The sequence below is a fragment of the Phyllobates terribilis genome, unplaced genomic scaffold (genome assembly GCF_046119375.1).
Source record: "Phyllobates terribilis strain yellow unplaced genomic scaffold, ASM4611937v1 Scaffold_3003__1_contigs__length_95005, whole genome shotgun sequence".
Lineage (NCBI taxonomy): Eukaryota > Metazoa > Chordata > Amphibia > Anura > Dendrobatidae > Phyllobates > Phyllobates terribilis.
The window spans coordinates 318-72,406 of record NW_027365757.1 but is presented as its reverse complement, the minus strand read 5'-3'; the positions used below and the strand labels follow the sequence as shown (position 1 = coordinate 72,406).

Sequence of the window (72,089 nt, the reverse complement as noted above, 5' to 3'; positions counted from 1 at the left end):
ACCCCATAGCAAATATCTCGAGCGTGTATTACACGAGATATAAAGATGGAAATAATTAACCACATATCATATACACCATACATGGAAATAGTCCGTGGCATATAGGAAATCAAATATCACGGGCGTGTATTACACGAGAGATAAAGCTGGACTTGTATAAAACCAATCTAATACCTCATTATGTAGGAAATCAAATACACCATAAGGGTAAATTTCATTTGCGCGCTTCTTTTTTACATTATCCCACTTCCCTTTTCATCTCTCGCTTCTCTTTTACACTTCGGTGCGCTGGAATCTTCATCCCCTTCTTTCAACGACGAAAGGCCTTGACTTTGGCGGTGCTCGTGTCGTTTCCATCGTTCATTCCCTGTGCGATTAGGTCTCGACGAAAGGCCACGACTTTGGCGCTGGAACGTTCATTCCCTACTAGTGTCGTTTCCATTATTTTTTGTCTCCATCGGTTAGTCTCCATCGGTTTAATTTTATGTGTCCATCGGTTTAATCTACTCCAATCAATCCATACGATTCGGAAACGCGACCCGATTGGTGACGACTATTACTCATCGGGCTCGTCAGAGGCGCTTCCTGCAGTGGCTCGTGTCTGGTTATTCCTCGGCGACGTTGTTGTTTTTGTATCCTAATCCGCTGGCTTCAAATCTGGTGCAGCTGCAAAACACTCAGCGTGGCTTGTATTGTTTGGTGGCCTGTCTTTAATCAGGTAACTCTCAGTCCCTCACTCTCGGCGGAGTCAAACATTCAGTTTTTTGGTTCACTGGATTTGGTCTATAGTTAGGTGTTTTACTGAATTGTTGATAAGTCCTGAGGGTGATGTGGTGTTAGTTGATTAAGATCTAGTGTTTAATTTGAGGCGAGTTTGCAAGTAGAACCACTTGATGTTTTTTGATGAATATTAGTTATCTTGTGTTTCCCTTTCATTGCTCCTAATTCCTCTTTAAATTTATTCTTCTACTTCTTATCTTCTAACAGATGCCGAAAACATATAAATTATTATTGTACTAATTTGTGTTTTATGTTCTATGCCACTGTTTCAGACTTGATGTGTGATGCAACATCTCAGTTCCTAAATTGAACAGTTGTGGTTCAATAATGTCAACAACTAGCTGATCAAATAATGAGCTCCTCCGTATGATTTTCATGATTTGAGTGCAGCATGTACTCTAAAATTTTCAACTGACTGCTAGTAATTAGGCTGCATCTTGCTTGGATTGTGAACTGACGCTCTGGCTGGATCATATTTCCTATACATTGATTTTCCTATGGCTATTTTCAGGCTAATATCACCTCAAAATGAATCCATAACTAGAATTTTTATTCTTCAATATACAAATTAGTTCATCAATAACAAAGAGTTATGTTGTCTATTTAGTTTCTTTTTGTTTACTAAGCATTTTAATTTTGTTGCCCAGGTTCTATCCGTGTTGTGGATTCTAAATATATCAGTAATCTTTGGTTTGTATAGGGCTAAGCGAAGGATTTGATCTTGTTGTTGCTATATTGTATGTCTAAATAGTATGAATTCATGCCAATTTGCATGCACATTTTGGCAAGATTTTCATGTGCATCACGTATTTGCTCGTAAAATAATTCTCATCCGAGCCGCGTTTTTGCACATACAAATAAAACACTAGCTAGTTGTGAGTTTCTTTCTTTCTTTTATCTTGTTCTTGGGTTAACTCTTATCTTGAATTGAATGATTAGGGTTTGATTGCATTTGTTTTAATTTAGCCAATTAGGATTTACGTGAATTGAATTCCTTTCCTTGTATAGATTGTACCGAGAGTTATGTCTACTCCTTTAAAGCAAGCATGCTAGGTTGGTATTGTTTATGGTAATTTAGTGTGTAGATAATTTTATATAAGGATAGCCACTTATGCCCATATCCTACTACTTCTTGCTTATTTCTTCCTATGATTTGAATCATTAGCATTCATTACCGTTAATAACGAGAAAAGAACTATTATGCTCGATTTGAGGTTTTATTTACCTCTGAATAGGAGTAGAAAAACATTGCAAATTTAAGGTGATTGAGTTTCTATGATCAACTTGTCAACTATGAATGGATAGTATCTAGCTAAGTGTTTTTTTCCATCAATAAAATCTTGTCGCTATGTGTTATGCATTGATAAGTTATATAAGAAATAGTAATAATAAAACCCTTCAGTTTGGTTCATTACGTTAATTTAGAATTTGATCATAAGATTTGTGCCTACTTTTGGATTTGACTCGTGCTTCAATTAAACTACTCTTTAAGAGGTTGTTGTGGATAATTGGTTAGTAGAGTTTATAGAACTCTGTATTTTAAATAGATGTGTTTGTTTGCCTATGAAACGATAGGGAAATCAAGCATTATCGATCACAGTAGGAGACTTTGTCTTGAGGCGAGTTTTGGGAAGCACGAGAGATCCTACTGATGGGGAGTGGTACCCATATGGGAAGGGCCATACAGAGTCAAAGATGAAGCATGGAACGAGTCCTAAAGGTTCGAGGAGATGTCCGAGAAGAAGGTGTCACGGACATGGAATGCAATCAACCTCAAGAGATTTTATGCCTGAATAGCCTACTTACATAGTTTATTGTTTTGTTTTCTTTAGACAACTTAGTTTCCATCTGTAGACACAAGGTAGTCCTGTTCGTCGCTACGTGGTACTTCCCGTGAGTTTTTCTTGTAGTGAGGTTTTAATGAGCCCCGTGACATTTCATTTTTGTTATTGATTATTTGAAAGTATTATTTTATCACATAGTCCAGGGTGCAGCATCTCCTAAACCAAGTCTAACCTTCAGAGCCACATCTAGACTTTGGGGCCATCTCTAGCCTTTGGGCCAAATCAAGCCCTTGGATCAAACAAAGTCAAATGAGAATTTCATGAACCAGGATAGCTTTGCAAAACATAGTCTAAGCATTCAAATCGGTTGGCTACCTATATACGAAATGGTTAACATGATCAAGTCATCAACGTGACCTCAAAACCGGGGGTATCGTAATAAAATGTGATAATACAAGGACGAGTTCACTGATTCAAATATTTGTTTCAGTTCCTCTCGCTTTTATAAAGAAACTAAAATCAATGAGCAATTGGGAAACAAAGGACTATTTTTAATTAATGAAGCTTGGACCTCAAGATAAGATTTTTAGAATTTTTTATTTATTATTTTAAATATAGAAAATTAAGGAGGATGGGTATTTTTCTTTACAAAATAGGGTTTAGGGGAGAGGAAGTTCACGTACAAGAAAAGAAGCAGAAAAATAGAGCAAAGAGAATCAATGCTTGGAGAATGAGATATAGCGGCGGTTGGGTTCATCAAACTAGGCTGCCGAGTTCATTGTCTCAGGTGGCCGAGTTCACCGTTTCAGGAAGACAGGTTCATCAATTCGCATAGTTAGGCTCATTCAATCGATTAACCAGTAATTTAGGTTAACTAGATTAGGCATGTTAGTTGCTCGATAATCATTGTTCTTCGATTGTATGTAATTTAGGTTAACTAAAAAGACAGGGTACTTACACGCAATATAATAATTAGCAGCATAACAAATCTATGTAGAAGCTAAGCCTATAAACTCTTTGTCCATCTTCCCTTCTTTCTCCCACCACCAGCAAATAGTTTCTTTCCAATGGCAACCGGTGAATTTGATCGTTGGAAAAAGTTGATGGATTTCGATGATGAATCTGGAGTGATGGGTCCAGTGGATGTGCTAGGCAACGTTTAGTACAGCATAGCAAGTGATCGTTAGCATCAATTACGAGTGATTTGGCATAGTTATGGCGCATATTACCGTGATCCGGACCGAGTGAAAGCAAATGCATTAAACACGAGGATTACGGAAATCCGAGGAAAAGATTACCAATGGTACTTAGCCGGAGCCGCTTCCACAGGGACGCAGCCGCGTAGGACAGCAGGAGCATAGGCGCGAACGCGACTTGGCACGTGCGACCGCGCCACTGGACGCAGGGAAAAGTCAAGATCTCGGCCAAGCACGACCGTGCCGACACACGCGCGACTGCGCCCGTGTCGGGCCGAGAAACCTCCGAAACCCTAATCCACTTGGAGCTTCATGTGCGCTTTGGACTACTTTTCAGATGGTGTTTGGGATGACTATTTTAATATTAGGTTTTCTCATTAGGTTAATAAATAGATGAGAGTTTTGCCTTTAGCTAGAGCATCTAATCTTTTATTCATTTCACATTTGTGTAGTTTATTCACAATCAGCCAGGAGTAGTCTCCTATACATTGTTCGATTTGTGGAAGCCAATAGGTTGATTAAATGTAACACTTCTACCCTTTTGTTCTAGTAATATGCCCTAGATTGCTTTATCATCTTGCGTATATTTACTATTGAATTGAATTATCCATCTAGATTGATCACCTAGGTTGTTTAAGTCAATTTCATATAGCTTGGCCTAACTTGTCCGAGTTGGAGAGCCTTATCAATTAGTAGTAATTCAATTACATGGACTAGTTGGACTTGTAGCTGTGTGAAGGATAATGATGTGTTAGTAGCCAAGTGGCGCTGCACATTCCTATTTATTCTTTATCTTAATTTTTCCAAGAAATTGACATTTGATAGTTTCAAGGTTACATTTAGGGGTAAGGGCGATTAGGGATAGTTGAACTAATCAGGTACAAAGGAATAAGGATTAGGGTTCCTAGAGGATCTATAGGAATTAGGAAAGAACCCGAATCGAAGAAGTCTAGGATCATTTAATCAATTTTTTAGGTGGATACCAATTGTGCAATGTGTTTTTCCCCTTTTAATCAACAAATCAATCATTTGTTAGTTAGTCTCATCATTTACCCCTTTCGTTACGTTTTTAGAGTTACTTGAACTTAATACCATAAGAATCAATCTAATTTTATTCCATGTGGGATTCGGCCCCTACTTATCGCTTTACTTAGGTATAGTAGTTCGAAGGGAAATTTACTTTGATAGAGGAAGAACGACCATTTAGGTTGGCGTCAAATTAGGCGCCGTTGTCGGGGAATCTGATTTCTTTTCTTACAGTATTAGTTTAGTTGACTCCGGTGGTGACAAGTGTATGGTCAGCAACCGTTCTACTAACCATTCACTTGTTGAGCCCATTCCAGAGATTGAGAGGAGTGTGAGGAGGACTAGAAGAGAGAAGACATCGGAGATGATGAATGATCAGAATAACCAACATACCCCTGAGTATGTGCAGGCAAATCAGCTATTGATGAATCACTTCCTAGAGGCCTATACTCAGCAAAACCACAATGACGAAAATAGGATGCTGCAGAAGCGCACCACTCCCAATCTGACGCAGCAGCCTCAAGAGGTGTTCCTACCACCACTTACTCAAGTAGTCACCTTCGAACTCAAGTCTGGGGTAATTAACTTGCTTCTGACATTCTACGATCTACTTGGAGAGGACCCCGTCATGCACTTTAACCAGTTTCACGACATATGCATGACCATGAAGCTGTCAATGTGTCAAAAGAACAAATAAATATGAGGGCGTTCAGTTTCATGTTGAAGGACACCGCTAGAGCTTGGTACTATCACCTCCCAACAGGAACTATAGATAGCTGGGGGAATCTACATCCGGAGTTCTTGAACCGATACTTCCCGGTGATGAAGGCAAATTCACTAAAGAGGGAGATAGCGCAAGTGGAGCAAGGATATGACGAGTCAACTTATGACTACCTATAGAGGTTTAAGGGGCTATGTGCTAGCTTCCCTTTTCATGGCTGCGTACAGTGGAAATGTCGTGCCACCTAGGGTGCAGTCGCTCCAACACCTCTGCGGTCCAGCACGGTCGCGTCCTTGTGTGCATGGCTCCGGTTTCGTCCCCTTGGCTTGATTTCTCTTCATATGTCTTTAAATAAAGAGTTTTAATACCATTGAAATCAAACAAAATTTCACAACTCAACTCAACTCATATCTCATGCACATTTTATTGCTTCTATTCATCCTATTCGCACATTTTTCACTTTATTAACACTTATTGGGTAATCGGCATGTCCGTCTTACGGTCCGGACCAAATCATGAGACTCTTTGCTTATTTAGCCATGGATAATCGAGCCCGGAGTGATCTTTTACACCACGGAGATCGTGTTCTTTTCCGGCTTATTTCACTAGGAGTTCACTACCATTTTATTTCCTTTTCTTTTATTTTGTAATGCAAAAGGCCAGAAGCAAATCATTATGATATAATGATAAACTAGAGAAGAGATGGTGTACATGCAATCTTAATATCGGTCTTGATGTGTCATAATCATAATCCACATGCTCATGTCAAAGTCCTCTACATGATCAAACATATCCTCATCATATATACTTGAAATATGAACATCTAAAACATAGTAAAACGATTCAAAATTCATGCATCATTAAACAAGTTCACAAATCTAATAAATAGTGGGAATATGAATACCGACTCTAAAAATAAAAAATAACTCAAATATTTCAAAAACTATTAGGATAGGTGAAGTAAATCCCCTCCCCCACACTTAAACTACAGAATGTCCTCATTATGAAATAAGGAACAAAGGTAAAATAAACGGAAGTATGAAAATTACCTCTTTGACGGGTTGCCTCCTGGACAGAACCATTGGCTAAAATCGTACGCTCGACTTCTTGCACTCATGTCAACCTGCACTGACCCTCCTAAGGTCCAACTCATCCTTCCTAATTCAATATTGCTTGATTCCTTTCTTTTTTTTGTGAGCCCAATGTCATACCATTTATTCGTCTCTATGTGATGTCCTGGAGGTAACGTAGAAGTCACTCTTGGTACCTGCACTATAGGGGAAGAGAAGTAGGGCCATCGGCATCGGGGGCCATCGGCCAAAGCCATCTTACTCCTGTCTATATCCCCATGCGGGATCAACTACCTTAATAGAAAATACACTAGCTAACTCATCACCAAACTCCTCATCAGTATCATAAATATCAAAACTTACCACATCACCATCAAACTCCAATGACAAGGTCACATTCCCTAGGTCTACCTTGGAACCCATTATCCTCATAAATGGACTTCCTAAAAGTGTAGATACATCCTCCTTATCACTCTCCATATTAAGTATATAAAAGTCTGTGGGAAAGACCAACCTATCAACCTTAACCAGCACAATACCTGGGTATGCTCTCGATTAGCTTCAGCAGCGGAATGTTCATTGCGCATTTACTAAAGGTTTCAAACAACTCCTTTTCATCCGTCGGCCTTTTGGTGTCTCTTAACGCCTATGAAAATGGGGTCGGGGGTTTCTCTGAGTTGAGTGAGGGGAAGTTAGGACGTATGTAATTGCTCTACCGGAGCATAAAGTCACCTCTCGGATCATCAAGCTCCTCTTCTTCCAATATCAGAACAACATCATCAGAATCTAGTACGGGAGGGGTCTCGTGTTCAGCATTGGGGAAGGCGCAATCGCGCACTAGGGGGAAGCGGTCGCACCATACTAAAACTCAGGTGCGGGGTCGTGCAGGATGGGGCGCGGTCGTGCCAATTCTTCGGAAACAGTCTATGTAAACGCACAAGCGTGCACGTATTGGGCACAATCGTGCTCCTCCTTGGACCTGCTTGCACGGTCGCGCGCTAAGGGGTTGGTCGCGCTTCTCTGCAGGCTCGGTGGCGTGGGTCTGTGGCTCTTGGTGCAGGCACGCCACTGAAGAACTTCCCCCATGTACTTCTTCTTGGCATGGTTTCTCCTCCGAGTTTTTCCCACTCCTTAGTAGCATTGCGCTTTTGGTTCACTGGATTTTGGATCGGGTTCACCACAATCTGTGTTGGTAGTGAATTTGTCTGATTTTGAACCAATGTTGACACCATGTATGCTACTTTCCCCATTTGAACCTCCAAATTCTTGAGTCTTGCATTAGTATTCTGGGCATTGGACGGGAGAGTGGTGAGATTCTTGATCATCTCCTTGATCTTGTCTATAGTAGAGGCTCCAAGGTTTTGCTGTGGGTCGCAGGGCCTCTACCTTTGTTGCTCTGTCTGCTCTCTCTATCTCGGCTAGTAGTTCTACTACTGTTGATTATCCCACGACCGAGGAAGTCCATATCCTCCAATTGCATTCACCTCTGCAACTGTGTCGTCCCATAGCTTGGATTGGTCTGAATGATGGGCTGAACTAGCACATATACCACAAACTCACGCGTGTTGTTGCCCGCTCTTTGGTAGTAGGATCGCGAGCATTTTCTTTAGCTCATTTATCTTGCCACTTAAACCTGATCCTTCTATACTTTAACTCGAAGCGTTCATCGTCCTCTTTGTGTAAGTCCTTCCGAAGCTCGACGTACTCTCAACCATACTCTTCAACTTCTCTATAGCCTCTTCTGGGTTCATGTTGAGAGTGCTCCCTTCGCAAGAAGTGTCTATAATCCCCCTCTCACTAGTCAACAACCCCTAGGTGCTCATAGCCATGAAAGAGGCAGCTAGCACATAGCCCTTTAAACCTCTCTAGGTAGTCATACAGGGACTCCTCATCTCGCTGCTCCGTTTGCACTATCTCCCTCTTTATGGAATTCACCTTCTTCACTAGGAAGTATCGGTTCAAGAATTCCCAATGTAGATTCTCCTATCTATCTATAGATCCTGTTGGAAAGGTGATAATACAAAGCTCTAGCGGCGTACTTCAGCGTGAAACCGAACGCCTTCATCTTAATATGTTCTTCCCACACATTGACCGGTTTCATGGTCATGCATATGTCGTGAAACTTGTTCAAGTGCATGATGGGGTATTCTCCAGGCAAACCATGGAATGTCGTAAGAAAGTTCATCATCCCGGACATCAGTTTGAAGGAGACTACGTGAGCAAGTGGTGGTAGGACCACCACTTGGGGCTGCTGCGTCAGATTGGCAGTAGTGCGCTCACGCAATGTCCTATTTCCGGCATTATTGTTCTGTTGAGCATAGGCCTATAAGAATTGGTTGATCAATAGTTGGTTTGCCTGCAGCTGCTCAGGAGTTTGTCGGTTATCCTGGTTATCCTGATCGTTCATCTCTGTTGTCCTTTCTATTCTATTCATTCTAACGGTCCTCTCAATCTCTGGGATGAGCATAACAAGTGAATGATTAGTAGCACGGGTGATGAACATACACTAGTCAGCAACGTAGTCAATTGAATTAATACCGAAAGAAAGAAATCTGATTCCCCAGAAACGATGCCAAATTTGATAGGGCATCGTTTGGCCCTGCCAAAGTAATTATCCCAGCTAACTACTCTGCCTAAGTAAAGCGGCAAGCAGGGGTCGATCGCACAGGGAATCAAAGAGATTCATTTTTATGGTATTGAATTCAATTAACTCAAGAAGTAACCCAAAAGGGGTGAAATGATTAAACTAGCTAACAAATGATTAGTTTATGAAAAATATGGGAAAACACTTTGCATACAAGTGGTATCCACCTAACAAGTTGATTAAATGACATTGACTTTTTCTATTCGGGTTCTATCCTAATGCTTATATCCTCTATTTTCCTTAATCTGTGTTCCTATGTAGGTTGTTAGTCAAACTAGTTCTAACATCTCTTACCTAAATACAACCCTGAAAACTATCAAATGTTAATCCCTGGGCAACAATGAGTTCAAGAATAAATAGGAATATGCATGGCTACTTGGCTGCTAACACATCATTGTCCTCCATACAAAAACAAGTTCAACTAGCCCAAGTAAGTGATTTGCTACTTTATGGTAAGACTCTCCAACTTTGACAAGCCAAACCTAGCTATATGAAATTGACTTAATTTACCTAGTTGATCAGGCCAGACAGGTAAATTAATCAAATCATCAATATACGCAAGAGAAATAAAGAAAACTAGGATATATTATTATAACCCATAGTTAGGAGTCTTACATTTAATTAGCTTGTTGGCTTCCACCAATCGAACAAAGTAAAGAATACTATTCATGAATCATTGCAAAATAACTACGTAAAATGAAAATGAGAATGTGAATGATCATTAGGGTGGAGGCAATCTCTCCCTATTTATTAACCCTAACAAGAAAAGTCTAAACTAAACTAATCAGCCCAAAACTCCAACAGTAAATAGCCCAAAGCCCAAAGTGAAGTCCAGGTGAATATTGAAATTCGGAGCTACAGGGCCCAACACGGGCGTGGTCGTGGGTGTGTCGGCGCGGTCCTTCCTTGGCTGATTTTCATCTTTGGTCTGTGTACAGTGGTATGGTCGCGTCACCTAGGGCGCTATCGCGCCAACACCTCTGCGGTCCAGCGTGGTAGCGTCCTTTTATTCGCGGCTCTGGTTCCGCCCCTTGGCTTTATTTCATATTGAATGTCCCCAATCTTCATGTTTAACGCCTTTACTTTGCTCAGTTCGGATCATGGTAATACGCGACATAATCATTGCAAATCACTAGTAAATGATGCAAACGACCACTTGCTACGTTGTACGAAACGTCGCCTATGATAAGCTGAAATGCATGTTGATCTAGTAGCAACAAGGTTCGTAGATGGGATGGGTGAACGAATAGAGGAGAAAAAGATAAGAGCTCACAAGGAGAAGGTAATGGGAAAACATAGCTCTACAGTGCTTATGAATATGCCCGAGAAGTGAGGGGACTAGGGGATGTTCACAATCCTAGTCAACATTGGGAGAGAGAGGATTGATCAAGCCTTGCTCGATTTGGGCGCATGTATTAATGTATTGCCTTCTTACCCTTTATTATTCCTTAACCTTTGATCCACTAACTATACTTGAGTTGTCATTCAGTTGGCGTACAAATCCAATATCCTTCCGCTACGGAAGCTGGAAAACGTATTAGTACGTGTGACTGAGTTCATTTTCCTCTTATTCTTTTACGTAATCCAAATGGATTATGAGGACAAAGAAGTCCCCGTTATTTAGGTAAACCATTTATGAGAACCGCAAGTGCGATCATTAATGTGTGAGCTGGCAAAACCACAGTGGATTTTGGTGTTAAGGTCGCTAATTTCTTAAGTGACGGGACTATCACCAACAAGCCATTGGTTCATCCCCTATATGGGATTAACACGGTTGTGACAAGTTTGGGTCATAATGCAGGTAGTAGTAGAACCAAGCTGATGCTCAGTACTAAAGATGATTTTGGGAAATGGCTACCAGACTGATCTTGCAAGGACGACATAGTCCCCGTAATATTAATTTAGTTGTGCAGGATGAGCTTCAGAGAAAAGAGCAGCCCGGGTAATGCAAGTGTAGGGGAATGCGCATAGAGTTCGGTAAAAAGGCTAAAAATCCTAAGATCAAATACAAGGGCGTACTCACAGATTCTTTGATTTCAACTACTTCCGATTTTAACCAGAGAATGTTCCGAACAATTCGGACAACACTTAAGTGAGTGGAGTCGAGCCACAACTCTAAATAAGGCGTTTATCGGGAGACATCACGAGCGTGGTAGTTTTCTTCTATTAGTTTAGTTAGCTTAGCATTAATTCTTAAAATAGATTGAGCAAGTTCCGAGTCAAAATTTTCCACACATTTTTTTTTACCTACATTGAGAAATCAATTTATTTTATTTTAAACCATTATTTTTAAAACTAAGCATAAGTGAGATTTTGTGAGGAAGAAATTATGATTGTGAAAAAGACAGAGCAAACAAAAAAATAGAGCGCAAAAGAAAAGAGGAAAAAAATCAAATACTCAAAAAATAGAGGGATGGAGTAAAAACAGAGAGAAGAGTCTATGAGTGTTAAAAAGAAAGTTGATTGAGGGAGCATTTTTAGTAAACTGTTAATGAGATCGAATCGGAAAATACGAGAAAGGTGTGAAAAGAAAGAGTTGAACGAGAGTGGGAGCGTTTTTTACAGGAATCTGAATTTCAAAGCTATTTACACAAAATTTCGGATTTTACCCTCATCCTCATTCTTCTTCTTCTTCCTCCATAATTATCCTTAAACCCACAAAACCTACAAAAATTATCTCCTTCCCTTCCATTTTGCACCACATTCACTCTCACACCAAACCCATACAAGGCATAAAACACAATACTCGGATACTGTTCACCCACCACCTCCAAAAATCAAAGAAAAAAGTTTCCAAGTTTTACGTGACAGAGATTTTGGCGCCAATCCCTACTACTGGTGCCCGCTGTTCTACCCTTTTGCGGATCTTTTCTAGCCATTCTAACCTAAATTTGTGTGAGCCGCCACCACCATTGGGTTTGCGCTTCCAAAATCTAGAGTTTGCATTAATGCATCTTTTAGTTTGAATCATAGGCGTTCGTCATGCGTAACTGATGAGGACAAGTCTAGTAGACTCTGTTTGAGATGCTAGTTAATTTTATATAAGAATTGGAACAATTTACATATAAGTTTAATTCTGGAATTTCTATGATCAATTATTATTGAATAACAAACGCATCTTTACTAAGATTTTTGTCCCATAAATTTGTAATTTGTTTACCGCTTTCTTAGAATTAGGAAGAATGAAACCAGTTTTTATATATTGATCTGCTTAGTACGATCTGACTACAAGTTGATAGCCTCTTGTGGATTCGACCCTTACTTGCTCTATATTCTGATTTATTAGGATTTAGAGGGTAGTTAGGAAAATTAATCGGCGTGATTACCTGTCTCACAGACTTTGCATTAACAAGGTGTTTATTCACTAATCTAGATAGGAACGGAAAACATTTCTATTCGATGAAAATGTCTCAGGGAATAGAGCAATCCTTTCCAAGGAACTATGCAGCGGAATGATAAGAATAGTAAAGATGAACACAAGACGTAGAGTGGAAACCTCAACACAAACTTGTATTGAGTAAAACCACTACCTTCTAGTTCTTCACTAGAAGGATTTTGAAAAGTACATTTACTAAATTCTTGTTCGGTATAAAAGAAGCTCAGATTACAACTTGAATCACTCCTCTTACCAGTAGCCAATCTCAATCTCTTAGAGTATATTTTTTCTTCTCTCTAAGATTGTAAATCTCTCAATTAACATACAGTTAATCTCTAAGTGTTTTCACCTTAAGTACGTACAACGCTACTTTACTCTAAATGTTGAAAATACCACTTTACCTAATTAATAAGATATCTTAAAATATTACATTAATTAAACAGATTAAGCGAACATTCACATTCATTGAATTTGGACGGCGGACTTTGTAGGTTTTATAAATCAAGATAATGATGATCGAGTATATCTTAATGAAAGAGTAGCTTGATCTACTCGCTTAAGTTTTTTAAATGTGTGAAATTTAGAAACACGGTTAAGCTAGTCTAATTTTCAAGTTAAACACAACAAGCTGGTAAGCTAGTTTATTAGAGTTGTGGAAGGGGAAATTCTACAATAATTGAACTTTGAAATGTTAGTAAATAAGTTCGGCTCAATGCAAGGATTTTTCCCAAGGCGAGAACCCTAAGCTTCTACTAAGTTCAGTATAAAACTCACCACTAATTATTATATTAATAAAGAGTAATTACACAACAAGTAACACTCTCTCTCAATACGATCTGGCATTCAAACACAATACAATCAATTCATCAACTCTCAAGGTGATATAGGACACTCTCTTACATCATAGCAGATTAAGTACAGAATAGCTTTCCTCCAACTATCAACTCTGTCTAATTCTCTCTTGCTATCTCCTCTCAGCAAGTGAAGTTCCTAAGCACTCAACTCTCTTAGATTTCTCTCTAAAGCTTTCTAGCTTTCTTAGCTCTTCATCTCATAAACGCACGTGCCTAACATCACCTATTTCACAAATATATAATATTCCTAACTTATCCTCCAAGTTTAGCGAAACTATATCCTATGGCAATGAAGAAGTACACCTTAGCGATCCGTGTGATCAATCACCTCTGGAAAGCATCAATGTCCTCATGTATTTTTTGCTTCTTCTCTTGAGTAACGATTTTTTCCATGTTGTCAATCCTCTACACACCCTTAGCACGTCCTTGATTTCTCCAGCTTGGCAATCCCCGTTCATCACTGTCCATAAGTAGAAGTCCTAACAAACTCCAGTTGTTTCCACTTCCCCTAGCCTTAGCTTCTCGGCCTTCCCTTCACTTGACTCAAATCCTCCATGTGCTGGTGTAGGATTCTTGTGTAGACTCTCACTTTCCCACTTGATTGCTTGTATATTCTTTTTGAGTTTCAAGTGAGATACACTAGCTTTACATCGACTCTCTTTGCTTAAAGCTAGTACTTCCTCCTTTTAAACTCTTATATTCACTTCTTTATTCTTCACTTCATCTGCCTTGGTGAGATTCGCTTTCCCCGCTAAGCACTAAGCTAGTCTCCTAATGGACTAAGCTAGTCCGCTTGTGTTAAAACTACTCTCCTAACTCCTCGATCTATTCCTGGAAAGGTTATCACACACAATGGACATCAAATACTTATGTTTATCATCATAAAAAAACGGAGTGACTTAGATGGCTAGTTACACACTCTAACTCAAACCAACTATTTCACCCTTTTTTATGATGACAAATACATAAACAATAAAGATCAATATTTTTCAATGCGTAATCAGTTATGCTATAGATATACAATGAAGCTTAATCAAGTACTTTCAGATATAACATATGAGCTCAGTATCTTCTTAAAAACACTTAGCAAGAGTGCATTTGTTCCCCCTTAGACCAAGTTGGTCGAATATCTTCCCCCTTAGTTGAATAAGATATGAATTTGTTTACTTCCCCCTTTTTACATCATCGAAAAATGCAAGTGTAACTCATGCAAAGGGAACTAAAGTGGAAAGTGCAGGCAAACTAAACTCAGTAATCAAGCATATTAAGTCAATACGCACAAAAAGTTAAGGTGTAATCAAGCATAAAGCGCAAGGTTACAGAAACCATAAAGCATACTTTAAAAGAATTCTAATATCCTTACACCTTTGTAGCTAGGAAAACCTAGAGAGTACGAGTTTAACTTTCGAGAAAGCAACAATAACACAAAAGACACACAAAAAAACAAGCTTAACACCCTAGTCATCACGCTTTCGGGAGAGAGAAACCAATTTCTGCATAATTCTGGCCATTTCAACTTGTCACTACGTCATAACTTGTAGTTGTGTGATAATCTCAGTAAATCGCTTTTCAAGGGTTGGACACTGGAGCTTAATGGCATGAATAATAGACGCATGAGACTCACTGGTAGCGAGTGTAGTCATATCTCTAGATTGGGTTCTGTAGGAGCTAGAAGCAGTTAAAGATAATCTCACTGGAGGGCGTTTGAAGACGAGTTCGGTGACCTTATCTATAGTAAGCACATCGTCGAAGCTGGTCTCTTTGATAGGATTGTAGAGACCTTCTAACTTCAACATGCGAGCTATAATGTGAGGGACTGGGAGAGGGATACCATGATGAGCTCGGCTTACCACCATGTGAGAGAACATTATATGTTCCGTTTGGATGAGCTCTGCGCTTAAACACTTAACCATTATACAACAATCAGAGATAATGACATGGTCGAGATTGAAATTCTTGCGGGTAATATTCTTGACGATAAAATGGTGGAGGAGTTGCTTAGATGCTGAAAGGTGATCAGTCTTCAACACATGTGGGACATTTCCACCAAAAACCGCCTCTTTGATTGCTCTGGAATCCGTAGGCTAATTCTTGCAGTCGAGTCAACCAAACACAACCAAGGAGGCATCTAGACCAGGATCTTGACCAATCACTTTAGCCAAGTCTTTAACTTTTAGGCTTTTTTGAGCATCATTCATCTAGTAAAAGTGATCGAGGAAGGTTCACTAGAAGAAAGAGTTGCTAGAGAAGCAAGAACAAAATTGACGAACAACATCGAGATCAGCTTTACTTACTTCGTTTTCGAGCTTATCCCAATTTTGTAGCTTGAATAAGTAGGTGAAGTGATCTGATCATGAAGTGCCTTCAATCCCTTGAAGCATCCCTAGCGAGACAATCAGTGGAGCTAGTATACCTCGCTTCTCTATGCTAGTAGGAAGCTGTGGAAACTATGGAAGCTTATACTTGACTATATTTTCTTCTTTCTTATGCTTCTTTGTATGGGTTGTTTCTCTTTCTTAGCAAAGACTTTCGGACTCGCCACTTTCTTCATCCTCTGCTATCAGATCTTCCTCCTCAATTTCTATCATCTTGCATTTACCTACAGCCTTTGATGCACTCTTTGTACCCTTAATGAGCTTGTGCTGGGCCGTAAAAATTCCTCATCCTCTTCATATTTAAATGAAGAAGCTAATGTATGGGGGTCAGAAGGAGAGGTAAGCAAGAGTTGTTCACCTTTCTCTATCTTTGTTGTCGTCGTAAATACCTATAAATCAACATTTTCCAGATCTATGAGCACGTTGTCGACTAAGGCAGTGACCGAATCAATAACTGGTACAAGTTCTTTACTTGACTGAGCGCCTATACCTTCAGCGATGTAAGTAACACCTAGCTTTGGATTAGCTAGAGTGTCGGGAGTCTATGAAGACGTTGATCCCGAAAATGGAGCTTTTTGCGTAGCTGGTGGGAGGAGTTGTAGAAGTTTGAGCATCCAAATCCATTCTTTCAAGGCTTCACTGTGCTATATGTTCAAGATTCATAGTTCTAGAAGCATAGAGATCTTCAAGAAGCTCTTCTTTAGTGAGCTTAGAATGTGGGGTTGATCGGCCATTTGGAACGTGGTGCTTTGTGTTTTACGCAATTTGGTAGTTGGTGCTTTCTGAGGAGGTGATAAGTCAGAGGCGAGTAGAAGCAAGTTGGATCGAGTGGGAATATAGTATTTCAAAGAGGGAGATAATGATAGAACACGGTAAAGGTCAATAGTGAGTGCATACCCGTGTATTTATAGTGTAGCTCTATCTTCCTATGTAAGATTCACCACTCAACCAACGGCTTAAAACTCGCAATGACTAGCTCTGCAAGGGATCAATCTCTGCAACGACTATAATTCAATGGCTAGATTCTGTGAAATGATACAACGGCTACATGAAATTACCTTTTCTGAGAAGAAATTTTTTGAATGACGTGTGGCACTACACATAAACACGATGTAACGACTAGGAGAGATGGGATAGCAAGCTAGTGTGATGCACTGTGAAGTCTAGGTGTGGCTTTTCTGAATCTATTTATGCTACATCACTGAGCCACGTAGCTTTTCTGAATTCATTTATACTGGATTATTGAGCTACTTGTTTAGACTTCATCTTTCTGAGCTGCAAAGATAACCTTCCTCGTTAAGGAAACTTCGTAGTTAAGCAAACCCCGAAAGCAACACAGATTGCCTTTTCAACTACTCCCACACTAGCGCTTGATCATGCAAGAAGTGTAAAGCTTGTGATATTTGCACCAACTGTAACCATTTAAGCATGTAGAAGAATACCAGGAAATGTACATTTCACATGTAGGGACATATCACACTCACACTCAGCATATATGTATATGGTATGTGCATAAGAGGGTAACTGGCTTTTACACAAAAATGAATACATCCTATTATGGAATTTATCAAGGGAATAAGGAAGCGTTACATTAATGTTAGGAAAGTGACACCGTAGGATCATTTCTATAGGCTTATAATATGGCAAGAAGATGATCACCCTTCTCTATTTCTGGGTCTAGAAGAGCATGCAATTGGCTAAGACTATACTCAATAGCATTGATGCAATATACGACCTTAGCTAGAATGGCTCTTGAAATAGATAATGCCTGAATAGCAAGCAAGCAAGAAGAACAATCAAACTACAATTACCAATGTAGAATTAAACAGGTAATTCATAGTAAAAGTATGGGAGACACTTTCAGCGCATATATTGCTTTGGCTAATAAGACAAGAGAGAAAATCCAGCAAAAGCCAAAGGCATAGAAACATATCCATGCAAAGCGCCTTAGAAAATATATGTTGTTGTCGTTTTTTCTGTTATAGAAGTATAATATATAGTTCAGCGAGTTGAATAATGATTCGCTTGAAGTCTCCAAAGACTCGCTTGAACAAATACGAGTCTTTCTTGAAATAATATATGTCGGTTAACCACATATGACACTCTATTTTAATAAAGTGATACTTTACCACATAAATGTACACCTATAAGATGAGAATAAAATAGATGTGTATTATTCATTAAAGCATGCTAGATTTCTTCGTTTTTCAGCCATGAAGTAGATATAAGCTCCTTCTTATTGCTTGAAATGAGAGTAACTTTAGGATATGACTTTGTAGCTTCTACTCTGCATTTCAATCCTGCAAAATAAAATCATGTTTTTGGTTTCCAACAAAGAATTGGCTTTGAAGGAACATTAGCACTTGCGATTCCAAAACTGGAAGGTAGAACTTTCATCTTCACAGCTCTAGGAACTCGCTCATAATAGATGTCATCATAAAGATCTAACACTTGGTGAGGTTTACCTTTCGAAGGCACTCCTCACTATGCTTTAACTTGTTCGTTCTTGGCTTTTGAGGGCCTAATATGCACAAGTTGGGTTTTAGATGACCCGCTCTGGTCGAACGTGTCTTTCTCAAGACTCTCTTGATTGAGATTGCCCTTAGATTTAGCCATAACAGACTTACAGGTCTTGGAACCGCTCAGATCAAGCTTGTCTTTAGAACGACTCGCTTGATCGATTTCACCCTCAGATTTAGTCATTTCAGACATATAGGGTGTTGAAGAAAGTTCAAGTTTAAGAAAACTTACCTAAATGTCAGATTCAGGTTCAGGATCTTCAGTTACAAATAAGCACTGCTCTGGTACTTCTCCAACATCTAGCTCATCATCCGAATCACCCCATAAGGTAACAAAGGCCTTCATCGGTGGTGTTTCTGAACCGCTTGGTTCCTCCTTAGTGTCCACCTTAGCACTTGTGAAGTACATGGCCATATGTCCTTCATCTTGGCAATTAAAGCATGTGACATCCTTGAGGTCGTGTGGCTTGTCATCTCTTCGTTGAAATCCATCTTGCTTCATAAAGAATGTTTTGACAAGCTTAGTCATCATTGCCACTTCTCGGTCTTCTTCATGGTCATCTTCATCATTGTATTCCATCTTTTCAAGCACTTGGGTGAGATTGAGAGCCATTCTATTGGATTCCTTTATGGTAGCGACTCTTTTTTATCTTCACTTTCCTCTATTCTATGTTTTCTAGCAAATACAAATACAAGCAGTTCTTTTGTCTCTTTTTTTAGTAGCATAATTCTTGTAGTTGTATCAAATTTTGCATTAACACCATGGATAAAAGATAAAGAGAGTTCCCAGGGTTGTACCTTCAGTCATGCGGAGGACATCTTTTCACATAGAACCTGGAACCTTGAATGATAGTCCGATACAGATTTTCTTTGAGCCGTTCTAAACAAATGGAAGTCTCTTTGGAGCTCAAATCGATGATTATTCCTTTCAAGATAGAGGAATCAATATGAGTTGCTTCACCTTTGCATTCTTCTCCGGCGTAGAATATTTTGTTGGTCCCCAAAAGTCAAGATCTCATGGATGCCACTCAGCCGATTCTCCTCCAAGAACTCCTCTGTTTGTGTAATCTCCTTGATTACTAGGTATTGACTCATATTCTAGAGCACATCCACCCCATTCTTTACTTTTTCCTTGGAGGGCTTGGTCGTTGTACCTCTCGTCACCCGGCGAGATGGCCTCTAAACCTTTACCCTTTTCATCATTGACTTCTATTCACCGTCGGAGTCAATAGAGATGGTCTGCGGTTCAGAAGACAACCTAGTTTTGTTGTTGGCATGTGCGAAGGCGACCTTCTTCTTCCTTTTTTGTCTGCTATAAGAGGCAGTGAGTCTTGTCTTGGCGCCGTGTTTGACGCATCGCCGGCGAGACCCAAGGAAGGATTTCTAGTCCCTCACCGTCCATGTTCACTAGAGAATTCATCATTACAGTCTTGAGATCCCCCTTCTAGTTTTGTGGGTTAGGTTTCTCAGCGGCGGAAGATGTGTTTAGGTCAAGGTATGTGATTAGGTTTTTGGAATGTTTGAGAGAGGAGAATAGAGGACTATTTCTATTTTAGGGTCGGAAGTTCAAGTTTCAGGGGCGAGGGGTCCATGCACGGATAAAGGAGGGTTTTCTATTATGTTGTTGTTGGTGGTGGTGGTGTGTTTGGGGATGACGAGGGTGGAGGTGTCCAAACAAGGAGCCTCTGGGTTGAAGCGCAAGGTGTGAGGGTTCTTAGAGTTGTCGAACTTGATAGGGGATGATAATGACCACATTGATGAGAGCTTAAGTTTTGTGAGAGAAAGCAAAAAGATTGGGAAAGCAAGAGAATAAGTGAAAACGGTTATCTTTTAATTTCTCAAGCCTCTCCAAATATAGTGCAAGGGGTATATCGAGGAGGATCTAAACCGATCTCCAAAAATCTTAAGAACTTCCAAAAACTTAAAAGATATTCCAAAATTACTATCTTCATGCATCCATTAGTAGGTGCCTCAATGCAAGCAAATCTAGTAATTAAGGCAATCCAATTTCTCAAGTCTACTTTCCCCATTTCGTTTTCTTAAGAAAATTATTACCTGTAACTTTGCAGATCTTACCACGCATATTGACACACCTCCCACTCCTTACAAATTCAAAACTTTAACTATTACGCTTCCTGCACCAAAAACTGACAATGAAGATGTGTAATGTATTGGGTATGGGTACAAGGGGTGGTTTCACAAAAAAGACCATTACACAAAATCATATAATATTTTTCATGAATGTGTTTTATCATTATAACAGAAAAATTTCAGTTAATATACAAAAACAAGCTCATGGGACTATTTTGTTATAAGAGACTTGAGAAAGATTCGATTTCCCTCCATCATTTATTCTTGTAATATGGGATAAAAATCGCCAGGAGGAATCGTTTGGGCCAAAAGAGAGACCTTTGCATTTTTCAAGCAAATCATTCAGTGAAATATCAAGCATGACCATGGATTAATGAAGGGAAGTTTAAGCAGGGAAGGCACAAGTTCATACATAGAAAAATAAGGATTGCACAGCTCTTTAAGATCAAACCTATAACAAGTTAATTTGCTCATTTTAACTATTCATCACAGGCATGTGTAGGGAGAGAACGATTAGTTAAGAGAAAACATATCAAGCTCCATGTGTAATTTTTATAATGCTTCTCTATTCAATGTGTTGGTGAAGATGTCTTCAATTCGACCTATGTGTGATAGAATATAATTTTGACCATCCTTTTTTCCACATAGTAACGAAAAAGTGATGTATAATCTCTATTTGCTTAGTTCTTGTGTGATACACATGATTCTAAGAGATATTTACAGCACTAGTGTAATCTCATATTATAGGAAGTGACTAAGTACATTACCAAAGTCACTTAGATGTTGTTTAAGCCTAAAGAGTTGTGAGAAACAAGCGACAACGGAGACTTACTCATCCTCAATTGTTGAGGGAGCTACATAAGTTTGATTCATTGACACCAGGAAACCATACATGGCCCAAGGAATTGATTCGTTCCTGAGGTAGACTTCCTATCCACCTTGTTCCTTGCAAAGTTTGCGTCTGTGTAGTCTATAAGCTTAAAATCTCCACCCCTTGGATAACAGAGGCACAAATCATATTTCCCTCTCAGTTATTGAAGGATTCTTTTCACCGCATTAATGTGTGACTCTATTGGATTGACTTGAAACCTGACACATAAGAAAATACTATACATAACATCTAGCCTATTTGCCATCATATATATTAAAGAACCATTCCCTTGTATAGTGTTTGGTCAAAATCCTTCTCGTGATCCTCCATCCCTAGAGATTCATTTATAGAAATGATGTAGAGAAAGGTTTGGCATTTGATAGCGCTTGTTTTCCTTGTCATTTATAGGCAAACATACACGGGTATGAAAAATAGAGTTCTATAAACTCTTAAACCCAATCAACTAATCTAGCCCAAGAGTAGTCTAGTTGAAGTTCACGGGGTGTATGTACTTGATAATTACGGAAAATGCCAATCTGTTGGTAACCAATCACACAAATGGAGGTTTTAGAATAGAACACATGAATCAAGAAGGGAAAAAAGGAAGAAGGGAAGAACAAAGTAATGCAAGTCTCAATAAACTACACACTTAACCAGATCAATTCATTTCTATCAGAAAACCTGATCTAAGAAATTCATCCGATACCAAGTTATTGTAGTTGAGTTTCTACTCATGTGCAAAGGTAACTAGCACCTCAAACAAAGCATACTAATCAAGTCCTAATTAGTTAACTATGATAAGCACCAATGATTGAAACTAAATGAGACATTGATAAGAATAGTACCAGGATATGGGCATGAGCAACTAGCCTAAATATCAATTCTCTACATATAAATCCGAGCAAAAACAGATACTAGAATAACATGTTTACATGAAAAGAATACAAAACATCAAACATGAACAATCTATCCTAGCAATATGATAAATCAATTCAATCCTTGATGATCACCCTAGAATTCAACCAATAAATCAATGAACATTCTAGCAATAGAGAATGAATAACATCAATATTGCAATAAGTAAGGGACATAGAATATCACAACATAGTCAAACTAGAAACTCAATAATCTTGCTCAGTGATGAACGCTTAGCCCATAGTCATCATGCTAAGCAATGGGGATATATAGAATTAGAACTACTGAAAATCCCAGTGTAGAGAATGCAATGTCCTTTCTCTACTTAAATAATAAAAAAAATCTTTCTAATGATAATAATACATCAAACAAATAAATCTTAACTACATTAACTATAAAATCTAGAAGATTTCAATATAACAACTAACTAATGAAATTTTTGTAGAGAATCTCGGCCAACCTTGCAAGGGACGTAACAGATCTAGACCAAAAAAAAAAAGAATTGGTGGGTGCTTCTGGATACACATAGAAATATCACGGACAGCCACCGCTGGGCGCCAGAAAGCTAGAGGCGGGCACTGCCGATACAACTTCACCATATGCGACGTTGTAGTAAAAAACAATAACTTTAGACCCCGAACTCTTATTACTCTCATATTTTTAGGAAAGAAACTAGACTTCATGATATAACTATTCAACTTAGAATCACTTCATTTGAGAATTGGATATGAGAGAATGGACCATTTGAACTCAAACAGTTTGTCACAACCCGCATCCTTGACTCGGTCTTCTAACATCTTCACCTTTGGCTTCGGTGTTGATATTCTTCTTAGATCTTATAAGTATTCAAAGCTATCGATCTTTCTAAATTACTCTAAAATACTTGATCTTGCACATATCATGTAGAATAGTCAATGTATCCAAATGTCCACTAATATAACTCATATAGTACCAAAATAACATCTAACCCTTGTGTAATAGACGTGTCGTAGACGTTCCTATCAAACTCCCCCATATTTGAATTCTACTTGTCTCGAGTAGAATTGGGCTACCACTTCATAGGAAGTGAAAATCTTGAATAACTCAAAGTGCAAACTCATAAACAAGAATAGAAATACAATATGTTCAACTCGAGCTAAACTCCAAAATATCTTATCATCAAATATCATAAAATTCAATAATAATCAACCATGAATTCCTAGGAAAAAATCTACATAGATCAACCACAACAATATGCATCAAACACCATGTAAAAACAAATCTAACCAAGATGATTGGAGGCCTCTTGTACACCATACGGAGTAGGAATTAACATCAACCATGGGCGTAATAGGCCACATTCAGAGCATAAATGCCGTAGTACGGACTTCGGAGAGCAAAGAGTACAAGCGAGAGGATTACGACCATAAGGGAGAAGATGTGGGAGCTAAAGGAGCAAAAACACAAGTGAAGAAACCCCGGGCGCGCTCGCGCCCAGCTCACGCAACGAGATGGGCCAAGCTCAAAGAGACGCGATCGCGCCAGACAACGCGCGATCGTGCCCATGCTCCTGAAGGTGACACGATCACGCCTAAATAGGACGCGATCGCGCCCCTGCCTCCGAGGGGCCGCGAGAAAACCCTATTCCGGTTGTTTAAATGGGTTTTTAACCTAGGGATTAATTGTAATTTGGGTATGGCCTTTTCTAAATAGGGAGAGCTTTGCCTCTCCCTACAAATTTTTACACTTTCACTTCAATTTCATTAAGGTTTTAGCAAATGAGGCATGAGTAATCTCCATTGATAGGGTGTGGTTGGTTCGCGCCTCTGGGCTAATTCAATGTGAGGTTTGTTATCTTTGGTTCATCGTATTAATTATGTCTCTATTTCTGTAGTCTCTTACGCGTATTGATAATTGAATTGAATGAACTTCTTAGATTGATCACCTAGGTTGTTAGTTTGATTCGATATTGCTAGGGCTTGGTTCATCCGAATTGGAGAACCCTGCCTCCTTAGTAGTACGAATCTTTACTTGTACTAGTTGGAATTGTAGGATATGGATATTATTAAGGTGTTGACGCCAAGGCAAGTGCACCTTCCTATATATCTATGATCTTAATGTTGTCTAGGATCTAGGCTTGATAGTTTCAAGTCTAGATTGGTAGATAAGGCGATGTTAGGGCTACTTGACCCATCATCGACATTAGTACATGGTTTAGGGCAATTAGAAGACATAAAAGAGTTAGAATAGAGAATAGAACCTGAATGGAAGAACCTAGGATCATTTAATTAGACTAGAAGTTGCAACCAACCATACGATGTTTTTTCCCAATTAATACAACAACAAATCAAATTCCCAAATCCCCCAAACAATCACCTTTCATCGAGTTAGTCATTTTAATACTTGACAAACTGAATAACTTTGGTTCTTCATGGATTCGACCCCGACTTACCACTCTATTACTATAGAGGAGTATAAGGGAACAAATTTGACCAGGATCACCCGACGACAATCGGTCTTGTCAATTGGCGTCGTTGCCAGGGAACCAATTTTCGTTTCTACGATATTGGTCTGATTAACTGCGGGTCTGACTAGTGCACGGTCAGCACTCGCGCTACTAATCCTTTCATCTCCGAGCTTAATCCAGAGATGGACCGTATCGTTAGACAAAGATTAGGAGAGAGAGCTGTTGAAAGGATGCAGCAAGGAGACCTTCCGGTCATCAATGAGGTATCGATACAAATACCGAACAACCTGGCGGCCAATCAAGAATTCATGACTCAATTCGTTGAATCTTATGCGTAAATGAACAATGTCGCTGGAAACAGGACGCTGTGAGAACGCACGACCCTAAACTTGACGCATCAACCTCAAGCGGTGATCCTACCAACACTCGCGCCAGGGGTGACCTTCGAACTCAAGTCCAGAGTGATCAACTTAATCCTCACCTTCCATGGGATGCCTGGAGAGGACTCTATTATGCATCTCAACCAGTTCCACGATATTTGTATGACGGTGAAGCTAGGTAATGTGTCGGAGAAGCAAATCAAAATGAGGGCGTTCGGTTTCACCTTGAAGGATATGACGAGATCATGGTACTACCACCTCCCTATTGGGAGTATTGATAGTTTGGAGAAGCTGCACCGCGAGTTCCTCAACCGGAACTTTCCGGTGAAAAAGACAAACACACTGAAAAGGGAGATCGCGCAAGTGGAAAAAAAAGAAGGAGAGTAGCTATACGACTACTTGGAGAGGTTCAAAGGGTTGTGCGCTAGTTTCCCTTTCCATGGCTATGACCAGGAGGACCTGGTATTGTTTATCACTCAAGGGCTTCTACCTACGAAGAAGAGAATTGTAGATGCAACATGTGGAGGAAGTGTTTTGAATATGACCACGGAGGATGTGATGTGCAAGTTGCAAGATATGGTGGAAAGAACAAGGAGCTTTGGAAGGACCTACACCGCAAGGGCCGTCAATGCCATGAACTCGAGCATAGAAGATACAATCTTGGCTATGGAGATAGCCGAAATCAAGAAGATGCTAGCAAAGATGGTACCTACAGTAGTGCAGCGCCCCACACGAGTCTGCGATATTTGTGCAAGCACTGGTCATCACTCGGAGGCATGTCCCGAGCTTAGAGAGGATACGGTTGCGGAATCGAATGCGATGTGAGGTTATGGACCTCCTCGTCCATGGGAGAATCAGTGGAACTTTCAACCGCAGTACCAGCAGGAGCAGCAGAGGTGGAGACCTCGTGAACAGTAGAAACAAAATCAAGGAGCTCCAACGATGGAGATAATTAAGGATTTGGCAAGAACATTCGCCACACTCGCTTCAACTGTCCAGAACAGCGACTCAAGGCTGAAGAATCTAGAGGTTCAGATGGGGAAAATAACGTAAACCGTTTTGACGCTAGCACAAAACAACTCCAACTCGTTACCGGCTCAAACGGTAGTGAACCCAACCCAGAAAGTGGCAAGCACGAGTCAATAATGTTAGCGCAATGGCGCTGAGAAGTGGTAAGAACACCGAGAAGAAGTCAACACAAGAAGAGAAGGAAGTACAAGACTCGGCAGAGGCATGCCCGTGCAATAGCATGCTCGATTACGGGCCTCTTACAGAAGCCTTGAAACACGCGGTCGCATCCCTCACTCTAGAGGAGAGCGAGACCGCACCATCTTAGCGCGCAATCGCGCGCTGATGGAACAAATTTCCGAAAGTCAGATACGATCATGCCACACCGAGCGCAATCGAGCTATAGCTACAGGGACGGAGGCGCGATCGCGCCTGTCCGGACACGATCGCGCCCTGCGGTCTGTCGAAGATAAAGAAGCTGAGAAGGAGAAATAGGAGAAAGGAAGTCCGACGGAGGAAGAAGAACTATATGATCCGAGAGGCGATTTCAAGCTCCGCCAAAACAACTACATTCGTCCTAACTTCGCTACACTCAGTTCCGAGAAGCCACCAGCCCCATTCCCGGAAGCACTAAAGGATACTCTGAAACCGGTAGAAGAAAAAGAATAGTTCGAAATCTTTGATAAATATGTCGTGAATATTCCCCTCCTCAAGCTAGTGCAAAGCATTCCGCGATATGCAAAGTTTCTCAAAGAGCTTTGCACGATAAAAATAAGACAGAGGAAGAAAGAAAACCGCAAAGTAGCGGCAGGAGAAAGAGTGTCCGCTATCTACCAACAGTGCATGCCTCGCAACTTCAATGATCCAGGTATGGTCAATGTTCCTTACCAAATTGGCAACACTAATTTTGATCGTGCTATGCTAGATCTAGGGGGCGCTATAAATGTCTTCCCATACTCTATATGCCAGCAATTAGGACTCGGGCCTCTAAATGAAACTAATATTTTAGTCCAACTTGATGATGGGTCGACTGTGCGCCCTGGGGAGTTGTAGAAAATGTGATGATGAAAGTAGATAAACATTTCTTCCCTACAGATTTTTATTTGCTGGACATGGAAAATGATAGAGATGGTGTACCTATACTGTTAGGAAGGCTATTTATGAGAACTGTAGGCACCAAGGTAGACCTAGGGAGAGGAACTTTATCGCTAGAGTTTGATGGGGATGTAGTAAGCTTTGATATAGGTAGTGATGATGAGTCTAGAGATGAGGCTGTGAGTGTTTTCGTAATTAAGTTAGTGGATCCTGAAAGGGATGAGGATAGGCTAGAGATAGAATTGGCTGAATGGCCCCCGATGCTAATGTTAGAAGGAGCAATCCCTCTTTTTCTTCCACCAATATTTCAGGTACCCAAGTTAAAATTTGAGTTACCACCGGGACATTATGTGGTGAAGAAGAAGGGATACGACAAGCATAGTGATGAGATGAAAGGAATAAAGAAATACTGGATAAGGAAAGATGAGCTGGCCAAGAGATTGGTCGAAGCAGGATGAGAGAGAGGTACATCGAGCCAACGACGTTAAACAAAGGAGCTGACCGAGAGGCAACCCGGCGAAGAGGTATTCTTTTCTTTTTCCCACTTACATTATATGTGTCCTTGTTTCACAATGAGGACATTGTGTAGTTTAAGTGTGGGGGAGGGTATTAGCCTCGCATATCCTTGCATTTCAGATTTTGGCAGTTTTCTTCTTTGTTATTGCATTTTAAAATTTTAGATTCGGTATCCTTAGTTTTTCCCCTCTGTTTGTGACGTTGTGAAGCTTTTACAAAGATGCAACATCCTTAAATTTTCTTAATATACCTTATACATTGATATCTCAAGTGTACATGGTGAAGATACAATTGATTAAGTATTGGACTTAGGCTTGAGCATGTGGATTGTGATTAGGACACACTAGAACCTTATTAAAGATTGCATAATCACCACCTTTTCTTTTGTGTCACTTTATGTCATAATAAATTGTTCCCGTCCTTTTGCATGAAAAAGAAAACAAAAAGTATAAAGATAGAAAAGCTACTAGCAAAAGAAAATCGAAAGAGCATGCGTTGCCTGAGGTTGAAATACCACCGATGGATCGATCCTCCACGATCTATTGAACAAAGAGCCTACCTAAAAAAAGTAATAAATTGGTCTAGCCCATAAAATGGACGGATCCTACACCCAAAATGTAAAGTTGTAGAAGAAAAAATGTACTAGGATAAGAGCAAGGAAAAATCCATTTGATGTTACTTGAGCGAAGCATGATTGATGGTTGTTTTCAAACAATTTTGGAAACTTGTGCAGAATTATTTTAAGTAAGAAGCATGTTGGGACAAGCCGTTGTCATTTGTTTAATCTTTCGTTATTCACATTCATGTGTTACTTGAATGGATATCTTTTCGGTATAGTTTGGGAATTTAGGTGATTGCATCTACGTAGGGGTTAACAATGTTCAAATATTCAGGGATACTAGGTACCATTGATAGAGTCTATCTAAGAATAAATGCATTACTTTGAAATTGTGTTTGGAGTCTGAATCTACGCCCGTTGTTGTTTGATGTTAGGTACCAAAAGCAGAAGTTGATCGATGACCACTCGGATCGTATCACCGCACTTGATATGCCCGCCAAGAGTCATCTATAGTTTGCTCAAGGACGAGAAAAAGTTCAAGTGTGGCGGTATGATTGACGGCCTCACGTACACCATAAGGAGTGGGAATTAACATCAACCATGGGCGTAATAGGCCACATTCGGAGCATAAATGCCGTAGTTTGGACTTCGGAGAGAAAAGAGTACAATCGGGAGGATTACGAGCATAAGGGAGAAGACACGAGAGCTAAAGGAGTAAAACACAAGTCAAGAAGCCCTGGACGCGTTCGCGCCCAACTCACGCAACGAGATGGGGAAAGCTTATAGCGACGCGATCGTGTCAGACAATGCGCGGTCGCGCCTATGCTCCTGAAGGCGACACGATCACGCCTAAATAGGACGCGATCGTGCCCCTGCCATCGAGGCGCCGCGAGAAAACCCTATTCCGGGTGTCTAAATGGGTTTTAACCTAGGGATTCGGGCTAGGGCTTTTCTAAACACATTTTAGGTTATCATTTAGAGTTACCCACTGCTTTCATTATAAATAGGGAGAGCTTTGCCTCTCCCTACAAAGTTTTACACTTTCACTTCAATGTCATTAGGGTTTTAGCAAGTGAGGCAGGAGTAATCTCCTTTGGCTTTGTGTGGTTGGTTCGCGCCTCTTGGCTAATTCAATGTGAGGTTTGTTATCTTTGGTTCTTCGTATTAATTATGTCTCTATTGCTTTAATCTCTTTTGCGTATTGATAATTGAATTGAATGAACTTCTTAGATTGATCACCTGGGTTGTTAGTTTGATTTGATATTGCTAGGGCTTGGTTCATCCCAAGTTGGAGAACCCCTGCCTGCTTATAGTAGTACGAATCTCTACTTGTACTAGTTAGACTCGTAGGGGAGATTATTGAGGTGTTGGCCAAAGGCAATGCACCTTCCTATATATCAATTATCTTAATGCTTTCTAGAATCTAGGCTTGATAGTTTCAAGTCTAGATTGGTAGATAAGACGATGTTAGGGCTAGTTGACCTATCAGCGACATTAGTACATGGTTTAGGTCAATTATAGGACATAAAAGATTTGGAATAGAGAATAGAACCTGAATAGAAGAACCTAGGATCATTGAATTAGACTAGAAGTTGCAACCAACCATACAAAGTATTTTCCCAATTAATACAACAACAAATCAGTTTCCCAAATCCCCCAAACAATCTCCTTTCATCTACTTAGTTATTTTAATACTTGACGAAGTGAATACCTTTGGTTCCTCGTGGATTTGAACCCGACTAACCACTCTACTACCTTAGAGGAGTATAAGGGATTAAATTTGACCAGGATCACCCGACGACAATCGATCTTGTCACTAGACTACTCCATACCATCATTAAATATGCACCAGAACACCATAATAATGTCACAATATCCACTCCCCCATACTTCAACACAACCAAGTCCTAACTATGCAATATAGCTCCACAACCACAATAAAATAAATAGAACATGACTAGACGGCCAGTTATTAATGGAATTCCTTGTCGGCCTCCTTCCACATGCTTGAGATGAGAGCGAGCTCATAGATACTATACTTATCTCTCCAAATGAAAAACTACCGAAAAACACTTCTATACTCCGTACACTTATGTCTCCGTCCTAGGTAAAATCGAACATCCTAAGACTCTCAATTCTTATCACACATATTCTTTCTTAGGTGCCCTTTCGAGTTTTCACCTAACACTCATAAAAACGTGCTCACCAACCTAACTATCACTTTAAGTCTTGTTTTTCCCAGGCATGTAACATGCCAGATTATCTGCTTATAACCTGAGCCGCCCTTTCAGGTTTTTAACTCTATCCCTGGATTTAATTTTTGGCTTTTTAATCTTTATTCTCTTTTAATTTTCAATAATGATAGGTAGGATATTGAACTCCTCCACCCCCCCCCCCTCCCACACACACACACACACACATAAATTCTGCACCATCCTCAATGTATGGACATAAAATATAAGGGATAAGAAGGCGATGCCCAAACGGTAAGGTGAACTCTTGATGGATGGAACTCAGAAACGCTCCTTATTTTCTTTAATGGACTATTGCGATTTAATGGTTTGTTGAAGGTGGGTATGTACTTGCAATGGATTGTCGGAGATGACAAATATCTGGTTCAATGTAATGTAGGCGAGTACAAGGGTGAAAATGGTGGAAATGGCTCTCCAAACGAGTGGTGGATTGGTCAATCCGGTTGTCCTTGAGTTGTGTTGGACAACAATGAAACTTGCCGGTCTTCAAGATGGTCTTCAGTGGTGAAACCTCACAATCTCTATAAACTAACATCTGTACACTCTGATTTTTCTTCAAGGGGATTACCCTTTCAATTTTATATCTACAGGTTTCTGCTTTCACTGCCTCAATTCTTTTCGCTCACACAAAAGTCGTGTTTTCTTTCTTATTCTTTGCTCTAAAATTCATTTGAAAAAGATGTTTTGTTTTCCTCAAAAAACCTCACAGAGTCACTCGGTTTCGTAATGAAGTTCAAGAGATTACGAATTATACCTCAGAGTGATTTGGACAAGTGGGCACGATCATAATCAGTAACTTGACCATAAGACTGTATGACTCAAAAACATACTAAGATTATTAAGAAATAGGGAAATAGGAGATTACCTACATCGGGTTGCCTCAAGATAAGCTCTTTGTTTAACGTAATGGCTCAACATGATTCATGCTCACTCACCCACAAAACCATCCTCGTATTTGGAGCCCCAAGCTTGTACATGTTATTGTGCTTCATTGGGCTAGCGCCGCTAAGTTTCGGAGGTGGTTTAACACATACCTATGAATACCAAGCAAAACATCATCATTCGGGGTAGGTCAGGGAGGCGGGCGCCTATGTGTTAACAATAGACGCTGTTGAGAGGAGCTTTCAAAATCCACATTGGCATAGGGGTATGGCGGCTGTTTCTGGAAGAGAAGGGGGCGCCAAGCGGTGATCCATATTTCGGAGGGGAGGGCACCGAGGGTGGATTGGTGGGCACCCCTGAAAAGGGAAGAAAAGTTTCACCTCATGGCTTGTGTTGGCTGGCGTCAGAGTTCAAGGGGAGGGCGCCTCCGTACACCAATTCACTTTTACACTTCTAGAATCTTTGCTTAGGCGGTCTCCGGGAGGATAGGGGGCAGGCGCCGCCATGAAGGGTGCTCTCAAGATCGTGTGCTTGGACGGATGGGCATGCGCCAATGATTAAGGTTGAGCGCTGCCTAGAGACTCATCTTTGAATTCTTTCATTAAATGCCCAATCTCATCAAGATCATTCGCGTAATCTTAATCATCATGGCCCACAACACTCAAGTTTATTTGTTGAACCTTCTTAGCATGAAAATCGGTCATTGTATGCACTAGGTGGGCCACCCATGTCTCTATAGATTTTTTAAATAAGTCGCTTCTTGTTCACGGACTATAGCTTCTTCTAATTGTGCGATATCCATATTCATTTGTGAAATGGTTTGGAGAATGCTTGAAAGATTGGAACTCATATCCAACATGTGTTGCTAAAGTAGTTCAAACATTTCCTCCATCATCTTCTGAGGGCTAACGGTCGGTGCTTGCGGTTGAGCATCATCTTGCATTTGTAGAGGGAGGTTCTCGTGCGTACATCCCATTTTGTGCGTACATGTGTACGGTGAACCCCTATGTGTAATTTAATGAACCTCCCTGCCTTATGTTTTGAACCACATATTTACTATGATCCTTCATTTATGAAATTTTAGGCGTTTCAAAAACTAAGACACGGAGGTTCATTAAATTTCAGGTTCATAGTAAAATATGTGGTTCAAAACATAAGACATGGAGGTTCATTAAATTACACAGATGGGTTCACCGTACGCACGTACACACGTACCCACGGAATGAGCTGTACGCATATGATCCTGTCCCTGCATTTGCAAACTACTTAATTTTCCTTGTACAATAGAAACTTCCTCTTGATTACATTCCATAGCACCGACGTCTCTCCTATATCAATCTTCTAAAAACATGTTCCACTCCTCAAAAATCAAGGACTCAAGAGTAAAACGTCACATTGCTGAGTCCTTGGGAGTAACTGAAAGTGAATCACTGGAAAGAAAAACACTCATAAAAACTATTAGTAAAAAAGGTGCGAGTCGTGAGATAGACTTACATATAAATTGACAAAAATTATAAAAATCAAGTAAATTGCCTCCCCAAAAACAGCGCCAATTTGATAACGCATGTTTCCCCGCTTGTTTATAGGCGAACAAACAAGGCTATGCAAAACAGAGTTCTCTAATTCTTAAACCGAATGAACTAAACTAACACATGGATACTCTAGTGGAAGTACGGGTAGAATGAACGGGAGGTATATGTACTTGATAATTACAATTAATGTGAATCTCTTGGCAACCGATCACACAACCAGGGGGTTTAGAACAGAACACATGAATCAAGAAAGGGAAAGGGGGGAGAAGGGAAGAAAAAATTAATGCAAGTCTTAATGAACTAAGCAATAACCAGATCAATCCATTCCGATTAAACAAGTTGATCATAGAAATTCATCCAATACCAAACTAATTCAATTGAATTACTACTCCTATATTAAAGTAACTAACACCAAACATAGGATACTAATGTGTACTAATTAATTAGTTATGACAAACACCAATGTTTCAAACTAAAGGAGACATTAATTCAAGAGCATCGGGATATGGGCATGAGCAACTAGCCTAAATATCAATTCTATACTTATAAATCCAAGCAAAAATATGATACTAGAATATCATGTTTACTTCGAAAGAATAGAAAGCATCAAACTGGCACAGTCTATCCTAGCAGTGTGATAAATCAATTCAATCCTAGTTCAAGCACAAGTGAACGAAAAACAACAATAATGCAATAGGTAAGGGATACAAAATCTCACATCATAGTCAAACGGGAAACTTCGTAATCTAGCCAAGAAATGAACACTTAGACCATAATCATCATGCTAAACAATGGCCAAATATGGAATTATAAATACTAGGAAAACCTAGCGTAGAGAATACAATGGCCTTTCTCAACTTAAATAATAAAAACATAACATCTATCTTCTTTTAATAATAATAAATACAACTAACAAATTTTAACTACCTTAACTATAAAATCTAGAAGATAACAAAATAACAATTAACTAATCTAATCTTTGTAGAGAATCTCCACCGGCCTTGCAAGGAAGTAACATATATAGATCAACTAACAACAAGAATCGATGGGCGCCTATGGCCTGGTAGTGGGCGCCTCCGAATACATAGAGAAATATCACGGACATCCACCGGCTGGCACTAGAAAGCTAGAGGCAGGCACTGCCGAGGTAACTTCAGCATATGCGAAGTTGTAGTAAAAACACCATAAATTTTATCTCCCAAACTTTAGTTACCCTTATCTTTTCAACAAAGAAACTAGACTTCAAGATAATACTGTTCAACTTGGAATACCTTCATTTGAGCATCAGAACTGAGAGAAATAACCATTTGAAACCAGATAGTTGATAGGACCTTATTATATGGTGTTAACTAGCGACTATTAGATTAGGTTTAGTGGTGTTTAGGTGCTTAACGAGTGGTATTCCCGGAATCCGGTTTGGAGTTCATTTATGGATTAGTGGGATGCTCGTAAGCGGTTTTCAGTGGTTTTATCATAGATATCCCGGTTGTGCTCACATTTAGTGCATTCGGGATGGAGCTAGAGGAAGTATGCCACGCCTACACCCAAGGAGAAGCTGAGAGGTGAAGCCGAGCTGCCTCGACACTTGTAGAAGACCGAAGACCATCTCAGGAGGAGAAGTCACGACCGAGATGGAGCATCACGACCAGGATTCAGCCTCAGTTGAAGCTGTCACGACCGAGACAGACATGTCATGATCGCGACATAGCCGCAGTTGAGGTGTCACAACCGAGAATCTCTATCACGATCGCGACCATCCACGGACCTGAGAACTGGAGCAAAGTCAAGATGGCGACCCCAGTGTCACGATCATGACGCGGACACGGACGACCCATTAATTGAAGATTTGATCCGATAATTTATTTGTTATTTCCACATCTTTTTATTTAGATGCATTTATTTTTATTCCCTTTTATTGGGGATTATATAAGCCTTAGGAAATTAGGTTAGATGAGTGTGACTTCATTATTCTTTTGCCACTTTCATTAGTTAGAACTCAGCAGCAGCCAAGAAGAAAGCTTCCACCTTTGTTTCACTTTTCACCATCTTCCCTGGTTTGTTTTCCCATCATTCATCCATATTATTCATTGCTTTCGATGGATATGTCTAGCTAAGTTCTTTCTAGTTCAGTCTTTAGGCTGAAGCTATTGTTCTATGTTTGTTGTGAGAATTCTAATTTTTATGTTCTAAAGTTAATTTCACGATTGTTTTATGATCTCTTGTGCTTTATTAATTTCATTGATTGATCTTGATTTTATCTATGTTGCAAACTAGGTTAATTATTATCTATCATATTGCTAGGTTTGATAATTTGATTTGAAATTCTTGTCTTTAGGTAGGGAGCAAAATTTGCATAGACTATTAGCGAGTGCTTATTGTGTAGAGATTACAAACTTGTGTCGAGTATCGGCGATTTGCCAATGGTATTGCATAGGCCTACTTATCTTTAATCTTCATGCTTTTGTGCTTTTGAACCTTGGGATTTCCTTGGTTATTGCATAAAATAAGGGTTTCTAGGACTATTTGGACTAGTTTCTATTTACGAACAAAGAGTAGGACAACCGAATTAACCAATTCAGAATATAAGTTAATAGAATTCGATGATCAACATTCCAATTGAATAATGTTTTCATGCTAGAAGGATTGAGCTTCATAATCATAATTGTTTACAACCCAACCAATATTGCTTTTACATTTGCTTAATTGCTAAGTTCATAAGATCACATACAAAACCCCCAATTGTTACTACTTGGTAGCACCATAGGAAATAAACTATCGTTCTTGCTCTCTTACGATTCGACCCATGCTTACTACTTTACTAGTGGATTCGTTAAGTTGGGTATCTTTGATAGGCACAACGACTTTAGTCACCCATCAAATTTGGCGCCGCTGCTAGGGAGCCAACTATTATAGTTTATTTCTTTTTGTGTTACTACTCCAGTGTGGACCTATCTTATGGTCCACACTCGCGCTACTGATCCAAATTTGCTTGATTTCAATCAAGAGATAGAGTAGATGCACCTACGCAACCTGCGACAATCTCTACAGAATCTTGTGATCGAATCAATGGCTGCGAGAACGTTGCTAGAACTTACGGACCCAGATCTGACGCAACAACACCCGGAAGTAACGCTGCCTGCCTTGAATGCTGGTGTTACGTTTGAGCTCAAGACCGGTTTCATCAATTTGCTACCAAAGTTCAATGGGCTGGTTGGGGAAGAACCGATTATTCATCTAAGTGAGTTTCATGACATCTACAGCTACAACAAGCCGAGTAAAGTCACCGATGAGCAGATTAAGAAGAGAGCTTTGGTCTTACACTAAAGGATAGCGCACGACAATGGTACTATTTGCTGCCCACCGAGAGTATCGACACTTGGGATAAGCTACACAAATCCTTGCTTAGTAAGTATTTCCCATCCATGAAGGCAGTTGCTTGAAAAGGGCGATTGCTATGGTGGAACAACATGATGACGAGTCGTTGTATGACTACGTGGAAAGATTCGCGAGATTATGTGCTAGCTGCCCATTCCATGGGTTCAAGGAGAAAGACTTGGTGACCCACCTTTACAATGGGTTACTTGACAATGAGATAAGGCTAGTAGACGCTGCTTGTAATGGTAGTGTGCTGAATTTGACTCCCGCCGAGCCAGAGTCCGAATAAACGAAATTGCTGAAGGGACTAGGAGTTTTGGGAGGACGTGTACGAGGAAAGGAGCTAATGCTGTGAATTCCGGAGAGCCCAGATGGAAGAATGAGATTGTTGAGTTGAAGAGTATGATCAAGAATATCACCCTTGGAAATCAGAAAACAGCACTACTTTGTGCATATGCGCAGATGAAGCCACCGTACCGGTATGTGCCCACAACTCCAGGACCCGACAATTGCTAAGTTCACGCGGTGGGAGGCTTTGGACCTCCTAGGCCTCCCTACGATCAAAACAAGAACTATAATCAGCAGGAAAATGATAACTTTGGTTTTAGGAGAAACGATCCGGTTGGTGAACAGAATCAAGGCTATTACCAGAATCAATACCAAAACAAATCCTACCGTGCTCCGTATCCGCCGCAAACCGAAGAGCCATCAACATGGGATATGCTGCAAACATGGACAAAGCACTTCACAGCGCTTGTTCAAGCCATGTCGAGCATAAGGAATCTAGAGAAGCAGGCTACACAACTAGCGGAGGCAATCAATAATTTAACACAGCAGAGATCAGGCAACTTGCTGTCGCAAACTGTAGTAGCTCCGAGAGAAAATGTGAGTGCCATCACGATACGAAGTGGACAAAAAATCGACGAAAGATGGAAGAAGAGATGATGCAGGAGGAACTGGGCCGTTGTCACGACCGAGACACCACAATAACGATCGCGACTTTGCCCCACTTGAAACGTCACGATCGAGACAATGCCATCACGATCGAGATGACGGTGGTTTAGTTTTCGAAAAAGATGACGAAGGAGATCACGACCGTGACACTATGTCACGATCGAGACTAAGCCCCAGTTCTCACCATCACCATCATGACCAACCATCTCGACCGCGACTCAGTGCTGATGTGCATGACTCCAACCCACAGAATGTCAACGACGATAATGAGGACAGAGGCAACTTCAAGATAAGACAAGAAAACTATGTGAGACCCAACTTTCCTCCGCTGTACTATGAGAACCACCCTGCACCATTCCCAGAGGCTTTGAAAGACACGCGCAGACCTGCGATGACAAGGAAATCTTCGAAACATTTAGTAAGTGCGAGGTGAACATCCCTTTGCTTAAACTCGTCAAGAGTGTTCCACGCTATGCTAAGTTCTTGAAGGAGCTCTGCACCATGAAGAGGAACCAGAAGATGAAAGGGAAACAAAAGGTGCAGGTAAGCGAGAGAGTTTCCGCGGCCATCCAGCAGAAGATAGCGATTAAGTGCTCGGATCCAGGTATGGTTAGTATTTCTTGTACTATAGGTAAGACTAAAATTAATAGGGACATGATAGATTTGGGTGCTTCTATTATGTACTGTCGTATTCATTATATAATTCACTAGGATTAGGACCCCTGAATTAAACAGGAATTGTAATTCAGCTAGCTGACAGGTCTATGGTTTACCCGAAAGGGGTAGTCGAAGATGTGTTTGTTATGGTGGATAATCTTGTATTTCCTGCGGATTTCTATGTGTTAGATATGAATCATGATGCGCATTATGCACCTATCCTTCTGGGTAGACCCTTTATCAAAACAGCCAAAACTAAGCTAGATCAAGACACCGGGGCACTTACACTCGAGTTTGAAGGGGATGTTGTTAGTTTTAATATATATGAAACTACGGCACAACCCCCGGATGATAACTCGGTATTCTCTATTGATAAGGTTACTAAACCCCCCGAACTATGTTCGGATGCATTACGCACCCCACTCCAAATTCTGCTTTGGGCAGTAGCCCCACCTCTCTAACCCACAAGGCGAGAAACCTGCTAGTACTGTTGTGCAGGTTACGAAGAAAGCAAGTGCACGGCCCCAAGGTTGAGTCTAAGTGGGGGAAAGTAAGAAGAAAAAGGTGAAGCAAATGTGGAAGTCAAAGAGGTGAATGGTCTATGGTTAAAACCTTTCCACGACTGGTTCACAAAAGAAATTCTGAAATCGGAGGTTCCAAAAAGACCGAAAGATGTTGGTTGATTTATTCTACATCATGCCGCGATGTTAACTAAGGAGCTGATTGGGAGACAACCCGAGGGAGTATTACTAACTTTTCTCCCACTATTCTGTTTTGTTTTTATTTACTTTACAGGAAAATCGCGGAACCAGCATCAGGAGGTCATCGGAGGAGGAAAAAACACCGATCTCATACCACAGTTACTCGTGTCACGATCGTGACACTATGTCACGGTCGTGATGCGGTCGGAAATCACCCTCTTCGATCCTCACAACTGAGATAGCACCACAGCATTCCACGGTTCTTTGTCTCTTCCTTTTTATGGTGTCCTCTTTTGCTTCATTGAGGACAATGCGCGATTCAAGTGTGGGGAGAGGAGTCGACTAGTCGAGGTGTTTCCTGTTGCTGTTTTCAGTGCTTTTGCTATTCTGCTAATGTTTGCTTTATGTTTTCGAGTCTTTGCTGATGTGTTTTGTTGTTTTTCTATCTAGTCTGTACCGGATATTTCCAGAAGCTTTGCTTTTATTATGGTTATTTAGGAAAAAAGAAAAAATTCAGAAAAACCCAGGAGAGTAAAAAGTGATTGGATCGAAAAGGGGGGCTCCAACAAATAATAAAATGTAATGAAACAAAAGAACCAGGCAAGTAAAAAATGGATAAAAGGAAAAGGTGGGTGCCTGAAAATAAGAAAAGAAAAGAAATAGTTCCTACCACTCTATAATTTTGGTGAAAACCCGAAAGGGCGCCAGGATTACATTGTTTGTGATTATTTGTTTGATTGCATCACTTATTGGCGTCGGAGACATAAGAAGGGAGTTGAAGGATTGTCTCGGATTTTTAGGAAATCACCAAGGAGGGATAATAAGTTTGTATTTAGCCTTTTATTCCTCTGTTTTCGAGCTTATTGATATCCATACTTCACATGCTCACCCTTTCACTATTTGATTAGATTTGTTACACATTATTGGCGGTTGTATTAGATTCTAGGATTAGATTTCTATTCTTGGAGTTGGATGCATATTGTTGTGGTTGTGCTATGCAGATTTGTTGATTAGGATTGGTGGTTGTGATGTATGGTTTGATTGCATTAATTAGTGGTTTAGGGCATTAATGGAAGAGGAGGTATAAGAAGTGTATAAGCGAGTGGGAGACTCAATTTTTATCTTTATTATCATTATTTATGTACCCTTACCCTTAGAGGAGATTAGGAGTCCACTTGTGCTTTATTGCGCATCACTTGGTTTGATTTTATTATTGTTATTGAGTGGTGACATATGAAGTGGAGACATAAGGAGGGATTTGGGTAGGACTTCTCGGAAAGATAAGAAGATAAATCGGAGTTAGGTTAGTGCTCGTTTACACTTGGAGTTCGAAGTATAGTCACTAGCAGACTGTCTCTACACTTACTGCAGACCTTTGTACTTATAGGAGGAGTGAGTTTTATTTTTCTTACTCGGGGACGAGCAAGGTTTAAGTGTGGGGAAGTTTGATAGGATCTTATTATATGGTGTTAACTAGCGACTATTATATTAGGTTTAGTGGTGTTTAGGTGCTTAACGAGTGGTATTCCCGGAATCTGGTTTGGAGTTCATTTATGGATTAGCGGGATGCTCGTAAGCGGTTCTGAGTGGTTTTATCATGGAGATCCTGGTTGTGCTCACTTTTAGTGTATTCGGGATGGAGCTAGAGGAAGTATGCCACATCTACACCCAAGAAGAAGTCGAGAGGCGAAGCCGAGATGCCTCAAAGCTTGTAGAAGACCGAAGACCATCTCAAGAGGAGAAGTCATGTCAGAGATGGAGCATCACGACCGGGATTCAGCCTCAGTTGAAGCTGTCACAACCGAGACAGGCATGTCACGATCGCGACTTAGCCACAGTTGAGGTGTCACAACCGAGAGTCTCTATCACGATCGCGACCATCCACGGACCTGAAAACTGGAGCAAAGTCACGATCGCGACCCCAGTGTCACGATCGTGACGCGGACACGGACGGCCCATTAATTGAAGATTTGATCCGAGATTTTATTAGTTATTTCGACATCTTTTTATTTAGTTGCATTTATTTTTATTCCCTTTTGATGGAGACTATATAAGCCTTAGGAAATTAGGTTAGATGAGTGAGACTTCATTATTATTTTGCCACTTTCATTTAGTTAGAACTCAACAGCAGCCAAGAAGAAAGCTTCCACCTTTTTTCCACTTTCACCATCTTCCCTGGTTTGTTTTCCCTTCATTCATCCATATTATTCATTTCTTTCGATGGCTATGTCTGGCTAAGTTCTTTCTAGTTCACTCTTTAGGCTGAAGACATTTTTCTAGGTTTGTTGTGAGAATTTTAATGTTTATGTTCTAAAGTTAATTTCATAATTGTTTTATGATCTCTTGTGCTTTATTGATTTCATTGATTGATCTTGATTTTATCTAGGTTGTAAACTATGTTAATTATTATCTATCATATTGCTAGGCTTGATAATTTAATTTGAAAAGTCTTGTCTTTAGGTAGCGAGCAAAATTTGCATAGACTATTTACGAGTGCTTATTGTGTAGAGATTATAAGCATGTGTCAAGTATCGGTGATTTGCCAATGGTATTGCATAGGCCTACTTATCTTTGATCTTCATGTTGTTGTGCTTTTAAACCTTGGGATTTCCTTGGTTATTGCTTACAATAAGGGTTTCTTGGACTATTTGGACTAGTTGCTATTTACGAACAAAGAGTAGGACAACCGAATTAACCAATTCAGAATATAAGTTAATAGAATACGATGATCAACATTCCAATTGAATAATGTGTTGATTCTAGAAGGAGTGAGCTTCATAATCATAATTGTTTACAACCCAACCAATATTGCTTTTACATTTTCTTAATTTCTAAGTTCGTTAGATCACAAACAAAACCCCCAATTGTTACTACTTGGTAGCACCATAGGAAATAAACTATCGTTCTTGCTCTCTTGGGATTCAACCCCTGCTTACCACTTTATTAGTGGATTTGTTAAGTTGGGTATCTTTGATAGGCACAACGACCTTAGTCGCCCATCAATAGTATCGTACAACTTGCATCCTTGACTAAGACTTCTAACATATTCATCTTCGGCATCGGTCTTTATCTTCTTTTTAGATCTTCTAAGTCTTGAAATCCATCAATGTCTGTCTATCATTATAAAATACTTGATCTTGCACATATCAGGTGGAATAGTCAATGTATGCAAATGTGCAATAATATAGCTCATATAGTACCAAAATGACGTCTATCCTTATGTAATAGACGCATCGTAGACATGCCTATAAGCATCATTCATACCAAACTTTCTTATGAGTTTTTGGATATATTTCAGGATGAACTTTGGTTCCTTCCTCAGTTTGAACCACCTGTAACCCAAGAAAAAACTTCAAACTCACCTACCATGCTCATTTGGAATTCACCTTCCATGAGATTTGTGAATCTGTTAACCCTGGCTTCTGTTATGGATCCAAAGATGATGTCATCCATGTACACTTGAACAACCAGAATGTGCTTTCCTTCCCTCAGTATGAAGAGAGTTTTATCTATTTCCACACACACATATCCATGACAGAGAAGAAATTGAGATAGTCTCTCATGTCAGACTCGTGGAGCCTTCTTAAGACCTTACAATGCCTTATCCAAAATGAGTAAGTGGTTTGGATTAGAAGGGTGTTAGTCTTAGCCTCCTCGTCTTAAACACTCCTCTTGTTTTTATGATGATAGACACAAAATTTAATGTTTCTTGTGTGATAAGCTTTACACGTATAGCTTTATCAGCTAAAGAGTAGCTTTGACAAAAAGCGACCAAGCTAGAGACTAGCTTTGTGCCTTGTGAAGAGAGCTAGTATCGCTAAGGCAGTTGTGAACAAAATAAAAGAAAAGAATCAACATGGAAGTGAAGACTGTTGAAGGCGAAGGACTAGGGCAGCGCATGGAGTGTCGCTGCGAGCTAGTGAATCATTTTCTTCATCACAACTGAATTTAAAGAACGTCGAACGTGGAAATCAGGCACCAGCGTGTAGAGTATTCAGACCAGGCAAGGTTTGTCGAGAAGCTTAGTAGGAGGATGTGTGTTATTCCTCCCTATTGAGAGGGAGGGACGCGGATCACCAAGTTGGACGAATAGTAAGCGTGAGGAATGATGTGGAGCAGATTGCCAGCGTGGAAAAGTTTGCTACAAGGGTTGTTGATCAAGAAAAGAAGATAAGCGTGTGGAATTCTGGTGAAGCTACTTGGTGGAGCGATCACACGGATTGCCAACATGGCGATATTCTTTGTTGCAATATTGTATAGGTTTTCCTTACTTGGGGAATAAGTTTTCGAATTCTATAAATAGGTGTGATAGAAGAATTTTTAGCACACGAACATGAGAATCTCATGGAGAGAGAAACAGTCTAGCTTGTTTAGGAGAAGCAACCCAGGGAAAAACACAAAAGGGTTGGAAAACATGGAAGTTAGTATAGTTGATTGTTTAGGAGAAACATAACAGGACTAGAAAACTAGGAGGTGAGTACAATTGAGTTTTTAGGGTGATAAGCTAGTGATCTCTGAGGGAGCAAGCGTGTCAATTCACATTGAGAGCAACAATATGAGCAAACCTTGTATAGAGCTGAGAGCAATTGTATTGAGTGGAGAGTTGTAAGTGATTGTAATTATCTCTTTCATATAATCAATACATTGGTGAGTTTCCTCCGGGGCTTGAGTTAAGCCAAGGGGTCTCACCTTATCAAATATTTGTGCGTATTGAGCTGAACTTTCTATCGAACAATTCAACGTTCGTATTGTGGTAAATCCCATTGTTTCCGCAAATATAACATACTCACTTTGTAGGGAGAAGTGTTTACTGAAGAGACTTAGAGTCGCTTTCAAGTGTTTTCACATTCCGCATCTTTAAAACACTAAAACTTGTCTATCCATCTACTCTTTTATCAGAGCTAGTCGAGATAAGCTACTCTATCTTATTCTGCGAGTGATTCACTCCTATATTAACTTTCTGATTTGATCCTTGTACATTATCTTTGTAGCTACTTGTACTTCGGATATTGAGTAAGTGTGACATTTCTTTTAACTATCTTTTATCATAGTTAAGCTAGTCTTGTATGATCCTATCTATCATATTCTTGATATAAAACCAACAATGGGTCTTTGAACATAGGGGTCTGACCCACTATTTGCCCGTGTTTTCCCGGTTGTTTTAAATATAAGAATCAAGGCTTTGCAAACTAGATATCTTTATTCTCTTTAATAGACTAAACTAAACTAACCCATTTATAGTGTACTGGAAGTAATTGTCGAGTGCATGGCAGGTATGAACACTTAATCAGTATAATCTGTGACAATCTCAAGAGTAACCAAAAATACAAGAACGTGGGGATTTTCTTAGAACTTGCACTCAAGTAAACTAACGAATCAAATAAATGAACAAAGCAAGCAATATAAAAAGAATAAAGCACTTAACCAGATAGAATCCATCTCTAGAAGACAAGTCGATCATTGAAATTTATCCAATAACATTCATGTAATGAGTTCCTACTACGGCACATCTATGACCCCGATATTACACAAGAATTAGATGGTATTTTGGAAAGTTATGAGCTACATTAGTGCATATTTGGATACATCGATGATTCTACATGGAATTTGTAATATCAAGTTATTTAGAGTAATTAGAAGATTTCTGAGCCATTGAAGAGTGCAAGTGAAGATCAAGACCGAAGCCAAAGGCAGAGAGTGAAGACTGAGTCAAGTATGCGAGTTGTAGAACACTTTACTGGGTTCAAAAGGTTGTTTCTCTCAAATCCGATGTCCAATTAAATTGATTCAATGTTCTAGGCTTATATCTTGAAGTCTACTTTCTACCCTCAAAAGATGAGAGTAATCGAAGTTCGGAGTTAAAAGTGAGGGTGTTCGTTCTAGAAAATCGAAGATGCTGAAACATAACTCTAATCGGCAACCACCGATGAACTTCAGCGCCCACCGATTCTGGTTATTAGTTACGTCGAGATTTCCCTTGTAAGGCCTGGTAGAGAGTGTCCATATACATTATCTTAATTTTCTTTAGTTAAAACATTTGTTATTTGTAGGTTTAACGGAGGATCGGATCGAGATTCTCTTATGAAAGACTAGCTTCATCAACTCGCTTAAGTGTTTAAAAGATATAGAAGTTGAAAACACGATTGAGCTAGTCTAATCTCCAAGTTAAACAAAACAAGCTAGTTAGCTAGTGATTTAGAGTTGCGGAAGGGGAGATTAGCTACAATACTTGAACTTAGAAATGTTAGTAAATAAGTTCGGCTCATTGCAAGGATTTCTCCCAAGGTGAGAACCCTAAGCTTCTACTAAGCTCGGGATAAAACTCACCACTACTGATTATATTAATAAAGATTAATTACAACACTTAATAACACTCTCTCTCTCAGTATTATCTGACCGTTCTGCACAATACAAGGAATCTTATCAACTCTCAAGGTGATTAAGGACACTTGCTAACTTCAAGCGACCTCAGCACACAGTAGCATTCCTCTAGCTATCAACTCTGTATAACTCGCTCTTGTTGTCTCCTCCCAGCAAGTGATGTTTTCCTAAGCACTCATCTCTCTTGCTTTCTCTCCTAATCTCTTAGATCTCTTGGCTTCTCTCTCATTTTATGTGCCTAACATCCCCAATTGCACATATTTATAGTATTCCTAAACATATCCTCCAAGTAATGGCGAAACTATAATCTATGGCAATGAAGAAGTCCACGCTGCCAATCCGTGTGATCAATCCACCTCTGGAAAGCATCAACGGCTCCACGCGTTTTCTGCTTCTTTTCTTGAGTAATGGTTTTGTCCATGTTGGCAATCCTCTCCACACCCTTGGTGCTTCCTTCATACGTCCAACTTGGCAATCCCCGTCCTTCAATATCCGCTTGTAGAAATCTTGTAGGTTTAATCCTGCTAGAATGGATCAAGTAGCTTGTATCGGCTAATTCTTATAAAAGAGTAGCTCGATCAACATGCTTAAGTCTTTTAAAGATAACAAATTTGAAAACACATTTAATCTAGTATAATCTCCAAGATAAACACAACAAACTAGTTAGCTAGTGTGTTAGAGTTGCAGAAGGGAGATTAGCTATAATAATTTGAACTTAAGATTGTTAGATGATAAGCTCGGCTGAAATGCAAGGATTTTTCCAAGGATAGAACCCTAAACTTCTACTAAGCTCCTGATAAAACTCACCACTAAAGATTATATTAATCAAGAGTAATTACAACACCTTAGTAACAATCTCAACACAATCTGGCATTCAGAACAGTACAAGCAATCCTTTAACCTCACAAAGGGATTCAATCCACTCACTAACTTCACGTGACATTGGCAAATAGTAGCTTTCCTCTAGCTAACACTCTTTCCAATTTGCTCTTGCTATCTCCTCTCAACAAGTGAAGTTTTCCTAAGAACACAGCTCTGTAGCATTCTCTCCTAAAGCTATAGCTCTATTTTCTCTTCTCAGATCGTGTGCCTAACATAACCTACTCCACATATTTATAGCATTCCTAATCTTATGCTCCAAGTAAAGGATATATATAATCTATGGCAATAAATAAGTCCACGCTGGCACTCCATGTGACCGATCCTTTCCCCGGAGCGCATCAACGATTACACGCGTTTTGTGCTTCTTCTCTTGTGTAACCATTTTGTCCACATTGACAATCCTCTCTACACCCTCAACGCTTCCTTCATTCGTCCATCTTGGTAATCCCCGTTAATCACTACCCATAGGTAGAAGTTCCTTTATCCCCTATCCTTAGCTTCTCGGCCTTCCTTTACTGCGTCCTAATTCACCATGCGCTGGTGTAGGATTTCTTGGTAGGACTCACTTCTTCGCACTTGATTACTTGTACACTCTCTCTAAGTTTAAAGCGCGATCCACTAGCTCGCAACGACACTCCTTTGCTTTAGCTAGTCCTTTTTTCTTCACAACTCATCACTTGTGTCTTTTATTCTTCTCTTTATTTCTTCACACTGCCTTGGCGGATACTCGTTTTCCCCACTAGGCCTAAAGCTAGTCTTCACATGGACTCAACTAGTCCCCTTGTGGCAGAGCTACTCTTCTAACGCCTCGAGCTATTCCTGGAAAGCTTATCACACGCAATGGACATCAAATACTTATATTTATTATCATTTAAACAAGCGGAATGATTGAGCTAGCTAGTTACACACTCTAGCTCAAACCAACAATTTCCCCCTTTTAGATGATGACAAACACTTAAACAATAAATCACATAATATTTCAAAGCGTACTCAGTTAAACATAAGATATGCAATGAGCTTAATTGAATACTTTCAGATATAACAAATTAGCTCAATATCTTGCTAAAATCACTTAGGAAGAGTACCTTTGTTCTCCCTTAGACTAAGCTGGTCTAAAATCTTCCCAATTTCGATGATGGAAAGAGTATTCTACCTCAATCCTTCATCTGCTCAAACCGTTCACATTTCCCCCTTTTGGTATTATCAAAAGAGACATATTTAATTCATCAAAGGAAACTATAAGGGAGCTACTCAGTCAAGCTTAACTCAAAAAACATGCAAAATTATTCAAATAGCAAGTAAGCAAGACTGTAACCAAGAAGCACTCAAACCACTATAGTCAATCCAAGGCATACTGAATATACATACAATATACCTCACACATTTTTGTAGTTGGTATGCTAATGATTCTATCAAATAGACACGCAATGAAAATTCAGATTGCATATAAGAGCATCACCTCCAATCACCTTCTTCCTCAGTATGTTCACCAGCATTTACGAAAGACTTGAATTATGTGTCGTGTGGCTTCGCTTGTCTTAGTTCCATAGAATAAAGAGTGGCTTGGCACTGGTCTCGAGCTTCTAACTTTAAAGCGAGACTAAAAATGATGTATCTAATCACAACGATTCTGTATTGACTTCATCTTTCACCTCGCCTGATTGCACTTCATTTAGAAAGTCATGCTTGGCTTCGAGGTAGTTGATTCTTCACTCGCTTGAGTAATTAGCACTTAGTTACAAATAATGGAAGAAGTACGTTCATGCTTGAGATGTGATGCAAGTGGTAATCATGAGTATAAAAGTGCACCAAAGGGGATATAATGCATATTTCAGGGGGACATAACACACTCACACTCATATATTTCATGTTATAAGCATGTGCATATACTGGGTCACTGGCTCTTTGTCACTATAATGAACACGTCCTGTTTAGGGGGTAAGCAGGGAATCAGAAAGCATGTCATTAAAGTTAGCTTAGGTACACTGTAGAAGTGGATCATATCTAAGGGTTGATAGTAGGAAAGAAGATGATCACCACTTTCTATTCATGGATCAAAAAAAGAGAATGCAGTGATACAGAAAATAGTACAATTATTAAGCTAGTCATATCTTGTTTAGATAAAGCAAGTCAACAAGAAAAGTCATGAAAGCGCATCTCAACTTAAGTTCCCATTAATGATCTAGTTGATAGGAATTAAGCCCGGTTGAAGTCTGAGATTTAAGAAAGGTATTCGGCTAAGTGGTTTACTAAGGATGTCGGCTCTTTGTCGGCACATGAATAAGCTTAGCCTACTTATTCTCGACGTGGTCACACAGAAAGCGGTGCCGAACATCGATGTGTTTAGAGAGAGAGTGATGTACCTGATTCTTAGATAGATTAATGACACTAGTATTGTCACCGAGAATCGAGAGTACCTAAAGGAAAACCATATTCAGTCAATGGCTGAATTAACCATAGAAATTGAGAGCAACAAGCAGTTACCACAATGTATTAAGCTTCAGTTGTAGACATGGCTATGAAATTTTGTTTCCCCGAGCCCCAAAACACCAGGAAAGGGTCGAGATATTGAGCCATTTAATTTGTAATCTATGTGTCCACTAAATAGCCAGTGTAGTCTGTGTTAGTATAACCTATAAGGGAGAGCTTTCCACCGCTGGGGTTTAAGTCTGAATATGGATGTTGAACACCTTTGGTTATATTACAAAGTATTGCCGGTTGTTCATCGGTTTTGAAATCACCTTGTGCCTTGAATATTTTCCTGACTAATCTTATAACAATGGTTATTTTGTTGTTCTCCATGATTCAAATAAGAGAGCAAGAGAAAGAGAGCTATAAAATCAATGCAAACGAGAAACCATGGACTCTGATACCAATTGTAGGTTTAATCATGTTGGATCGAATCAAGTGCCTTGGATTGGAGAATTCTTATAAAAGAGTAGCTCTATCATCTTGCTTAAGTGTTTTAAAGATAAGAAAGTTGAAAACACGTTTAAGCTGTTCTAAATCCAAGATGAACACAACAAGCTAGTTAACTAGTGTGTTAGAGTTGTAGAAGGGGAGATTAGCTAAAATAATTTGAACTTAATATTGTTAGATGGTAAGCTCGGATCAAATTCAAGGATTTTCCCAAGGTGAGAATCCTATGCTTCTACTATGTTGGGGATAAACTCACTACTAACAGATTATATTAATCAAGAGTAATTACAACACAAGGTAACACTCTCTCACAACACAATCTGGCATTCAGCAAAGAATAAGCAATCCTCTCAACTCTCCAGGTGATTCAGGCCACTCACTAACTTCACATGACCTAGGCAAAGAGTATCTTTCCTCTAGCTAACACTCTTTCCAATTTGTTCTTGCTATCTCCTCTCATCAAGTGAAGTTTTCCTACGCACCCAGCTCTCTAGCTTTCTCTCCTAAAGCTTTAGCTCTATTTTTCTCTTGTTATCTTGTGTGTCTAATATCACTGATTGCACATATTTATAGCATTCCTAAACGTATCCTCCAAATATAGCAAATCTATAATCTACGGAAATGAAGAATTCCATGTTGGCAATCTGTGTGATCGATCCCTTCCCAGGAGTGCATCAACGATTCAACACGTTTTGTGCTTCTTCTCTTGAGTAACCTTTTTGTCAACGTTGGCAATCCTCTCTACACCCTCAACACTTCCTTCATTTGTCCAGCTTGGTGATCCCCGTTCATCACTATCCATTGGTAGAAGTTCCTTTATCCCCTATTCTTAGCTTCTTGGCCTTCCCTTCATTGCGCCCAAATTCTTTACGCGTTGGTTTAGGATTCCTTGGTATGACTCACTTCTTTGCACTTGATTACTTGTACACTCACTTTGAGTTTGAAGCGTGATCCACTAGCTCGCAACATCTCTCCTTCCCTTTAGCTAGTCCTTCTGTCTTCATAGCTCATCACCTGGGTCTTTTAATCTTCTCCTCTATTTCTTCACACTGCCTTGGCAAGACTCGCATTCCCCGCCATGCCTAAAGCTAGTCTCCACATGGACTCAACTAGTCCGCTTGTTTCAAAGCTACTCTCCTAACCCCTCGAGCTATTCCTGGAAAGCATATCACACACAATGGACATCAAATACTAATGTTTATAATCATAAAAATAAGTGGAATGATTGAGCTATCTAGTTACACATTTACCACAAACGAACAAATCTCCTCTTCCCCTATCCTTATCTTCATGGACTTCCCTTCACTGACCCGAACTCTCTATTCATTGGTGTAGGATCCATCTAGAGACTCTTGTATTCGAACTTGATTTCTTGTACACTTTCACTGAATTTGAACCGCGTTCCACTAGCTCTCGCGACGACTCTCCTTCGCTTCAGCTAGTCCTTTCGCCTTCACAATTCTTCTCTTGAGCATTTTATTCTTCTCTATACTACTTCACTATGCCTTGGCAAGACTCACTTTCCTTGCTAGGCCTAAAGCTAGTCTCCATATGGACTCATCTTGTCTGCTTGTGTCAAAGCTACTATCCTAAATCCTCGAATATTCCTAGAAAGCTTATCACACACAATGGACATGAAATACTTATTTTTATCATCATCAAAACAAGCGGAATGATTGAGCTAGCTAGTTACATAATCTAGCTCAAACTGACAATTTCCCCCTTTTTGATGATGACAAGCACTTAATAATAAAGCACATAATATTTCAAAATATACTCAGTTAAGCTATAGATATGAAATGAAGCTTAATAAAATACAACTGGATATAACAAATTAGCTGAATACTTTGCTAAAATTACTTAGCAAGAGTACCTTTGTTCCCCCTTAGACCAAGTTGGTCTAATATCTTCCCTCTTAGTTGAATAAGATATGAATCTGTTTACATCCCCCTTTTGACATCATCAAATATGCTAGTATAATTCATGCAAGGGAACTATAACAGAATAGGGAAAACGAGCTAAACTCAGTAATCATGCATATTAAGTCATTAAGTACAGAAAAGTAAGGTGTAACCAAACAAAAAGCACAAGATTATAGAAACCATATGGCATACTTTATAAGAATTCAAGTCCTTATAACTTTTATAGTTGGGAAAACCTAAGAGTACTAGTAAAGAGCAGATAAAAAGACAATCTTAAGACCCTAGTCAACGCGCTGATAAGTGAGAGCAACAAGATTCTGCATGATGCGAGCTAATTCGTCTTGTCTCTCGGTCATAAGCTGAAGTTCTGCAATTATTTCCTGAAGTTCCTTTAAAAAGGTGGAGCATTGATTCTGGATAGCAAAGACAACTGACACTTGAGAGTCATTGGCAGAGGTTGTAGTCAAATCTCGAGACTGATTACATGAAGAGCTAGAAACTTTGGAAGCTCTAACATGACAACCGCCTTGACTTCTTTCTTCTGCTTCTTCTTTCCTTTTAATCGTTTCTCTTTCTTCACAATGACTTTCGGTGGAACTGATTCACCACTCTCTTCATCCTCTGAGATCATATCTTCTTCCTCTATCTCGATCATTTTGTGTTTGCCGATGGCTTAGATGTGCTCTTAGAATCTCTTATTACCCTATGTTGAGATATAGCAAAATCCTCATCGTCTTCATCCTTAATGAAGCAGTGAGTGTATGGGGGATAAGAGGAGAAGTAAGCAAGGGTTGTTCACCTTTTTATGGCTATGATGGCATCGAAAATACCTTTGTATCAACGTTCTCCAGATCTTTGAGCATGTTGGTAAAAGAGGTTGTGACAGGATCAACCATTGTTACAACTTCCTAACCCTGCTCTGCAGTTGGACCCATGGTAACACTAATTTCTGGATTCTCTAGAGTGTCGGGATTCTGAGAAGAAGTTTATCCCGACACTGGAGCTTTTGGTGTCACCGATGGAGGAGTTGTAGAAGTCTGAGCAGCTAGAGCCATTCTTTCCATCCTTTGTTGTGCTATCTGCTCAAGATCGAAAGTTCTGTTCGCCATGAGCTCTTCGAGGAGGTCTTCTTTGGTGAGCTTAATGAGAGGAGATTGATCGGACATTTAGTCTGAGGTGTAGTCTGTCTTATGGATTTTGAGGATTGGGGATTTCTAAGGAGGTATTGGGTGAGAGCGAGTAGAGGCGAGTGGGAGGGAGTTGGAGAGAGTGGGAATATAGTGATTTCAGAGAGGGGGATAATGATAGAACACGGTAGAGATCAATAATGAATGCATACCCATGTATATATAGTGTATATCTATCTTGCTCTGTAAGATTTACCACTCAACCAACGGCTTGATTCTCACAATGGTTAGCTCTGTATTGGATCTATCTATGCAACGAGTCTATTTCAACCACTAGATTCTCTGACGCGATACACTAGCTACATGGAAATACCTTTTCTGAGAAGTGTTTTTTCTGAAAAAAGTGTGGCACTTCAAATAAACGCGCTTTAAAGGTCTAGGTGTGGATTTTCTGAAGCCATTTATACTGGATGACTGAGCCACGTAGCCTTCATGAATCCATTTTTACTGGATCATTGAGCTACTTGTTTTGACTTCACTTTTCTGAACCGCAAAGATAACCTTCCTCATTAAGCAAACTTAGCAGTTAAGCAAATCCCAAAAGCAACACAGACTGCCTCTTCAGCTACTCTCACACAAACACATGATCATTCTAGGAGTGTAAAGCTTGCGATGTGTACACCAATCATATCATTTAATCATGTAAAAGAATAATATGAAATGCACATTTCACATGTAGGGACATAACACACTAACACTCAGCATATATTTATATAGTATGTGTAGAAGAGGGTAACTGGCTTTTACAACAAAATGAATACTTCCTATTGTGGAGTTTATGAAGGGAATAAGGAAGAGTTGCATTAATGTAAGGCAAGGGACACTATAGGAATGGATCATTTCTTAAGGCTTGTAATATGGCAAGAAGACGATCACCATTCTCTTTTTGTGGCCCAAAAAGAGCATGCAATTGGCTAGGACTATAATCAATAGCTTTAATCCAATATACTACCTTAGCTGGACTGGCTTTTGAAATAGATAATGCAAGAAAAGAAAGCAAGTAAAAAGAACAATCCAACTAAAGTTCCCAAAGTAGAATTAAAATGCATAATTCGTAGTCAAAGTATGGGAGAAACTTACAGCGCATATCTTTCTTCGGCTAATAAGAAAAGATAGAAAATCTAGCAGAAGCACAAGGCATATAAATATATCCATGCAAAGCTCCATAGAAAAGATAAATTGTTGTATTGCTCTTCTGGAAGTATAAGACATAGTTCAACGAGTTGAATAAAGATTTTCTTGAAGACTCCAGAGACTCGCTTGAACATATCTGAGTCTCACTTGAAATAATATATGCAGATGTTCCACGAATGAGATTCGCTATGAATAAAGCTATACTTTACCACGTAGATGTACACCTCCTATAAAATAAGAGTGAAAGAGATGTGTATTAGTCGTTGATAGAAGAATCCTTCTTATATGTGAAATTAGAGTAGCTTAAGGTCTAACGTTGTAGCTTCTACTCATCATTTCAACCTGCAAGATAAGATTAATCTTTTTATTTTTAATGAAGTGTTGACTTCGTAGGAACGTTAGCACTCGCTATTCCAGAACTGGAAGGTATAACTTTAATCTTCACAGTTCTATGAACTCTCTCATAATAGATGTCATCTTTAAGATCTATCACTTGGTGAGGTTTACCTTTGGAAGGCATTTCTCATTGTTCTCTAGCTTGTCCGTGCTTGGCTTTTGAGAGCCTAATACGTACAAGTTGGGTCTTAGATGATCGGATCAGGTCAAGCTTGTCTATCTCATGACTCACTTGGTCAATCTTTCCCTTAGATTTCGCCTTAACAGACTTGTAGGGGTCGGACCGATCACATCAAGCTTGTCTTCAGAACGACTCACTTGAGATTTATTCATTTCATACATATAGGGTGTAGAAGAAAGTTCAAGTTTAATAAGACTACCCTCAATATCAGATTCAAGTTTGGGATCTTCGGTGATAAATAAGGACTTCTTTTGTGCTTCTCCAACATCTAGCTTATCATCTGATTCACCCCATAAGGTAACGAAGGCCTTCATCGACGATGTTTCTGAACCGCTTGGTTCCTCCTTAGTGTCCACCTTTGCACTTGTGCAGTCCTTGGCCATATGTCCTTTACCTTGACAATTAAAGCATGTGACATCCTTGAGGTCACGTGGCTTGTAATCTCTGCGTTGAAAGCCACCTTGCTTCTTACAGAACTTTCTGACGAGCTTAGTTATCATCACCACTTCTCGGTCTTCTTCATGGTCATCTTCATCATTCTCTTCCATGTTTTGAAGCACTCGGGTGAGCTTGAGAGCCATTCCATTGGATTCCTTTGATGCTAGCGAATCTTTTTGATCTTCACTTTCTTGTATTCTAAGTTTTCTAGCAAGTACATTACAGGTAGTTCTTTTTCTCTATTGTCATTAGCATAATCCGTTTAATTGTATCAAATTTTGTATTAACACCATGTATAAAAGCTAAAGAGAGTTACCAGGGTTGTACCTTTAGTTGTGTGGAGGACATCTTGTCACATAGAACCTAGAATCTAGCATGATAGTCTGATACATATTCGCTTTCATCCATCTTATATGAATGGAAGTCCATTTGGAGCTCAAATCGATGATTATTCTTCATATCTTCACTACTGAAATGCATGTCTATGATAGCTTTCCACATGAGCTTCGCAATAGGTAGGGAAATGATTTTGTAAATATCCTCCCGAGAGAGAGCATTCAATATGAGTTGCTTCTGCTTCGCATTCTTCTCCGGCGTAGCATATTCTAGTCCTCATTTGTGATTGTCCGTTTCCTCAGCGAGCTTGTCTTTACCTTTTTCAATAATTCTCCAACATTAATAGTAAGTTTGTTGGATGTAATTCTTAGTCATAATGAGCCACGATTCTAGTTAACCCTCAGCTATGATATGAGGCCTAGATAAAGAGAATCCAAGGTTGAAAACAATTTTATCGTTGTCCAAGATTCAGAATATGAGAGATTAAGAATCAATGCAATTGAGCGACCTTTGCTCTGATACCAATTGTAGGTTTATAGGAAATCGGATCAAGTATCTCTTATGAAAGAGTAGCTTGATCGACTCGCTTAAATTCTTAAAAGATATAGAATTTGAAAACACGATTAAGCTAGTCTAATGTCCAAGTTAAACACAACAAGCTAGTTAGGTAGTGTGTTAGAGTTGTGGAAGGGGAGATTAGCTACAATACTTGAACATAGAAATGTTAGTAAATAAGTTCGGCTAAATGCAAGGATTTTTTTCAAGGTGAGAACCCTAAGCTTCTACTAAGCTTGGGATAAAACTAACCAATACTAATTATATTATTAAAGAATAATAACAACACTTAGTAACACTCACTCTCAATATAATCTGGCGTTTAGCACAATACAAGCAATCTTCTCAATTCTGAAGATGATTTAGGAAACTTGCTAACTTCAAGCAACCTCAGCAAAAAGTAGCTTTCCTCTAGATATCAACTCTGTGTGACTCGCTCTTGCTATCACCTCTCAACAAGTGAAATTTTTCTAAGCACTCATCTCTATACCTTTCTCTCCTAATGCTCTTAGCTCTCTTGGCTTCTCTCTCTGCTCATGTGCCTAACAACACCTATTACACATATTTATAGTATTCATAAACTTATACTCCAAGTAATAGCAAAACTATAATTTATGGAAATGAAAAAATCCACACTGGCGATCTGTGTGATCAATCTACCTCTGGGGTAGCGGTTTTGTCCATGTTGGAAATCCTCTCCACACCCTTAGCTCTTCCTTCATTCACCCAGCTAGGCGATCCATGTCCTTCACTATCCATAGGTAGAAATCTCCTCTTCCCCTATACTTAGCTTCACGACCTTTCCTTCACTGACCTCAATTCTCTACGCGCTCGTGTAGGATCCTTACTCTTGTCATTTCACTTGATTGCTTGTACACTCTCTCTAAGTTTGAAGCACGATCCTCTAGCTCTCGCAGCGACTCTCCTTCACTTCAACTAGTCCTTCCATCTTCACAAATCTTCTCTTGTACATTTTCACTAGTACAAAAAACCCATTTTATACCGGATGTATATTGGCTTATACACCGGTTAGTAATCGTTGTACTGCGATCTGACGTATAAAGTCGATGTCGCATACATCCGGTGTATAATCTGCCGCCCAACTTTGGTCCATTTCCTATACGCCCGATGTATAAGGTATTTATACACATGTAAAAGATATAATTAACCCGTGTATATAGTAATATAAACACATGTATAATGTATTGTCGCTCATCTACTCCATGTTTATACACCACATTACAACCGATGTCTAAAATCATAAGTCACATGTAAAAGGTGAAGTTGATAGCTTGCTTAACCGGTATATATAGTAATATAAACACATGTATAATGTATTGTCGCCCATCTACTCCATGTTTATACACCACATTACAACCGATGTCTAAAATTATAAGTCGCATGTAAAAGGTGAAATTGATAGGTTGGCTAACCGGTGTATATAGTAATATAAACACATGTATAACGTATTGTCACCCATCTACTCCATGTTTATACACCACATTGAAACCGATGTCTAAATCATAAGTCGCATGTAAAAGGTGAAATTGTTTGGTTGACTAACCGATGTATAATATATAAAACCCATGTATATTCTTGTATGGCGCCAACCAATTTCATATGTTTATACATATATTTATATAACACTGTTATATACCAGAATCATTGCAATTAACCCAGCATCACATATATAGATTAAAAACATTGATTCTTACAATATACAATTACACTACCAGAATCATTCCAAACACTTAATGTTACGAATTCAACATGCATATTCTATCAACACCAAGTTATGAACGTACGTACTAACTAGCAAAATAAAATATTGAGGAGCGCATAACTAACTAAGTAGCAGCTACATCAGTTTCGACAACCTTTTCCTGTAAAAAAAATATACAACATATTAATAATATATGTTAGATCTTGATAAAGGGTGATATTCTAGCACAGCTACATCAGTTTCGACAACCTTTTTTCTATGAGTTATGCTTTGCATTCATTCATAGAAAAAAGGGTGATATTCTAGCACAGTTATTGATTTGTAATACCTCTGTAGATAAGAATAAGATAAAGCTGGAATGTATGATCAATGGTCTCTAAAGCCTGGCTAGTACAGGCATTTCAACTTGCAAAATATGTATCTAGATAGTTAACCATCAGCTAATGGGACTTATTAATAGAAAAAGGCAGAAGAGTTTAGGAGTATAGGAATATTATAGGTGGTGCAAAAAAGTTGTTCTATACATCAATGAGATCATTCTCACCAATCTGTCATCACAGACTGAAACTTTGGAGACAATCTCTGCTCCTTTTTTCTCTAAATCATTAGCGCCTTCCTGAGATGAGTAAGATAAGATCTTAAATCATTAAACTCTTTTGGTAGCTTAATGAAGTATATCATGTTTTATTAATACAGATTATAATAAAATTTCAGTTTACCAAGAATTGACCTAGCTCCGAGACCTCAAACTGAACTATGTCAATCCAGTTGACTTCTTTAGCATCAGTTGCATTATTAACTTTTTCCTGCAGGAAAATTCAGCATGATTCAATTTTAAACTATAACAGGCCAAGAGAAGTAAAATTTATCAGATACTGCATATTTCCAGAAGAGTTACACAACTTGGAAAAGCAGTTGCTTTGCAAGGAGATCCAATTTCTTCCTTCGAAAAAGAAATAAAAGAGAACTACAATGACTTTGCATGCCAGCCATCATAAATCACCTAGCAACAAGCATAATAACTATGTTCACTAGGTGCATAGAATTTTCCGAGCAAGCTTCTACTATCACTTCGCAAGTTAGATGCTCAATTAAGTAGAAAAAATCTATAGTTGCACGCCTTTAGAAGCTTCAACTTCTACTCGACGCGAAAAACTAAAACATACAAATCAAAATACACTGTAAAAGGCGATTAAGAGAAGGAGATCAGATCAAAATCACCACAGAAAATCTATAGATAACCAAATCCACCTCAATCAACTAAAACAGGGTAAGAAACAGCGAAATAATTATCACAATACCTCTTGATTAAATGCGTTGATGAAGTTTAGGAGCGAAGAAAGTGAAGGGAAGATAGAGCAGTCGGGCAATTTTTGGAGACTGGGAAATTTTGGGCGGGCCAGATTTTTCAACCAACCAAAATCACGACATTAATCCAACCGAAGGAACTCAAAACCGAAATTCAAAAAGTGTATGAATCCAAGTTTCAGGAGTAGGACTTACCAAAGTAGGATCACCAACGACGATTCTGGAGAGGAGGTGGCGGCACTCCAGAGAGATATTGATGTTGTCAGGGATGGAATACTGGACTGTTAATATTCTCTGAATTGACACAAGAGAAAAGAGTCTGAATCCAAGATTCAGGAGTAGGACACTGAGAAGAAGATGAATACATTATGAGAATTATTCACCTGTATCATCCTCCTGAAGTCCTTTGGTTCATATGGATCCTCAAAAGGATATCCTCCCATTAACATGACATATAAGGTCACACCACACGACCATACATCAGCAATTTGTGATACCAGTTCAACCAGATCATTAATGTCTGCTAACTTAACATATACCATACTACAACAACCTTACCTTTCCATCATATTCTTTCTTGAGTAGAACTTCAGGGGCTATATATGCAGGAGTCCCAACAGTTGATTTAGGTTGCGAATAATATAATGATGACTGAAACAAAACAACAAAACCATACATTCTTCACAATGTATTAAAACATAAAAGAACGAAAACACGAACTTATTCACAACTTAGAATAGCCAAAGTCACAGATCTTGAGGCGAGGAGCATGGCTTCCATCTAGCAATGTATTCTCCAACTTCAAGTCTCGATGGCATACTTGCTTCAACAAAGGAATAACAACAAAACTATGAACATCACTAAACAGTATTACAAATCTAAGATACATGAGATAACATAAACATACCATTGCACCTGATATAAGTTGTTGGAAGAAGAAGCGTGCCTGTAAGCAATCAAGTTAGGGAGTAACACAAAACTAACCAAGTTAAAATGAAAAGTGAAAATGTTATTGAAACCTCATCCTTATTGAATCGGCCTGCATTGCATATTCGATCAAAGAGCTCTCCTCCAGATGCATACTCCAATACAATTGCGAGATGAGTAGGTGTTAAAACTACCTAGTGTAGCAAAAATTAAATTGCATCCCCCATGAAAGTTTAAAAGAAGGAAGGTTCAGAGCTTACCACTCTGAATCTAACAATATTTGGATGCCTCAATGACCTATGATTGATTATCTCTCTTTGAACATTTTCATCTATCTGCAGATATAAAAAGAATTAAAACAAGAGATTTGACAGAATTTGTGCTTTGAACAGAGTACAAAGATGAGTAGATTGCTAGACGAAAGTACAAGACACATCACAAAAAAGGGGTTATCCCTGTTCAATCTGATCCATCCATCCATAGAGAGAAAGAGCACCAAAATCTCAGATTGAGGACACCATAAACGGGAAAAGCAAATTCAACACAGAAAAAGAAACCTCAACAGTTACCAAAAACAAATTACCTAAACCAATCAATGATGCTACATTCGGAAACGAGCACGTGCTACAAATGTATAAGTTATATTGGACAGTCCATTTAAACAGCATACCGAGCAAGATACTGTGTCCAAATCCAAATCACAAGCTCGCAAAAGCGAGAACTAACAGAAACCCTTTCAGTCAAATCTCGAATCGCAAATCAAATAAATCGAGTTGAAGAAAGTAAGAAGACCTTATCTCCACGCTCTATATACTTGACGGCGACAAGCTCGTTTGTAACCTTATACTTAAGCAAACGAGCAACATCGAAATTACTGGAGCCAATATCACGAACAAGGTCGTAGCGGTCGCTATCGTGCATGATCAACAAGTCCATTGCCGGTCCAAGCATCCCCGGCGCGGCACGATTCATCCCCGGATCCATTGAGCAGTATCATAATTCCTTGTTGTTTTGTCTAATATCCTAACCATAACTCTAAGCCTAACCACAAGAAATCAGCGACTTTCCGAGCAATATCATCACAACCAAGTCTGAGTATGCATATAGTAATGAGCGAGAAGAAGAACAAAGAAAACTCGAAAGAATTGAGCAAAGAGATTGAGAACAAACGTTTCTGTAAAATTACTAAATGGTATTTGAAAATTTATCAAGTTCAACAACTTAGTAAATAGCCATTGCATTCTAAAACAAAAGGAATATCATGAGATGTGGCTACAAGTGAAATGATAACAAATAACTTGCTTATATATTTCCACCAATATCCGATTTCACAATTGCCATTGAAGCACCAAATTTATCTAGCATAAAAACAGATCAAAAAGTTTACTTAACATGACTCCCCATAAGACTATAACAGGTGGAAATTATAAAGGAGGAAGGGTCACATAAACCAACCTATAACAAGTAGTATGTGTTTGGAAACATCCAAGAAAGGCCGAGCCAAGATTTTCCTATCCTAAGATTTGACATGCTTAATGCCTTAAAAAGTAGGGGTGAAAGCAGTTTCTGACATTTCAAATTGTACTACAAAAGATCAAAACACGAGTAATAGTTTATGTTTATATTGGTATTATTAAATAACAAAAACCAATCACAACTACTAACCATTAAATCAATACACAAAGATAACTACGAATGATCTTGTTTTTATATGCTATCATATCTCTTAGAGCCAATTCCATTCGCATATAGCCGTCCACATGCTATGAGGATTTCCAGAATGCACTTAACACAAAGTATATCATCTACAAGCTAGTGTTGTCTAGAAGAACCATAAATTATACTATTGTTTAGTACAATTAAAGTTGATATAAGTAAAAATGAAAGTGAAATGCAAGCCCTTCTTTATATATGAACTTATTCCCAATATGGTCTGAAGAGACTTATGACCCCAGCTGAATAGTTTCTCATGCATAGTACTATCCAATGATAGACACTAAACCAGGTTCTCAATTTGCAATAGCACCTATATTAATCTAAAGAAGACACCGGCATATGAATTCCCACATGAATACATGGACTTCTTCCAAACAGATATCAATCGGGATTATAAAATGTAAGGTTGTCAGAGCATTCAAATAATTTAGAAACTGCAACACAAAAAGTAGCAGAAAGGAGCCAAGATTTGTTATTCATGCTTTCTTTCTAGAAAATTTAGAAGACAGTTCTACTGAAAAGCTGACCTTAAACAAATGGAAAACTTTCCTTGCCAAGCATGTAGACTTGTCAACATCTTGTGCAGGTCTTGGTTTCCCATCACTCAAAACACATGGAATCATATTGATGGCCCAAAATACCTTGTCTCTTGCTTTTCCCTCATTGCATCTAGTACAGTCACGCCTTTATATGATCAGTAATTGAAAACCAAGCAACAATCTCAGATAATTAATGATCTCCACTACAATAGGACCGGTAATAGTTCATTTAATTCATTTTCAACACTTCTTTACAGAATGTAAAAATCTCAAACGTACAGGACCGGATTAGATCACAATTCACAAGCAAACAGATTCAGCACAAGCTATCAAGCTACAATAGGAAGTTGACAATTTACAAGCAACAAACTACTGAAATTCGGGAAAGACAAAACTTGAAATTGATGGAACAAATTTTATTCGATTAGCATTTCTAGTCAAAACCACAAATTAGACAAATTGAGCAGATTTCAGATAGTAATAACACTCACATAGTTGAGAGCAGTGGATAAGGATCGAGATGCCTGATTGAGAAAGGATAAAAACACATCAGCAACAAATAAAAGGGACGATGCAAGAAGAAGATCATAGAGTAGAATACAAACACTTACTCGAGGAGATTGACGGAAAATTTGACGAATTTCAGAAAGACGTTGAGCCGCCCGGTGAGCCACATTGTCGAAGACGAGAAACCACCAGTCGAGCTTCTACAATGGCGACACTAAGGTTGAGATCAAAGATGAACGGAAGAGAGAGAGAAAGAGATGGTGAGAGAGAGCGAGAAATTGCGAGAAGAGCGAGAACCACCAGTCGAGCTTCTACAGTGGTGACACTAAGGTTGAGATCAAGGAAGAACGGAAGAGAGAGAGAAAGAGATTGTGAGAGAGAGTTATAAATTGCAGGGGCGGGGAAATGTTTTAGCGGGCAGGGGCGGGGAAATGTTTTAGCGGGCGGGGAAATATTTTGGCCAAAATCAAAGTACAAATGTTTTGGCCCAAAATTAAGTACGTAGCTATAATACATCGGTTGTATAAGAAGCTTAATGTATATACTTGTGCTTAACTCATCAACCTAGTATAAATTATATACATCGGTTGATAAACATATTTTACACCCTGCGTATTTATCTTTATACATGTGTTACAAAATATATGGTGTATATAGTATATTACATCGGTTATTTACTTTGTCGCCTCCTACTTTATACATTGGATAACAACCAAAAAACATGTATAACCAAAATATGTAGACTTTTTACACATGACATGTACGCCTGGTGTATATCTAGTGATATAAAAGGGGTTTTTTGTACTAGTGTTTGTTCTTTTCTTTATTACTTCACTCTAAATTGGTGAGACTTGCTTTTCCCGCTAGGCATAAATCTAGTCTCAACATGGACTCAGCTAGTCCGCTTGTGTCAAAGCTACTCTCCTAATCCTCGATCAATTCCTAAAAAACTTATCACACACAATGGACATCAAATACTTAAGCTTATCATCATCAAAACAAGTGGAATGATTGAGCTAGCTAGTTACACACTCTAGCTCAAACCAACATTATTCTAGTTTAATTAGTCTATTGTAATTATTAGAGATTAGATTCTAGGTTTAGTATTTAATAAGATTTTATATTGTTTTAGGGTAAACTTCTTCTACGCTTTCTCTTAGCTGTCTCCTTATCCCTTTTGGGGAGATTTTTCCCAAATCTCCATTATTGTTCAAGATGACTATGGACTAAGCTTTCAAGCTTAAACAGATTATGAAGTTTCCATTTGATTAAGTTGTGAGATTTTTGACAGAGAGGTCATTAGGCTCTCTGGCAAAGTAATGTTTTCTCAACTGCTACTCTAATAAAGTAAAGTGGTAAGTAGGGGTCCAATGCCACAAGGAACCGAAATGGATCAATTCCTACGATATTCACTTAATCAACTATAAAACGTAACAAAGAGTGAATTTATTAAAATTAATGACTAATGATTGTTTGAAGATTAAAATGGGAAAACCACTTTGTATGATTGGTATTCACCTAATAGGTTGATTCAATGGTCCTAGGTTTCTCTATTCGGGTTCTCTCTCTTTCTCTCTTGCTTTTATATCTTCTACTTGCCCTAATACTTGTTCCTTTATACCTAATTAAGTCAAGTATCCCTAATATCCCTTACCTACAAATCCATCCCTAAAATTATTATGACTAATTCCTACGCAACATTAAGCACAAGACTAGATAGGAATGTACATCGCTTCTTGGATACTAACACATCATTATCCTCCACACAACTCCAAGTCCCACTAGTCCAGGTAGTTGTTTTTCTACTCTAGTGGTTAGATTCTCCAACTAGGATAAACCTAAACATAGCTATATGAAATTGAACTAAACTACCTAGGTGATCAACCTAGAATGCAATTTCAATTCAATGATAATTATAAGCAAGAGGAAAAAGCAATTGACATAAATTATTATTGGGAACCAAATGATTATAAACCTCACATTAAATAAACCTAATAGCTCCAACCAATCACACAAAGTACAAGATAACTACTACTGTCTCATTGCTAAGAACTGCGTAAAATGAAATGTAATAAAAAGATGAGATATTAGATGGGGGCAAAGGTTCCTCTATTTATTAACTAATGAAATAAGCTAAACCTAATTAGCCCTATCCCAAACTCTACAAATGAAGGAAGCCCAAATCCCAAGCACAGAACAAGGGGAAGTAGGGTTTCGGTGGTTTCTTCACCCTACAGGGGCGCGGTCGCGCGTGTGTCGCGTGGTCACGCATTGGACCGAGACTTGGACTTCTCGTCCCGTGAGATAGCATAGTCCGTGGTGTTGGGACGCGGTCGCGTCACTGACATGTGCTACTCCAACTTGTACCCTTTGGTTGTCTTTCTTTCAGATGCTTGTAATCCTCGGATTTAGTTTTCTTGAATTTGCTGGGTCTTTATCATGGTAGTATGAGCTACATACGTGTCAAATCACTTAATATAGATGCTAACGACCCCGTGTAATGTTGTACTAAAGCTTGCCTATGAAATACCCACACTTGAACCTTGCTCGTGTTCGAGTAAGTTGATGCTAACTCCATGGTGAACTCAGTGGATATTAACGATTTGACAGTAGTGGTTGTCGGCTCCACACTCTAGATTTGAGTACCTACAATCATAAAGCAATGGGCGTAGACTCCGACTCTAGAATAAAAGTTTCAAAAACAATGCAAACTAACTAACTACACTCTAACTAACCAAAAATGGTATCAGTATCCCCAAAATTCGAACATTCCTTACCTCTATGCAAATGCATTCACATAAATCTCCAAACTATACTAAAGGTGTCTATATCGAAGTAACATATAAATGTTAATAACGAAGGATCAAATAGGCGACTAATACTTGTCCTAACATGATTCATACTTATGATAATTCCGCTCAAGTTCCAATGTCATTGAAAGAAAACAACAACCACAACTCTACTATAGTTACATCACATGCACTTTTTGTTGCTCCATTCCATCATATTCACACATTTTGCACTTTATTTTCATCCGCCCATCTTATGGTCCTCGACAATTTGTTTTAAGGTATTGAGCCTGTCCGCGGGCTATTAATGAGACTCTTTGCATAATTGGCCATTGAGGATCGAACCCCAAGGTGATCTGCCACACACCGTAGATCGCGTGCTTTTCCGGCTTATTTAACTTGGAGTTCACTACCTTTTTATTTCCTTTTTCATTCATGCTGCAAAAGGATGAATAAATTTATTATGACATAATGACAAACTAGATAAGAGATGGTGACCATGCATCTTAATATGGTTCTAATGCGTCATAGTCATAATCCACATGGTCAAGTCAAAGACCTCTACTTAATCCAACATATCGTCACCATACATACTTGAAATATAAACATCTAAGGCATAGTAAAAATATTCAAAGATCATGTATCCTTATAGAAATTCACAAAGCAAAAAACAGGGGGAAGACTGAGAATATTGACTCTAAAATTCAAATAAGGGGAGACCTGACTCAAAATTTTCAAAAATGGAATGATAGGTGAAGTAAATACCCTCCTCCACATTTAAACTACACAATGTCCTTATTGTGAGATAAGGAACAAAGAAAACCTAAGTGGAAGTAAGAAAATTACCTCTTCGAGGAGTTGCCTCCCGGACATCGCCTTTGTTTAACGTCATTGGCTCGACGTCTTTTTCTTCTCAACCTGCTCCGGCCAACCTACAGGACAACTCATCTTTCTGGGTCCACTATTGCCTTATTCCTTTCTCTTCTTCATGTGCTCCTGTCGTGTCCTCTCTTCGTCTCAACGTAATGCCCCTGAGGTAACACTGACATCACTCTTGGTACCTTCATAATTGGGGGAAGAGAAGGAGGGTTGTCTCCATCAAACATTAGCATAGGTGGACCATCGGCCAAGGCCAACTCTAACATGTCCACATCCCTTTCAGGATTAACTACCTTTATAGAAAACACTAGTTGTATCATCACCCGACTCCTCATCGGTGCCAATATCAAAACTAACCACATCTCCATCAAACTCTAGTGATAATGTCCCATTTCCCTAAGTCTACCTTATTACCAGTTTTCCTCATAAATGGTCTTCCTAAAAGTATAGGTATACCTTCCTTATCATTCTCCATATCTAGTACGTAGAAATTGGTAGGAAATACTAACATCTACCTTAGCTAGCACGTTTTCCACTACCCCCTAGGACGAATAGTCGAGCCATCAACCAATTGGACTAAAATATATGTTTTTATTAAAGTTCCAAGTCCTAATTGCATGCGAAGGGAATATGGAAAGACATTTATGGCAGCTCCTAAATCTAGCATAGCAAGATCAAAATCAGTATGGCCAATGCGGCAAGGGGACAATCACCATACCATTATCATTAAATTTGGTGGGAATGCGCTTCTGGTAGATGGAGGATACTCTTTCTACAGTTGTTACCTTGCTAGCCCCCTTCGTTTTCTATCTCTTTTCGATTATGCAAAGCTCCTTTAGAAACTTCTCGTACTTGGGTATGTTCTGGACTAGCTTCAGTTGTGGGATATCTCCCCGATGCACTTGTTGAAGATCTCAAACAGCTCCTTGTCATATACTGGCCTCCTGGTAACTCTTAATGCTTCCAGGAATGGGGCCGGTGGTTTCTCCGAGTAGAGTGGAGGGAAGTTGTAACGTGTATAATTGTTCTGTTGGAGCTTAAAGTCATATCTCGGGTTGTCTAGCTCCACTTCTTCCTCCATCGCGACCATCTTACCAGCACTCAGCATCGCAGGCTTCTCCATCTCAACAGTAAGGTGGCGCAGTTGCGCACCAAGGGGGCGCACATGCTCTCAGTAACCGGTGTGCGGTCGCACTCTGTGCAGTGTGGTCGCACCGAGTTTCCATAAACATCTTACGTAAGCGTGTGGTCATGCGGGGTGGTGGCACGGTCGTGCGAGCTCTCAATAATTGGCGTGATGTCGTGCGTTATCGGGCTTGGTCACGCTTGGTCTGCAGAGTCAGAGGCGCGGTCGCACGACTCTTGACCCCGGTGCGCCTCAAAAGATTTGCCCTCTAAGTCATCCTCATGGCCTGGTTTTTTCTCTGACTCCGACTCCTCAATGTTATTGCGCTGACGTTCTTGAGACTCTAGCTCACTAGATTTTGATTCTGGTTCACCACAGTTTGCGCTGGTAGTGAATTCGAGTTATTTTGAGCCAGTGTTGAGACCGTCTGCACGATTTGACCCATTTGGACTTCTATGTTCTTGAGTCTAGAATCGGTGTTGTGGGATTTTGATCCGTCCATAGTAGAGATTCCTGAATTCTGGGTCAAATCTTTAATTATCTCCATAGTAGAGATTCTTGAATTCTGCTAGTGATATCTTGGCCTTCATCTTTGTTGGTCATGCTGATCTTTGTATCTAGGCTAGAATTTTTTTTGTTGATTTTCCCATGGACGAGGCGGTATATAGTATCCTACGCATTTACCTTCGCGATTGTGTCGTCTCGCAGCTCAGGACATTGATCTGAATGATGAATTTGTACTAGAAAAAATACCACAAAGATGCGCGGGCTGCAGCCCGCTTTTGGGTAGTACAGTTGCGAGCATTTTCTTTATCTCGGCTAACTCTCGTGCCAAGCATGATCCCTCTGTCCTCGAACTCGTGGCTTTCACCGCCTTCTTTGTGTAATTCCTACCGAAACTTCTCGTACTCTCATCCATTCTTTGCAAATTCTGCATCGCATCGTCCGGGGTCATGTTGAGAATGCTCCCTCCACACACAGCATCAATCATCCTCCTCTCATTAGTAAGCATCCCATGGGTGAGAAACAACACCAAGTCCTGATAGTCGTACAGTAACTCCTCAACTCTTTGCTCTACTTGTGCGATCTCCCTCTTCAGCGAGTTTTCCTTCTCACCGGAAAGTAGCGGTTCAGGAACTCCTAGTGTAACATCTCCCAGCTATCTATCGTGCATGTGGGGAGGTGGTAATACCAAGCTCTAGTAGTGTCTTCAGCGTGAAACCGAACGCCCTAATCTTTGATTCTTCCGACACATTGAATGCCTTCATAGTCATGCATATGTCATGAAAATGGTTCAGGTGCATGATGGGGTCATCTCCGGGCATACCGTGGAACGTCTAGAACAATATTATCTCCCCGTATGTGAGTTCTAAGGTGACTCCAGGAGCAAGTGTTGGTAGGACCACTGCTTGAGGCTGTTGCGTCAGGTTGGGAGTAGTGCGCTCCTGCTGCGTCATGTTTCCAGCGATGTTGTTCTATTGAGCATATGCCTCTAAGAATTGCTCCATGAATAAATAGTTGTTTATTTGCTTGTACTTGCTCAGGGGTAAGGTGGTCCTTCTGGTTGTTCATCCTTTCCGTTATCCTCTCTTATGCTCCTCCTAATGGTCCTCTCGATCTCTGGGTTGAGCTCAAGATGTGAATGATTAGTAGCACGGGTACTGATCATGCACTAGTCAGCACCGGAGTCAATTAACTAATATCGCAATAAAAGAAATTTGGTTAAAGTAAAGTTGTATGTTGGAGTCGAATCCCACATGGAACAGAAAGGGATTAATTCTTACGATATAAACTTAATCAACTCGAAACGTAAGAAAGGGGAATTTGGTAAAACTAAGGACTAATGATTATTTGACGACTAAAATGGGAAAACACTTTGTATGATTGTTATTCACATAATAGGTTGACTCAATGGTCCTAGGTTTCTCTATTCAGGTTCTCTCTCTTTCTCTATTGCCTATCTTTTTTCTAATTGCCCTAATCCTTATTCCTTTATAGATAATTAAGTCAGCTATCCCTAATAGCCCTTACCTACAAATCCAACTCTAAAATCATTAAGACTAATTCCTAGGCAGCATTAACCACAAGAATAGATAGGAATGTGCAGCGCCACTTGGCTACTAACACATCATTATCCTCCACACACCTACAAGTCCAACTAGTCCATGTAGTTATTTTTCTACTCTAATGGTTAGATTCTCCAACAAGGATAAACCTAAACATAGCTATATGAAATTGAACTAAACAACCTAGGTGATCAATCTAGAATGCAATTTCAATTCAATGATAATTATAAGCAAGAGGACAAAGCAATTGACATATATTATTTTTGGGAACCAAAGGATTAGAAAGCTCACATTGAATCAACCTAATTGCTCCAACCAATCACACAAAGTACATGATAACTACTCCTGGCTCATTGCTAAGAACTAGGTAAAATGAAATGTATTAAAAGATGAGATAATATATGGAGGAAAGGATCCTCTATTTATTAAATAATGAAAGCAGCTAAACCTAATTAACCCTAGCCCAAACTCTACAAATGAAGGAATCCATAAACCCAACTGCAACAACAAGGGGAAGTAGGATTTCAATGGTTTCACGGATAGACACGGGCGCGGTTGCGCGTGTATCGGTGCCGTCGTGCCTTGGGCTGATACAGGGACTTCTTGCCCCTTGAGATGCGGTTGTCGCATGGTGTTGGGACATAGTCGCGCGTCTGGAACAGTCATGCGGCTCGTTGCGGTCGCGTCACTCACATGTGCTTCTCTAGCATGTACCCTTTGGTTGTCTTTCCTTCGGATGCCCGTAATCCTCGTATTTATTGCCTTGACTTCGCTTGGTTTGGATCACGGTAATATGCGCTCTAGACGTGCCAAATCCTTGATATAGATGCTAACAAACACGTGTAATTTTGTACGAAACACTGCCTATCAATTTTATATCCCTTTATCTATTGCTTTATTTGATGTTATTACTTCTCTTGCCCTTGAATGTTCATTGATTTATTAGTTGAATTATAGATTTACCACCTAGGATTGGATTAGTATCTCATTAATCTAGGTTAATTATTTGGTTAGTCAGACTTTAGTCCTTTGAACCAAGCATATTACTGTAATGTGGGTTTGTGTTTGGATTTATATGTAGAAATTTATTATTTTGGCTAGTCGCTCATGCCCATATCGTAGTGATCTACCCATTAATGCCTCCTTTAGTTTGAATCATTGGTGTTATTCATGGTTAACTAGATAGGATAGGATTAGTATGCTCGGTTTGAGGTGCTAGTTAACTTCGTATAGGGGTAGAAACTCAATTGGAATAATTTTGTATTGGATAAATTTCTAAGATTAACTTGTCTAATTGAAATGGATTAATTGGTTAAGTTCTTATTCTATTGATTCTTGCATCACTTTGTTTTTCCCCTTTTCCCTTCCTTCCTTTATTTTTTCATTTGCTTGGTTTGTTTGTGTTACCTGAAATCCCCTTCTTGGTTTGTGTCACTTGAATACGTGTTCGACAAGACACACATTCTTGTGTTCTGGTTACTTTGGAATTGACAATAATTATAATTATTAAGTACATATACCTCCGGTGTATTCAACCCGTACTTCCGTTAGACTATCCTTGGGTTGTTTAGTTGAATCGGTTTTAGAGTTTATAGAACTCTGTTTTGCATAGCCGTGTTTGTCTTCTTATCGAACAACTAGGAAAACACACATTATCACCTACCCATATACAAAATTAACTAGAACCTTAAACAGAGCATAATAGTCCTATATACTTTAGTTAACCATGACAAACCCATCAATGCTTCAAACTAATGGAGGCAGTAAGCCAAGAGGACTAGGATATAAACATAGCAAGGAGACTAGTCCAATTAATCAGTTCTCTACAAGAAAATCCTAGTACAAATAAATACAAGAATAACATGTTGGCATCAAATAGAATGCATCAAACTGGCACAATCGATCCTAGCAGTGGATAAAATTGATATAAAGATAGGTTGTCTGGATAGCAAGTATATCAATAATCCTAGAAAATCAAGCACAAGAGAAGAGATAACATCAATTACGTCATAGGTAAAGGATAGAAAATCTCACAACTATAATCATCCGGAAACTTGAAGATCCAATAAGTGATGAACGCTTAGCCCATGTTCATCTTGCAAAACAATGGAAATGTCCCGAATCTTCCAAAGGGAGAAGAAGGAAGAAAAATAATAATGTTTTTACTCCTTTATAATGCTAAAACTTAGACTATATATTTACCTAAAATAAGATAAGGAAAGTACTAAAACTCAATTACTTAAAATATTAAACTTGACTAACCAAATAAGCAAACTAAGGAAATTATTCGACCAATCTTGGATATTAAACTTGACTAACCAGATAAGCAAATAATTAATTGGACCTGATAGGCCCAATTACTTCTTTTTTTACATTCATCCATGCACGAGCTAACTTGACCTTGTTCTTACACTACGTCGAGTCTGAATACGATACTCTCAACTCTAATGAGTAATTGAACTAGTAGGCCCAAATAAGGCCTAAATACTTCTTTATTAGAGCTTTTTTCCTTGTATGATGTAACTTAACCGTTTTCTTACACTATGCCTAATTCGAATACTAAATTATTAACTCTAATGAGTAATTTGGCATAATAGGCCCAATTACTTCTTTATTTGAGATTTCATCCATGTACGAGGTAACTTAACCTTGTTCCTTCACTCCATCGTGTCTGAATACGAGATTATCGACTCTAATGAATATTGGGCTCAATAGTCCCAAAAAGGCCCAATTACTTTTTCATTTCAGCTTTCATCCGTGTACAAGTAAATGAACCTTGTTCTTTCTCTACGTCAAGTCTGAATACCGATTATCAGCTATAATGAGTAATTCGAACTGATATGCTCAATAACTTCTTTATTCGAGCTTTCATCCATGTACAGGATAACTTAACCTTAGTCTATCATTACAGTTGATAATGCCTTATTCAAACACGAGCTTTAATGAAGAAGTAATTGGGACTTATTGGGCCTATTAACCCCAATTACTCATTAGAGTTGATAATCCTGTATTTGGACTCGGCGGAGTGAAATAACAAGGTTAAGTTACCTCGTACATGGATGAAATCTCGAATAATGAAGTAATTGAGCCTTACTAGGCCTACTAGGACTAATGACTCCTTAGAGATGATAATCTCGTATTAGGACTCGAGGTAGTGTAAGAACAAGGTTAAGTTCCCTCGTATATGGTTGAAAGATGGAATAAAGTAGTAATTGGGATTATTAAGCCCAATTGCACATTAGAGTTGATAATCCTATATTTGTATTCTACGTAGTAAAATAACAAGGTTAAGCTACCTCTTACATGGATGAAATCTCGACTAAAGAAGTAATTTGGCACTATTGGGCCTATTATTCCCAGTTACTCAATAGAGTTGATAAACCCGTATTTGGACTCGACACAGTGAAACAAAAAGGATAAGTTATATCGCACATCGATAAAAGCTCGATTAAAAAAGTAGTTCGACTTTATTGGGCCTACTAGGCCCAATTGCTCATTAGAGCGGAGAATCTCGTACCCGGGCTGGATGTACTGTAAGAAAAAGGTAAATTTACCTCGTATATGGATGAAGGCTCGAATAAAGAAGTAACTGGCCTTAT

The 72,089-nt window shown here is 39.2% G+C and overlaps 1 protein-coding gene across 1 annotated transcript; it reads right to left on the bottom strand.

Annotated features, from left to right (window-relative positions):
- Positions 1-55,814: 55,814 nt before the first annotated feature.
- On the bottom strand, positions 55,815-59,840 carry LOC141247487 (uncharacterized). Its single transcript, XM_073669219.1, has 15 exons — positions 59,661-59,840; positions 59,129-59,203; positions 58,961-59,062; positions 58,673-58,887; positions 58,500-58,620; positions 58,325-58,468; positions 58,137-58,235; positions 57,855-57,893; positions 57,532-57,576; positions 57,353-57,439; positions 57,178-57,249; positions 56,773-56,793; positions 56,626-56,689; positions 55,989-56,162; positions 55,815-55,888 (listed from the first exon to the last, which is right to left on the bottom strand). The coding sequence occupies exons 1-15, from the start codon at positions 59,838-59,840 to the stop codon at positions 55,815-55,817; spliced, it is 1,512 nt and encodes a 503-aa protein (XP_073525320.1).
- Between the last annotated feature and the right edge of the window lie 12,249 nt (positions 59,841-72,089).

What these genes read in the sequence shown, in the direction of transcription:
- LOC141247487 (XM_073669219.1), bottom strand. Translation starts at nt 59,840, where the DNA reads ATGAATCGTGCCGCGCCGGGGATGCTTGGACCGGCAATGGACTTGTTG. An exon ending in TGTGACTTTGGCTATTCTAA is followed by an intron (nt 58,621 to 58,672) that starts GTTGTGAATAAG and finishes TACATTGTGAAG; the next exon opens with AATGTATGGTTTTGTTGTTT. An exon ending in ACTTCAGGAGGATGATACAG is followed by an intron (nt 58,236 to 58,324) that starts GTGAATAATTCT and finishes GTGTCAATTCAG; the next exon opens with AGAATATTAACAGTCCAGTA.